The sequence below is a fragment of the Neltuma alba genome, unplaced genomic scaffold (assembly GCF_004799145.2).
Source record: "Neltuma alba isolate B1F8T4 unplaced genomic scaffold, ASM479914v2 tig00011684_pilon, whole genome shotgun sequence".
Classification (NCBI taxonomy): Eukaryota; Viridiplantae; Streptophyta; class Magnoliopsida; order Fabales; family Fabaceae; genus Neltuma; species Neltuma alba.
This window is the reverse complement of record NW_021636323.1, coordinates 1-56,940: the sequence shown is the minus strand read 5'-3', so window position 1 is coordinate 56,940 and position 56,940 is coordinate 1. Positions and strand designations below refer to the sequence as shown.

The 56,940-nt window shown below is 37.5% G+C and overlaps 8 protein-coding genes and 1 pseudogene across 10 annotated transcripts; 2 read left to right on the top strand and 7 right to left on the bottom strand.

Moving 5' to 3' along the window:
* Positions 1 to 2,147: 2,147 nt before the first annotated feature.
* On the bottom strand, positions 2,148 to 4,697 carry LOC114716639 (phosphatidylinositol 4-phosphate 5-kinase 5). Its single transcript, XM_028901667.1, is given in 4 exon segments — positions 2,148 to 2,530; positions 2,628 to 2,856; positions 3,495 to 3,852; positions 3,855 to 4,697. Coding segments are annotated over 4 exon segments (1,284 nt in total). The 5' UTR covers positions 4,387 to 4,697; the 3' UTR covers positions 2,148 to 2,365.
* A 6,191-nt stretch (positions 4,698 to 10,888) lies between these two features.
* LOC114716640 (probable N-succinyldiaminopimelate aminotransferase DapC) lies at positions 10,889 to 13,834 on the bottom strand. The gene is made up of 2 exons (XM_028901668.1): positions 13,467 to 13,834; positions 10,889 to 12,364 (listed from the first exon to the last, which is right to left on the bottom strand). The coding sequence occupies exons 1-2, from the start codon at positions 13,533 to 13,535 to the stop codon at positions 11,213 to 11,215; spliced, it is 1,221 nt and encodes a 406-aa protein (XP_028757501.1). The 5' UTR covers positions 13,536 to 13,834; the 3' UTR covers positions 10,889 to 11,212.
* Positions 13,835 to 17,978: 4,144 nt separating this feature from the next.
* LOC114716647 (nodulation-signaling pathway 2 protein-like) lies at positions 17,979 to 19,451 on the bottom strand. The gene has a single exon (XM_028901677.1). It carries the CDS (start codon positions 19,449 to 19,451, stop codon positions 17,979 to 17,981), a length of 1,473 nt encoding a protein of 490 aa, XP_028757510.1.
* Positions 19,452 to 27,455: 8,004 nt separating this feature from the next.
* Positions 27,456 to 30,368, bottom strand: LOC114716643 (uncharacterized). Of its 2 annotated transcripts, XM_028901674.1 has the most exons (5): positions 30,276 to 30,368; positions 29,858 to 30,061; positions 29,527 to 29,595; positions 29,007 to 29,225; positions 27,456 to 28,218 (listed from the first exon to the last, which is right to left on the bottom strand). In XM_028901674.1, the coding sequence occupies exons 2-4, from the start codon at positions 30,014 to 30,016 to the stop codon at positions 29,031 to 29,033; spliced, it is 423 nt and encodes a 140-aa protein (XP_028757507.1). In that variant the 5' UTR covers positions 30,017 to 30,061; positions 30,276 to 30,368; the 3' UTR covers positions 27,456 to 28,218; positions 29,007 to 29,030. The 2 variants fall into 2 exon arrangements, with proteins under 2 accessions (XP_028757507.1, XP_028757506.1); XM_028901673.1 differs by lacking the exon at positions 27,456 to 28,218 and having other exon boundaries at positions 28,841 to 29,225; positions 30,276 to 30,367.
* Positions 30,369 to 30,934: 566 nt separating this feature from the next.
* LOC114716641 (DIS3-like exonuclease 2) lies at positions 30,935 to 37,958 on the bottom strand. Of its 2 annotated transcripts, none has more exons than XM_028901671.1 (7): positions 37,277 to 37,958; positions 36,053 to 36,418; positions 35,869 to 35,921; positions 35,711 to 35,779; positions 32,991 to 35,264; positions 32,342 to 32,413; positions 30,935 to 31,848 (listed from the first exon to the last, which is right to left on the bottom strand). In XM_028901671.1, the coding sequence occupies exons 1-7, from the start codon at positions 37,386 to 37,388 to the stop codon at positions 31,468 to 31,470; spliced, it is 3,327 nt and encodes a 1,108-aa protein (XP_028757504.1). In that variant the 5' UTR covers positions 37,389 to 37,958; the 3' UTR covers positions 30,935 to 31,467. The 2 variants fall into 2 exon arrangements, with proteins under 2 accessions (XP_028757504.1, XP_028757503.1); XM_028901670.1 differs by having other exon boundaries at positions 36,053 to 36,460; positions 37,277 to 37,957.
* A 4,014-nt stretch (positions 37,959 to 41,972) lies between these two features.
* On the top strand, positions 41,973 to 44,914 carry LOC114716642 (G-type lectin S-receptor-like serine/threonine-protein kinase At5g35370). The gene has a single exon (XM_028901672.1). The coding sequence runs from the start codon at positions 42,040 to 42,042 to the stop codon at positions 44,599 to 44,601; it is 2,562 nt and encodes an 853-aa protein (XP_028757505.1). The 5' UTR covers positions 41,973 to 42,039; the 3' UTR covers positions 44,602 to 44,914.
* Positions 44,915 to 46,069: 1,155 nt separating this feature from the next.
* Positions 46,070 to 48,351, top strand: LOC114716644 (selenoprotein K-like). The gene is given in 5 exon segments (XM_028901675.1): positions 46,070 to 46,189; positions 47,590 to 47,693; positions 47,792 to 47,945; positions 47,948 to 47,956; positions 48,080 to 48,351. Coding segments are annotated over 5 exon segments (321 nt in total). The 5' UTR covers positions 46,070 to 46,170; the 3' UTR covers positions 48,115 to 48,351.
* Positions 48,352 to 49,650: 1,299 nt separating this feature from the next.
* LOC114716646 (fluoride export protein 2-like) lies at positions 49,651 to 51,661 on the bottom strand. The gene is made up of 6 exons (XM_028901676.1): positions 51,383 to 51,661; positions 51,223 to 51,300; positions 50,882 to 50,980; positions 50,507 to 50,699; positions 49,965 to 50,389; positions 49,651 to 49,869 (listed from the first exon to the last, which is right to left on the bottom strand). The coding sequence occupies exons 1-6, from the start codon at positions 51,659 to 51,661 to the stop codon at positions 49,651 to 49,653; spliced, it is 1,293 nt and encodes a 430-aa protein (XP_028757509.1).
* A 2,293-nt stretch (positions 51,662 to 53,954) lies between these two features.
* Positions 53,955 to 54,674, bottom strand: LOC114716645 (ubiquitin-conjugating enzyme E2-17 kDa-like; annotated as a pseudogene).
* Positions 54,675 to 56,940: the final 2,266 nt, after the last annotated feature.

Below are 56,940 nucleotides of genomic sequence, written 5' to 3'. Positions count from 1 at the left end.
TTTTAAATAATTAAAAATAATTACTTTCTCTATTTCTAAGGACCTCGTTAAGATATTTGTTTAAAATTGCAAAGCATAGATTTTTTTTTTTTAAACGAAACTGCTGATCTAAGTTTAAATAGACGCTCCTTTTCCATAAAGTGGGTTGAGAGATTTTCACTTTAGGTCACGTTTGGGAGAATCTTCCTTTGGGGAGTCACGTGATGCGTTTTAGTGACGGCAATTATGTTTAATCTCGTTAATTAACTGGCTAGCGTGCCAGAGTGGGGAGTGGTTGGAAGATAATTATGCTGGTAAGTAGTACTAGTAGTATAAAGCAAGTCATAATAGGATCTTTTAACTATATTATTCAAACAGTGCACCTTATAAAGTCTTGTAAAGCTTACGAGTTCTGTGCCTCCGTAAGGCAAAGCGTGATACTTTGGAGATTTTATTCTAAATCGCTTTTGGGATTTTTGTTTATGCACTTTTTTAACTAATTAATTGGATTTTACCGAACACTTGCGAAACAAGAAAGTGATCAAGTTCAACAGTAACCAAACACAACATTAAAAGTTGAATGACATTACAAATAGAAATTGATTTTGAATGAAATTACCCTAATCTCTCCATACGTCTGCAAAATTTGATGGAAATACTGGCTACTGGCTCAACATATTTTCAGCTGCGTCTCATGCTTAGAGTAAGAGCTAATTAAATGTATGTCTAGTCAAGGCCAAGTGGTTCACCATCATCAACAAAACTGGTAATCTGAATATTTTATATTTGGATGCCTCGTTTTGTGCATTATAACGGCAACGCAGAGTTGTCACCACAACAGAATAAAACACACACACACACACACACATTATGATATGGGGATTCTTCAACAAACTTTGACCGATATAAAAGCTATAGAGACACAAGAGAAGGTTTAATTTATTGGCGCCATCAGGGCGGTGCTCTCCACTTGAACCCTCACTGGGCGACCAATCCCATAGAACCACCAATTGAAACCGCAACTTGCTCCCATTAATAATACCCCTTCATCCCATTCCGCTCCTCCCATCAATTCTCTTCTTTTCTGCTGCGTCCCCTCCTAGTGGCTCGCCATTATTCAGAATCAAAACCCCAGCCAGTTTTCTATTTCCTCATATTATTTGAGTCTCTGATCAAAAGTTAAAAAGTCCACTCCTCATGCTGCCTCTTACGTCTCTGTGTCTTGCATGACACTTCAATTTTTTCCGGTTGGACGTTTGCGAGATGCACGTGGAGTGGTTGGACAGCCAAGTTTAAACAAAGCGATTCAAATCTGGGACAGGGAGCAGATAAATTCCAAACATAAACACAGTAACAGGAAAGAGAATCTCGCGCATCTACCTGAAAAAATAGCCCTGAAAAACCACCAAATTATGTGACTTTTTGAGAGCGGGTGAGATGCAGATCCTAGATCCGGCATGCATGTTAGTAAAGTCAGACTCATTTCTCCTCCTTATTCTTTGAGTAAAAAGGAACAAACATCTTGCCCCCTCCTCCACAATATCATGTGCCCACTGTTTGGATTAAAACATTATTTTTTTTCCTGATAAAAAATGTGCACGAGACGATGGCTGTCCCTATCAAGCGCGTCACATGGATTCGAAGCACCACTATGGTATTATGAGATAGGAAGGCGGATATTTATGTTATCTTCATTCCATTCTAAACTTGGTTGAATCTAAGCAATGGCGGTTTGTGTCGTGACTGCCAAAGGCTTATACGGAAACAAGCAGACACAATTGGCGGGGACGGGTGGGTTATTGGAAGTTGTTGGGCGGATTGCACAGTCTCACTCTCGTGTTACCGTGCCAAGCCTTACTTGCAACCTTCCTCTCTAGCCGTCCACAGTTTGAGTCACATCCAAGCATTGGCATTTTACCCATTTCATGTCTCTCCCCTTTAATAAAAAGGATAAAGATAAACCAAAGCTCACATCGATTTTCTCACCAAGGCTCACAATTTCCTTTTCGGTTCGTGGATGAGTTTCTTTCACACCGTCCTTTAGACTCTGGCTGCTTTCCCGTGGGAAACTTCGCGGAACCCCCCTTAATTCGATACTTTCTCCGAAATTAGACGGCCGATTGAATAACAAAGTCAGTGGATAGCACAACAATTTCCATGTAAAGCCATTTTTTCAGAATAAAGGGATCTTGGAAATTCAAATTCTCATTGATTGATGATGTACATGGGCTTATGTACAGGTTACTGTGTGGTGAAAGAAAGAAACTCGAAAAGCATACTCTCTCATCAACCGCCGATAAGCTTGTGCTCACCGGGGTGACATCTTCTTTTAGCAAGCACTTAAAATTAGTAAAATTTACAGTTCCAAACACCTGATCCTGATGTCTTAGACATCAAGATCGCAAAATTTTCCATCCATTCTGTTTTGAACGGCCTTCACAGCAGCAACTCTGGCAGCAGTGGCTGCTCTGTTTGCAGCGATTACTGCGCTGTTCACCTGCTCGTCCACCCGCCTCAGGTTTATGGCTTTCTCTGCTGTTCTCCTAGCTGCCTGAAAAGTTCAATTCCCATGACGCCAAAGGGCTTGTTACCGGAAGGCCAAACATACAAAGGCAGGCAACAAGCTTTTAATTGCAGAAAACAAGTACCTGAACTGCTCGAAGCACCGCATCGGTCAACGGTGGCAGCGGATGCTTGAGGTTGCCAGCATCCCATTCACCGCATCTCCTGTCGCTATTTCTGAAAGTGTACATGCCACAACCTTGCCTGCGGCCTTCATGCCATGCTCCTTCATAACAGTGGCCGTTCGCAAAGTGATAGACCCCAAATCCATGTATTTTGTCTCCAAAATACTCTCCCGCGTATCTATCCCCATTTCTGCAGCACAAATTTAAAAAAGAAAAGGGTTGGTTCATCCAAAATCAACAAGACATAACTACACCCAGAGAAACTTTGCAACACTGCCACTAATATCAGGACAACCAACTTCAGGCAACTTCAATGCGTTATTAATTTAAACAATACACAAGGTGAAGGAATGACGAGAAGGACTAAGTCATAATATTATATGTTGCCAGACGAGAAAGCAAAGATGCAAAAGCTCGTACATGAGAAAAATCAAGACATCCAGGGCAAACGAAGATCACCTAACGAAAGCCTCAGGTATTGTTCAACCTAAATATTAAAGTGAAAAACAACAGCACCTAAAAACAAGATGGAACTCGAAAGGAATCAACAATCACCATGGCAACCCCCATCAGGATTCAATCGAAGCACATATGGTATACAACTAAAAGATGGAATTCACTGCTTTACAATTGAGTCAGTAAAGAGTTGCAATTCCAAAAGAACAGCACGCGAATAGTATAAAAACATCGACAACTTAACACAGCAACTCAAAACTAAAGTCAGAATTTTCATCTGAATCCACAATGCTTAAAGCCTCAATTAAGAATCAGAAACTTCAAAGCCCCACCTTGCCCAATCCCCATTAAGAACACAGAGCAGAAACTCACCTAAAGTGGTAGCATCCGAGTCCGTGCTTAACGCCGTACTTGAACTCGCCGATATAACAGCTACCATCGGAGCAAGCCTGGACTCCCACACCATGGCTCTGCCCATTAAACCATTCCCCAGCGTAAGAATCCCCTGTATAGAACCTATAAACCCCATAGCCATGCCTCAAACCCTGCCTATACTGCCCCTTGTAGCGACTACCCCTTGCCCAACTCTCGATGCCGTATCCATCATACCTTCCATCCACCCACTCACCCTCGTATCTACCGTTTACGAAGTAATTGTAAACCCCATTGCCGTTACATCTTCCCTGATGAAACTCGCCCTCGTAGAAGTCACCGTTGCTGTAAAATTCCACCCTTCCCTTACAATTTTCTTCTCTTTTCGGCCTCTGGTCGCAGGGGAGTCCCCGATGAACCATTGAACAGGCTTGGAATTAGACTTCGAAAACCCAAACCTTTTCACATTCTCATCCCAAGAATGCTTCAGAATTGAAAGGCTCTGGTGGATCAGAATCTTGTTCTTGGACGCAAAGTAGAGAACGACGGCGATAAAAATCAGCGCTAACAACAAATTCTCCGAAGTGGGTATTTCTTCACTCCCGAGATAGAAAAAATAGAACAGGTAAAAGAACAAAGAACACAGGCAAAAGAAACCCAGAGACGCGACGGCAAGAACCGGGGTAGTGATTCGGGTGGACACGGCTCGCGGCGTCGAACCGGACTTACGAGGCTTCTTGACCTTAATCTCCTCTTCATCTTGCGCAGTGAGGATAACGTCCTCCTCGTTGACGGACGAGAGGCTTTGAATGGATGATCGGATTGTGGGTGACGAGCGAAGAAGCGAAGAGTTGGTTCTGGTGAGTTTGGTCTGGCTCTTCTGACCTTCCATCGTGAAAACTTGGGCCCCGCAAGAGGGCTCCGGATCTTTCCCTATTGACCTTCCCGGTAGCGCGATATTCTTATCAAGAGAGTGGTTCCCGGTGCCGCCGGGGGCAACAACATCTCCGGCAGGGCTCTGCAAGTAGTGACTTTCCCAAGTTGGACTGCAACTGAACTTCCTATCTCAAAAGAGGGACAGCAAGAGGGAAGAACCAGAAACGTATAACAGCTTTTCTTTTCTTTTCTTTTTTCTAAAATTCGGTAATCGGTAATTGGGTCTTGAGGTTCAGGGGAAAGAAATAGTCCTATCAGGACTCGAAACCGAAGGAAAATGAGAAATCTTGGACCTTGGCACTGGGTTTTGTGTTATTTATCGAGCAATGTGGGGAGAGGGCGCTAAAATCAATCTGGTCCGTTGAATAGTAAGATAACGGAGGGATCTCGAGGTGACATTTTGGCCGTTAGATTCGAGACAAGAGGTCCCGGTCTTGACGGGAAGATATGGTCATCGGATCTGGATTCCGCGCCTTCTCGCATTGCCGTTACCGTAGCAGGCCGGCACGTGCCACCCCAGTTTTAAAATTAGTTCGGAGAGAATGAGAGATTAGGTTTCCGAGTGACTACTCCACACGGGCCTAGTCTACTCGCATGGCTTAATCACCGTCTATCATGAGACACGATCTATTCAGATTTCAGACTCCAGTACTTTTAATATCGTCACTGTATACGTAGGATGCGAGAGATTGAAAGTAGAGCTGGTAATACAGGCTGGGCCCGCGGGCCCAGCCCGCCAGCCCGCCAAAAATGGCGGGCTCGGGTTGGCAAAATGCCAGCCCGCCAAGGTGCGGGCTACTCCAGCCCGCACCGCTTTCAACCCGCTCCGCCGCGGGCTAGCCCGCCAATTGGCGGGCTAGCCCGCTTTTTTTTTTTTTTTTAATTTTAATTTTTATATAATTTCTAATATGTTATACAATATAATTGAAGGATTTTAACTCCCAAATTTCATATTTACATCTTCTCATCCATGTAATTACATATGTAATACATACATAAAAGATCTACTTAATTAATTTGGATAAGAAAAATAGTCAAATTAATTATTTAGAAAAAAATATGTGTTGGTTTTTCTAAAATATCTTCTCAAATTATAAATTAATCCTCACATTATTTCATTATAACTCATTACTCAAGTTTAAAACTCCAAGTCCAATTTTAACATTACAAACTAAGCCTAAACTTATACAAATAATATTTTTAAAATAAAAAAAAAAAAGTTAGGCGGGCCGGCGGGCTAGCCCGCCAGCCCGCCTTGGCGGGCTCGGGCTGGCAAAATGCCAGCCCGCCAAAGTGCGGGCTACTTCAGCCCGCACCGCTTTTGGCCCGCACCGCTGCGGGCTGGCCCGTATCCGCACCGCCAGCCCGCATTCCCAGCTCTAATTGAAAGCAATAGGCTCCGCTTTTAAACCTCGTTTTTTAAATTTTAACACTCGGCATAAAAGGCAATTACCATGGTTTTCCTCCCACAATTTTCCATCTAATACAGCAGTCAACGGCCATTCAAGGCACAGATGTCAGATGGGGAATAATTAAACCTGCCACAAACATTCGACATTTCAAAATATGATAGCTGCTATTCCTAATTTTCTCCTCATATCCATAAACAAATAAATGCTTATTAATTTGATTCTATTTGTGACGGTTTGAAAATTGGTCGACGTTACTTCACAGGACCCTCTAATTTTATTGCTTTCTATAGTACAGTATACAGTAAACTCAGTATTGCAGAGGTAGCTAATTAATTTGAATATATTAAAAAAAAGGATAATTAATCCACAACTCCTTATAGTTTCAACTAATTTTGAATCAGGTTCTTATAGTTTTTTTTTCTTTTTATTAGGTCCTTATACTTTCACTTGTTTTTAATTAGGTCATTGTATTTATTTTTCTTTTTATCAAATCCTTATAAGTTCATCTTATTTTTAATTAAGTCTCTGAATTTTTTATTCTTTATTTTATAAATTCTAATAGTACTATTATATAAACATAAAATAGTATATATTATTTAATATTAGTTTATAAACAATAATATTCTAAAGATATTGAATTATTATAATGATTTTAATTTTTTCAGCAAAAAAATTAATTGTTCTAAAAAAAATTCCTAAATTAATTAATTTATTACTTTTTTATTACATAATTATTAATTTAATTTAATTATTAATTTTATATTTCAATATTAATCTATTTAATTAAGCTTATATTTAATTAATAAATAAAAATTAAAACTAAATGGACCTGATTAAAAATTTAGTGAAATTATAAGGACTTAATTAAAAATAAATAAATACAAGAACCTGATTAAAAAAAAGGTAAAAGTATAAGGACCTGATAAAAAGAAAAAAAATTATAGGGACCTGATTCAAAATTTTGTTGAAACTATAAGGATTTACGGATTAATTAACCCTTAAAAAAATTAAGCAGAGTATTCTCCTAGGTTTAATTGATTAGGGAAAAAATTTAATTTAAAATATAAGAGGTTGACATGACTTTGAACCCTCTGTTACGAGAAAAATAAAGAGTTTAAATGCAGGAAAAATGAGAGAAATTTTTTTAATCTCGTTCTTTAATAAATGTAAAATAAGTAAGTTTTATCAATTTGAAATAAAATTAATAAATTAACTCATATTTTTTGGTTTGTAAGAAAACTTAACAAACTTCTTGTATAATAAAATAAAATGGGGGGAGTAGATATTTTTATGTAATACTCCTCCGGTCCTTAATATAAGATCCAATTCTTGGATTGGTTTTGGTCTTAAATATAAGACTCATTTCTTATATTTATCAATTTTATCTAAATTACTCCTATAAATATTCTATCAACTATAATCAAGTAGAAGAAGGAAAGTGAGTATTACGAAAAATAATTATGGTGTTTTAGGAAAAATGTGTTACTTTTCTTATAATTAACTATAACTTCTTTGATTTAATCAAATTAGTTAAATAGATTTTATATTAAGGATTGAAAGAGTATTAAATTATATACCAATTTGTAATTTAAATAAAGTGGCTTACTCGAAAATAATAGTTATAATAGGAAAAATGAATTAATATTTTATATTTAGAATTAAATCTAGTCACAACTGATTAAGAATAAGGGGGAGGGAATAATATAACATTGTCTGAGTCATTAATGATAATTTTGTGAGATTAAGTGTTTATTGGTTTAACGTCTTTGTTAATTTTGTGATGAAGCGTTATTTTATACTCCCATATTCAGTGAACGCTACATTTTAAACAAATCGAAGTATATAATATTCTAGGTTCGTAGCCTGCAGAGAACAGTAGATGGATTGATATCTACGCCTGCTTTGTTAATGAAATCAGCGTGGGTAGTCATCTCACTGATTGTTTGTACTGTCACTGATTTTTAATATAAGATTTTATTTAATTTTTATTTTGATTCTAAATATAAGATTCTAATTATTTTGTCTCTCATATTTATGTATTTTTTTCAATGTAACCCTTCTAACAATTATAATTTTAACCAATACATTTGATTAGCAAGGATATTTTAGGAAAGATAACATATATTTATTACAAATAACTAACTTAACTTCTTTTCTTAATCTCCTCAAATTAGTCAATTAGCTCTTATAATTAAAACCGAAAACAATATAACACTTCAATGGGAAAAACATATGCTCAATCGTGAGTACTATTGTAAAAATAATAGTAGGCTTGAGCATATATACAAGAGTTAGTTCAACTTTGTATCTGAGTATAAATATAAGTTATCTATTTATTTTATCTCTCATATTTATAATTTATTATGTAAAATTTTCCTGTTATTTTTTTATTCAATGGTAATTATGAGTAAAAAAAGTTTTAAGAAAACCTGTTAATATTTATTACAAATAACTAGATAATTAATGCAGGCCAATTCACTCGTATCCAGACACAAGGAATAGAGTATTATGTTTGTCACCATCTCACATGTTTTGCCTCTTTCGTTTGCTTGTTGAAAACATAAAGAAGCTCTATTTCCAATGTTCTTGATAATTTAAGTTTCATCTGCTCAAAAAAAAAAATTCAAAATTTGCAGCAACAGAGAGAATGAGCAGATTTTCTTCCTTGGCCGGACTTCGCCCTTTTTTGGCATCTGTGATATCACCCCCCCCCCCCTCTTACTTCTTGTTCCCAGTACACCAGAGAAAATGAGAAAGTGATCATAGGTTGACTACAAACCCAGAGAAGGAAAAAGATGAGAGGAAGTTAATAGAAAAGGTGAAGGATACACTGAACATGAAAGCATGATTAGGTTTGATGTGTGTTGATGCCTTTACCGCCGTTTGTTCACATTTGTAGGCTCCCACATCACTTCTTTTTTTTTTTGTGTGTTTATTTTATGTTATCACTTAATCTGCCATTTTAATCAGCCCACGTCACGCTTATCACCTGCGCTTCTCACTCCCCTCAAAATAAATGGTAATTTATTACTACTGTCGTCTCAACTTAATTTCTTTCTTCCAAGGCCTGCCTTAATGTACATCCATGAGTTGTTTTCAAAGCAGAAAATATTAAAATCTTCAGCATGCTTTCATTTACATTGTCAAGGTTTGAATTTTGTTGGATATGTACGTAGTAGTATTTTCCACCACGTCACCGGATTAAAAAAACCGGGGGGCGGGAGCCATGAGCTTCAACTGTGACGACTCACTTGACTTTGTTTCTATGCTAATCACCTTTTTCTCGTTAGGCCGACTTCAACTAAAATAGCTGATCCTGTTTATCCTCTCTTTTTCATTGCATTTACAATTACACAGAGAGAGAGGCCATAAAATTTACAAGTCATAAATAACGTGGCTTATTTTTTAACCATTGGCGTGCACAAATTCTCACTGCTAGTTTTATGGTTCAAGCTGTACTAATTGGTAACACTTCATTGATGCTTTACTATTACTGCTCCAAAAGCGATGCTCTGCTTTTGCTTTGCTGCTTGATTACTAGCCACAACAAGAAAAGCTTCATGCACTTTCAATCCATCAAATTATTAAAGAGAAAATTTCCTTTATTATCCGCTGCTTATTTGAATTTTGACGTTATATATAAAATAATTGAGTATAAATATGCATAAACTGCAAGTGGGCTTCACATCCGCATTAGGAAATTTGTTTAGTTTTTAATTTCAAGTGAAATGATTTTCATGCAATTCTCTCTCCGTCTCCCTTATCCACTCGGGGATTTTCTCCCTTATAAGTGATCTGTAAATTCCAACAATAATCACTTCCTGCACCAAAAGATTATCAGTATTTTCACAACTTACAAAGATACCACATCCTCAAGGAGTCTAAAGAAAATATGATTAATTGGATGAAATATTGCCTAATACCGATCAGTTTTTGAAAACTACAGATCAAATTGAGTCAAATCGTATGCTTAGACATCCCTAATTATTAAAAATACATTACTATTTATTGCCATCTCTGTTAAAGTATTCCCTCACCTCTCTGTCAACCGTACAAAGCCAATACAAATAATTCATTAAAGTAAAACCATATCATCACTTTTTTTTTTTTAACGAGAGAAAACCGTATCATCACTTACCTCATAGATACTCCGGTTCAAAAATATAAACTGAGGGACTTGATTTCTTTATAAGATAACATTTATTTTTGTGTAAATATTTAATAATTTTTTTTAATTTTATTCTTATATATTCTCTTTCTTTTTTAATTTATTTATTGTGTCTTTTATTTATTCTCTTCATTAACAAATGCATATTTGGAGGGAAAAATACATACCTTATATATTTATTGTTTGAAACTGATTTTAGGTAATTTCTTGATAAATATAAATTGATAAAGTTTATTTTATATTTTGAAATGGAAGGAGCATCATAATTCATAGCAGTTAAATACCAAATAATATTTATTAACAGTTCAGGGGAATGGATGATTTTGATTTGGAAGAAAAAAGGGGAAGCGTTAAGGACAAGGAAGATGTGGGCGAGGCAGGGATAGGCCGGAAATGGGCATGCCTCATGATGAGATATGGATATGTGGGCCTGAGATGGCCTTTTTCATTTAATAGCATCATGGAAAATCCATGATATCATTCTTTCACCAATGGTCAACGCACCAAGAAACATCGCAGTTGATTGGGTTTGAATCTTGATGATCTTTAGCCCTGTGCGGCTAATGGCTCACAATCACAGGGATGGCTATTTGGGGACTCCATTGGCATTCGCGTCTAAGCTCAGCCGCTGCTGAACGTTTTAAAAACCTCGGCAATTACATAAAACGGCAAAATTTATTTCATGGCAACATCTTATTGCTGCAATTATAACTCAGATAAGACATACCCCCTACTGCGCATTTCTTTACATCATCCTCGCCACGAACCCAAAACAGAACAAGAAATTAATGTGACGGAGAGGCAGATCATGCCATGTCAACTCATCTTTCCATTTGCTTCTGGCCAGTTTTTTCTTTTCCTTTTCAGTTTTTTCTTAACTGAAAAGAGTCGGTGATTTCTCCGCAGGAGTTCATGATCCCGGTTATTATTGATTATTGTACATGTCCTTCCTACCCTTCATTTGTCACAAGCAAGTAGCCACAATAACATTGGAATTTTACAAAAAGCCCTTGATAACAAATAATGACTAGACTAATGAGCATCTGCTGGTTCTCACTTCAAGCACACAGAAGTTACTACTATCCTACAATGAAAGCTCCCAGTGGAGAAAAATGCCTCTCATACGTTATTTCCGTGCTGTAACATATATAGTGCATCCCGTGGCTTATTAGGGTTCAACCATCTCAAACCTTTTATCCGGATCATTTTCTTTTCAGTCTTCCTTTCATCCTTTCAACTGCAGCCCTTAGAGTTTCCTCATCCTTGCAGAAAGTAAATATGACTAGATTCTTTCCCTCTTCCGGATTCAAGTAAAATACACTGGTAGGAATTGCCACCACTCCCACCTCCTTAATTAGATATTCACAGAATTCAACATCATTTTCCAGTCCAAAAGGTGTGTGATCCACCACAACAAAGTAAGTTCCACTGGACGGGAACACTTTAAAACCAACAGCCTTCAATCCATCCACCAAAATCTCCCTCTTTGCCATATAATCCCTCTTGAGATCCGCAAAGTAAGAATCTGGCGCTCTGAGAGCTGCTGCAGTTGCCCACTGCATGGGAGCGCAGGTGGCAAAAGTGAGGAAAGAGTGTGCCTGTCGCAGACCCCATGTCAAGTGAGGGGGTGCTATTGCCCATCCAACCTTCCACCCCGTTAACGAGAACGTCTTTCCCAGAGAATTCATTGTTACTGTCCTGTCAAACATTCCAGGAAGAGAAGCTATAGAAACGTGATCCATATCAAAAGACAACTTATCATAAACTTCATCAGCAAAAGCCAGAACATCATTTTCAATGCATAGAGATGCTATAGCATCAAGCTCCTCTCGCGTGAACATCTTTCCAGTTGGGTTGTGAGGTGTATTTATGAGAATGGCACGGGTACCATTTGAGATGGTAGACTTCAGTTCTTCAAAGGGGACAGCAAAGTCTGGAGGGCGCAAAGTGATGCATTTTATTTTAGCACCAGCCATGGAAAGAGTGGCCTCATAAGAATCATAAAAAGGAGCAAATAGGACAACCTCATCACCAGGATTTATTAATCCCAACACGGTCGCAGCAATTGCTTCTGTGCATCCAGTGGTAACGGTAACTTCTCTTTCAGGGTTCACCGTAAGCCCAGCATCTTTCTTAAATCTATCTGCAATGGCCGAGTTCAGGTCAGGAACTCCAGGACCCCGGGCGTACTGATTTTTCCCATCCCTTATGGCCTGAATTGCAGCTTCCTTTACAAACTCCGGACCATCAAAGTTGGGAAATCCCTGACCAAGGTTTATGGCCCCATGTTTGTTGGCAAGCATACTCATTTGGGAGAAGATTGTCGTTTTGAACTTCTCTAAGCGCTTTGCAACCTACATAAGTGATAACGTAAGCAATGACAAACATAAACAAGTTCAGGCAATTAAGGGAGGAAAAAAACTACACATGGCAAGTGTGAAGTTTGTTTTGTTTCTTATTTGCCCATTAACATAAGATACACAGTAAAACCTAGCACTCAAAACCCTCCACTTCCTACCAGGCAATAATTGGTCCCAGGCCTAGTATCAGTTGCAAATACGCCATCAACTAAACCAGCTGGCATCTTCAATCACTTTTTTGATATTGGAAATACTATGCCATTCACCAAGCAACTAACTGATACAGAAGCAAAGAAATTGCACCAAAACGGCAACTAAAACAGGGGAAACATATAGGAATTGAATGTTTAACGTGTGAAAAGACACTGCGTCATGATACAATTATGAAGAGATAACTAATTAGGATGATCCCATGGGCTCAATAAAACATAAATAAGTTCAGACATCTCATCTGGCAATAAACATCGAAATCTTAGGCCAATTGCATTGAACAAAATAATGAATCCAAAAATTCCAAGGTAGACTCATCAGCATTTAGAAATGCATGAACAAATAGCTCAGAAGCATGAATGGAACAAGCGAAAAAAATCCAGGGCATGTTGACTGTGGCACCAATATGAGAAATACATGGAAGCAACGAGTTGCTGATATCTTCGTGGGTATATAAAAGCAAGCGATGAAGCGAAAAGAGATGACAAATCATAACGCAATAAGGACTTTAGATTGCCCAACAATTATTGGAGCCCTCTTCGCAGATGTATTTTCTCAGAACAAAGCAAACAGAAGATTGACCGTGAGACATGAGCTGATGGATGGATCGATGCTTTCACACACATGGGTGTATGTGTGGTTAAATTAAGTCCAAATGTTCAAAGATGACTTTTCAGCTTGAAACATCACTACTGTGCGGAAAGCGACAATAAAGAACTGGAGGCTAAGAGCTTGAACCAGCAAAATACTGGTAACGCCAAAAATGAAATTGAAAACTTTTCAGGGACAAGAAAAACAAAATTAAAACTGATATAAGTCCCGACTTGATCATAAATTGAAGATTGAAAATAGTCAGTAAATTAATGAAAGAACAATCGGGCCTCACCTGCAAAGGCTGCTGGGTCTTCTGAAAGGTGTCATTGTGATTGGGAACGAGCTCTTTGCCGGTGGACATGGCCGAAAGAAAAGACGGGAAATTCCACGTCGTGGCGGAGGCGGAGGAAGCGATTCCCCTCTGAAAATGGTCAGTGCATATTCTGGCAAAGTGGAAGTCTTAAATACTGGGCACAAAGAAGGGGCGGTGGGGAAAGGAGGCCTTTTTACTCGTCGAGAAAAATGTCCAGATACGCTGGAACTGCATATATCACATTTATTGTGTATTTCGCGGAATGACCCGAAGAAGGTGAATCATGAACGACGGAAAGATTCCAAGGTAGTAATAGGCGGATGAAAATTGTTTTACGCATGCAGCTGCGAGATTCATGCCACATTCAATTAATCATTTTTTGGGGAAAGAATGCACTTGTCGGGTCCGTTAGTGGAAGAACATATTCCCCAATAACTTCGAAAACCCAACCATTACGGGGCACGTATTTACGAACAATGTTCTGAAAGGGGTTGGTTCTGGCCCAACTCACAACAATGGGCCCATTTGCTTTGTCTCATAAGTCTTCCCCTCTTCCAATCTGTCTTGTATCCCGTCGACCGTCGTCCGGCTTTGGTTTTTTTTTTCTTGGAAAAAAAAATTGAGTTCAACGTTGAAGTTCATATTCAATATTTGAATTAATTATTATATAATAACAAATTATCTCAACCTCTTTAAGATGATAATGAATCAACAGAACAATTACAAATAATAAGTAACCTGATTATTAAATGAATTGGCGACTTAGTTTTGGTCTATGTAATATATCACGCCCCAACATGTGACATATATACTGGTTAATGGTTCCCGTCTTTGGGTGTATTTATCTAAAATTTTGTAAGGAGTAACTTTTTTCTTGTTTTGCTTTTCTAACTTGGAAACTTCATATTTTATTTTTCCCGAAGACTTCATATTCACATACTCTCGAATTTTATTCTGTGTTATATTTATTAATGTTAATAAATATTATAAACTTCAAGTTAATTGGAGAAATGTTACGTGGATTAACTTGAACTTTCAGCTGTTTTTTTGGCCGTCGCCAAATGAAGAGAGACTTTGGAGTACCCAAAATGAAAGAGGAGAAATTAAAATCACGCGCGCGCACGTAGATGGGGACGTGGCTTGCGGTGCGGAGTTATCAATTAAAAGCACAACAACACTTAAAACAACAAAACGTAACATTCAGTTTACAAATACTGCATCATACATACATATACTATATAACATCGATCAATTATTGAATATATAACCTATCACTTTCTCGTTGGAGGTATCAATTTTGATGGCTGAAAATCCATTTAACAGAGATTAAAGAAGGAAGCAGCCGAGCTGTGAAGCGTAGGGAGTCTGATAGGCTGAACCATAACTTGCGTAAAACTGTGCGATGCTTGGGAACAAGAAAAGGCCAGCAAAATTTGTATAAACATGTGTACAATAATAATTATTACTCCTCCGGTCTTTAATATAGGACCCAATTCTTGTGTTGGTTTTGGTCCTAAATATAAGATCCCTTTCTCATATTTATCAAATTTCTCAAAATTACCCCTATGGATACTCCCTCAACCATAATCAAGTAGAAGAAGAAGAGGTGGTATTAAGAAAGATGATTATGGTGTTTTAGGAAAAATGTGTCACTTTTCTTATAATTAACTAATTTATCTAACTTCCTTAATCTAATCAAATTAGTTAAATGGGTTTTATATTAAGGATCAGAGGAATATTAATTATTAATGGATTGGAGGAAGGGTCGCGTTCACACACACACACACTCTCTCTCTCAATGTACGAGGTGGATCGCTGCCTAGCTGCTAGCTGCCTACGTTGGCGCGCCGAAACCTATTATGATCTCTGCCATATATATCCCCATCATTTTCCTTCGCTGCACTAATTGAACTTCCCCCTATATATATATAATATATATATATATATATATATATTTATATGCGCCTAAAAACTACACATCCTTATCAAAACTCGTTGGTCGTCCCCATATTGTATTTTACTACATTCTATACTGATAATTGCAGAGCGTCTAATAAAATGATTTAACAGCGAGACATAATAATAAATAAGTACAATAATATGACAAAAAGATGCCCACAATAATTTAACACGGGAAAATCTAACATGAAGCAGAGTGAAAAATTCTATTGTGAAAAAATAGGGTTTATTATAATAATCGACTCATCTTTATGAGTAGAAAAACACTGCATATATGTACCTATACACAAACAAAACTTTTTAAAAACTAAAATACTAAGCTGGCTAATAAAAAACATATCCTAAAATCTTTCCTGATCATAAATACACTGGAGATGTAAGATGTTTTAAGATAATAAATAAAAATAATCTCAATGGATTATAGAAATTTAAGTCACAATCTCAACAATTGTCCGCATCAATTGCTTCAATTATGCGCCCTCCGTCGTCATTTTCCCATTTATGATCCACCATTTATCAAACGTAACATTATCAACTTATACGGCGTTTAATTACTACCTTCAAATCACGATATATTATGGCTCTGATCTCTTTGGCATGGTATTAGAAATGACTTGTAAACATATTTCACGTACTTATCTTGTGTTTGGTAAATCATGATTGAAAATTTAGTTATAAGTTATTTCCAAACAGACATTATGTACATATACCCTGTCATCAACTAAATTAAATATAATACTTAAAAGATAGAACATATGGCTTCAGCTGATTAATCTATTCCACTATAGATGTAGATATATATGTACTACGAAAGGAATTGATGTCCTGATTAATGATGTTACCGCCGGAGATATACGGAGCTTAAAATATGCGTACTCTCGGAGTTAGCTCTCCCGTGACGAGTTTGGTTTCAGTGCAGAAAATATCATACGTAGCAGCGCACAGATCAGAGATGAGAAACCGATTCATCGTTTTTGCAATTAAGATAAAAGAATGTGATCGAGTGACACAAGTGCGTGCGCATGTTGCCATACTTCTGAGCTTCTTGTCGGAGATGATAATTATTGTGCTTGGCATTTGAGTAACCTACAACAGAGAAAACAAGCAAGCGTTGGTTTGTGACCCCAGAACATTAAATAAATATATATTTATTAGAATGCGATGGAATAGGTGTTTTTTCTTGAGATTATGTATCTGAACTTATTATAGTAGTTATAAAATCACTTTAACTTGCCATATACATCCAAAACTGTGAGACGTAAGGGTACATATATTCCCAGGAATCTTCCTTCTCGGGCCAACTTATGGGAGAGGGGGATGTGACACCCACCACCAGCCACTGTATCTATTTTAAGCTTCCAATTCAGTTTCAATTTATATACTCCAATCAATTAGGTTGCGCGTTTGGTGTTTTGGATAGAGTTTAAAGTAAATTATATATTGTTCATAGCTTTAAAAAAAATTTTGATTATATATCATAATTTTAATCCCATGTTAACGTTTTGTAATTAGTAAAACCTTATCATTATTCCCATGAATACATTAACGAAGCATGCTATTTAACATATCAAAGAATTAAATCAGGAGTAACATAATTATTTCTGTCTCATGTTTCATTCAATTCAAATTGAACTAGTCAAATCTGTTTATACCTTGAAAAACAAACACGACTTTCGGTCTTTAATATAAAAGTTAGTTAACTAATTTAAATAAATTAAAAAAATTAGTTAAATTAATTATTTGTAATAAATATGTATTATCTTTCCCAAAATATCCTTACTAATCAAGTGTATTGATTAGAATTATCATTATTACAACGACTACCTTAAAAAAAAAATAAATATGAGAAACAAGGAAGATTGTGTCTTATATTTAAGATTAAAATAAAAATTAAATTAGCTCTTATATAAAAAACTAGATATAGTATAATACAATATACACGCACAGTATTGTTAGAGGTGAAAGATAAGGGAAAAGAGTTATGGAAATTAAAGAAGAGTTCAGGAGCTTTTTTCATCGACAACGTTTTGAGTTTGACGGGTTCAAATTCCAAAAAAAAAAGAACCTAATTTCTTGAACGATCTAAATTTCCGAAAGGACATGAATGAGAGAACATAAACCACCTTGTACTTGACACTCGAACAGCTCAAATAGTTGTCAATAAAATATATGATCGTGTTATTTTCCTTCGTCTGCAATAGAGCGCACCTCAGTTTATAGAAATAAATGTAATGGAGGCTCAAGTTATCCAGAGCCGCGATTAGTGAAATGGAATGATGATTTCCATATGTTCCATCTGTAATTCCGCATCATCGTCTAAAACAAGAAGATATATAAATGAGCTAACAAAATTCGATTAAGCGCCATTAATTTTTCACAGATCCAGAACTAATGGATGGAAGAGTGATTGATGTGCACGTACATGATGACTCGTATTTGGAGGTTCCAAAAAGATGTTGGGAAGTTAATAGGTAAGGAAGGGAAGCCATGGAGCGAGTTGAGCATAGTAATTACTAATTAAGGTTGTGTGGGTTAATTTACAAATGGAGTCCAAACAGAAGCGGAAAGCAAGCGCCTTGATTTCCAACTCAGAACCAACTTATTTTTACTGCCCATCTCCTCCACCCCATACCCGTCGTTGAATAACCCCAGCAGCAGCTTCGCCTGACAGTGATTCGCGAAGCTTATGTCCACTCCCCTCAAGCCTTCCTCACCCATCCACTCTCCCCACGACCCCCTCTCTCCTCCCTCCGATTCCCCCATTCTGTATATTCGGGCCAACGACGCGGCTATTCGGGGCCCCAAGAACACCCGCTCTACCAACGCCCTCGCCCGACCCTGCATCGGAAACCCCGCCTCCAGCGAATCGTACACCGCCGAATAGTGGTGCAGCCTGTCCATGAACCTCCCCACGAACCCCACATCTTTCCCCGTTGGCCCTCCCTCCTCTTCCACCAAAGTCACCACTCTCGCCTTCAATGCCGCCGCTCCCCTCAGAAACGACTCCACCGATTCTGGTGCCCGGTAGCTCTGGTGGGGCAGGTGGAGCATGCAGTTGAAGACCACCGCCTCCCCTCGAACCAGTTTCACGGCTGAGGGACGAAAGGTTTCGTCGGAGTCGAGCCTGCATTGGTGAAACGAGAACGGTTGGCCAATGGAAGCGGCGAAGGCAGTCAAACGACGGCCAGTCTCCTGGATGGTGGCGATTGATCTCCGCGCACTTCCCGTCCTGGAGATAGCCGTGATCCTGATGTGTGGCGAGTCCTTGCGGGAGGCCAGTGCCTGCATCAAGGAGGCCCATTGCGTCCCTTCCATGATGTCATAGTCGACGATGTGGACCCGCCTGTACTGGGCCACCGCCTCGAGGATGGCCTGATTGGCGGTGAAGTGGGCGAACTTGACGTGCGGTGACATGTCCTGAAGGAGCTGGAAGGCCGCCAGCATGTCGGTCTGGTGACGATTCTCTTCGCCACTGTTGGCGATCCAATTCCAATGCTTAGTACTGTGCGCTCCTTCTACTAAGCCCCTCAAGGCATCCGTAAAATACGCTGCCAGCCGCTCCATGTTGGTTCCGTCGGTCGGCGACACCAACTCCTTGAGCCGAACCAATATCACCATGACCAGATCACGGCTCTTGTTGACTCCAGTGAGAGCCTCGGCCGCCGCCATCAGGAGGTGCACCAGTCTCAGGCCCTTGAAATCCTCCAGACCGCCGTTCACTTCGTCGTCGGCCATGGTTACATCCGTCGTGGAAGTAGAGTTGCTGCACCCTTCCTCTTCCACACTGGGATCCGTTGCGGGGCTCATTGCCCCGGCTGCGTCGTCCATCATGGTTTCCATGAGGTCATGGAAGCCTTCATGGCCAGGCCCACATGTTAAGGCGTCCCAGTTGACGACGGGTGACCAGTGGCTCCAGTAATTACAGTCCTCGTCGGAAGAAGTAGCGGCGGTGTAGTCGGAAAAGTCGAACTCAGGGATGGCATACATGTCAACCGGCATGGCCATGGCTGAGCTGACACAGAAGGGGGGGCGGGGGAGTTTAATTTGTTATCGAAGATGGAGTCAAGTACGAAGAACTCGTTGATGAGAGATGTTAAGTGACGGGTAAGGGTTTGAGATTTATAGCTAGGCAGTGAGGGAGAGGGATGCTTTGTGATTAAACCTTCAATTAATATTTAATCAATGGTTGTGATGTGTCTTTATTTTTTAAAAAGAAAAATTGAGAATTAGGAAGAATATATTAAGGGTGGGAATGACGGAGATGGTTTAGATTCCCCTTATTATAATGGCCTCAATCATCCTCTAAACTTTGAACTAATTATGCCCGCGCCATGTTTAATCAGTCAGATGCCCTTGTGTTTATCTATCCAATTTTTGAAAGAGGTATTATACATCTCAATCAACTCCTTAATTATAAATGATTAAGTTATTTTCTGTTATTGGTCTATTTTACGTCATCGTTGAAATTGTTACACATTTTATCTCCATTCATCTGTCAGTTTAACTCCACAGAATCGGGAGCTGTTGTTGCATCTGATCTATATGTATGCAAAACGAGGGTATATTTATATACGCGTATATATGTATAAATACTTAGGGCTTGCATATAGAGCTGGCAAATCAATCATCAATTAAAGTGGGATGAGAATAAATCAAATAATAATACATCATACGAGCATATGTTATATGATTAATTGCATGCTTGATTTCATAGATGGCGTCCAGATGGGGAGGCCAGAAGCAAGTGTGAGAAAACAGAGAAGCAAAGAAATTAAAAATATGAAAACAAGGGGATGAGATGGGCATTGAAGAGGGTTATATTTAAAGAGTACAATTTGGCCACCTTCCGTATAGAAATCATCAACATGAAAGCTCAGTAGATGGAAAACGAAAAGCGTTGCGGACAAGACTTATCTTTTACATTTTTGCCTTTATATAAATATATATATATATATTCACAACAATATATTAATGTCCATGTCACTGTTTATTGCCTGTATGTTTCTCTTGCTTTTAATTAACAACTGATCTTATGTTTTGAGATCTTTTTATGATGACCTCTGCTGGACACAAATGTAATTTTTCTTTTTGCCACACCAAATCAGTCATAGAAAATGTTGGTAATGTGTTTGAACTACTTATTGATAATGACTTTTTAATATATGTAATTACTATAAAAATTTAATTTAAGCATAAAATAAATAAATATTAGAGAAAAATAAATTATTATTATATTTAGAATCAAATTGCACGCTAGTTTTTATATTAACAGCACGGTGGTAACATGATTATTGGTCCTTAGAGAATGTTGGGAACTTGGAAATTCCATCAGCATGCGTATATGCAATTCACCGCGCAGTGATTTTTATATATACCGTCTGATTTGATTGGGACAGGTCATCGAGACCGCCCCTACAGTTCTTAACTGATTCAACTGTTCGATTGCTACGCATTATTCTTGTACGCGCATTTTATTGGACATTAATGAACGACATATTTTTTTGTTGTTTTTGTAGGTTTTTAAACTGAAAATATGATAATAATTGAACTCGATACTTTTAGAACTATAATTTAGCGACGGATTTTGATATTTGTACTTCACTAGAATAACCCTTGCGATATACTCCTCTGGTCCTTAATATATGACCCATTTAACTAATTTGATTAGATTAAGGAAGTTAGGTAAGTTAGTTAATTATAAGAAAAATGACACATTTTTTCTAAAACACCATAATCATCTTTCTTAATACCACATCTCTCTTTTCTACTTGATTATGATTGAGGGAGTATCCATAAGGGTAATTTAGATAAAGTTGATAAATATGAAAAATGGGTCTTATATTTAGGACCAAAACTAACTCAAGAATTGGGTCCTATATTAAGGACCGGAGGAGTAATTGCATGGAGCATGTAAAATTATGAAAGTATTGCGCATCATCATTCAAAATAAACATTACAATTATATCCACAATTGCGTATTTAATTTTTTATTTTGTAGAGTATATATATATATTGACTTATTGATTACGATTTGGTCCATCGCTGGAGTATTGACCAGCTAATAAACCTTTCTTTTCAGAAGCAAAAGAAAACAAGACAACAAAAGCGAAGGTGATGATCCATATGCTCCCAAAGAAGTCACAACAATTTTCACTTTACACATGAATTTTATTTTTTTTTATGCATTGGCCAACAGGAGCAAGTTTGTAATATGTGTTAGTTTGAGCCTTTTAATTCTAAATTATGAACTTTTTTCCTAACCCCTTTAGAATTATCAATCATACGGTTATGTATTGTTTTTTTTTTTTTAATTTGTATTGGATGTTTCCGTATGAAAGGGCGCGCGCGCCAGCAACCGACTTCTCCAAATGATCTTCTTTATTATTGGTTAATCAGGGAATTTAATCTGGCTTAGTTGTGGTTTACTGCCTTGACACCACTAATAATATCCTTTGCAGTCTGAGCTCGCTTGGTGCCACGTCATCAAAGTCAAACTGTAAATGTCCCCTTTGACGATACGTGAGTGGACCACGTGGGCATATCTCAACAACCTGGAAAATACTCTCTGATTCGACGCTCGTTCCATTGGCTGATCAAAGCTTAATTTAGTAACTGACCTTATGGAATCCATCGGCGTGCTCAGGAATACAGTAATAGTAGGAACCTAGTAATTATCTTTGTATTTTTGTAATTCATATTCAATGTTTTTGTTCAGAACACCACATACAATTATTAACATATTCTTGTGCTATTGGGAGATATAGAAAAGAGACCGTTACATATAATTATATAGTGGAGATATAAACAATGGACCATGAAGGATTTAAAATTAATGGAAGGGGTTGTCCCGAGAGATATGATGGGAACACTTCAATATAACGTGTTTACATATTAAGTAAATTGACCTTTCGCTAACATTCAATGATCATCACAGACTCCATTTTCTTCTCTCTTTTTTGTGTGTGTGTGTTTTGGGGAGAATAGACAATTGTGTCTGCTTGCAAGGACGCATGACCTTGGGCACCATTAAATTAAGGATATGTAGAATCATCTATGTTACTACGCTTCTAATTAAAATGATATGTTTTAAATTCACGAAAAGACATTTGGATTTTGTAAATAATTCTTCCAATGTAAGCAAGGAATGAATGCGCTCTTATATTATTCATTACGTGGAAGAATTTAACTGGACAAATTAAAACAGCCTCTAAAGAGGATGAAGAGGCTTAAGAATTAACCCAAAAAAAACCCGGAAAATATGCTTATAATCGTATTGTCGACACTATAAATTGATCAACTTTTATTTCCAATCAATACTGACAACAAGCTAAGCTTCTGCGACTCCGTTTCTTCACAGCTCTCGATCCAAATAAATCTATATTTGGATTCAGTGATGTCCGTCGATTCCAAAAGACCTGTTTCGATTTTGCCCATAGCTAAGATGTATTTTAATCTCCCTGTCTGTGTGTCCCGTGTGTGAGTGAGATGAGTGACAGTGTGCGCGCGCGTTTTTCTGCCCTTTACTTATTATACGAATTTTCAGAGAATGATCGATGGCTCAGTAAAGATGTCATCACTTTCGTCTTCACTGATACATTTCTACCGGGCCTTTCAATTTTTCTCCTTAAACTGTTTTTTAACTTTCATGCATGTTCATATCATCAAAAGACACGTTAAGCGGAATCACTATAGCTGGAGTTAATTTTAATGTAATCATTGAGGCTTATGCGCAGCTAGTGTACACCCTGACTATATATGACTTTGAGAAATCAGATGTAAAATAAGAACATGCGTATGGCAAAGTTTTTATTTCTACTTTTTTTTCCGCCCAAAAAGCAAACATACGAAGACATAAGATTCATGGTTTGAATCATGAGCATTAGATAGAAAGTCCAGTAGATGCCTAACTTATGCCATATATCAAGCATTGACCATTTGTGCTGGCCAAGGAATCGATGGTCGACAAGCTATAAGAATCATTATAAAAATTTCAAATAAATAATAAAAAATTAAGGGGGGAAAAAAACCAATCGGATCGCAAGAGTATTCATACATCATCAGTAGCCTAATCTCCGCGGTATACGTACGAATACGATGATACCTTGAGAATATATACGTGGTTGAATATATGCGAAGATTCTAACTCCTATTATATGCCAGCAAAGCAATAATGGCATTATTAAAAATAAGGTCATGCGTCGTAGATGACGTAAGTAAATAATGAATAATTTAGAGCTATCAATGAGGACAAAATATAATGACACTCTAGACGTTTAAAATAACTAAGAACATGAAATCTGATTCACTTCATTATAAGAGCAGGCAGGAGGGGAAAATAAAAAAAGGTGTGAAGCCTTAGTCGCATGTGGGTTTTCAAAGGTTACCAAAACAAGAGGATTCCAGAAAACGTACGACGACCGAAAATGTGGAACATTATTTGATCATAACAAACGCAGATGGAATCAGAATAAACCATTTTAATTTGAAGTCACCATTTTGAATTATTGCATGAGTTGATGTATATATCAGGACTATAATATTCTGGTCCTTATAATCATATATACATCACCACAATCTGTAAATTTACTATGCAAATAAAACTAAAATATATTATGGTCAAATTAGTCTATTAGCTGGATGGAGCAAGGAACCAACTAGCATGAATTTGAATCAAAATAATTAATAATTAATGTCAACGAAATCTTGCTATGAAGATTCCACGAACATTGACATATGATTATATTGAAAGGTTAGACGAAGTAGCGCCAAGCTGAGTGTATATATGTGTTGATTAATAATTAGTGGTTAATTAAATTAATGAAGAGAAGAGATTATGCTTGCTTCCCACTGAGTTTCAGGTCGGCAGAATGGGAACTGGGAAGCAAAGAAGGAGCCTGACCTGTGAAAGTCATTAATGAAAGTGACATTAGTGCTCTAATTTCCTTCATTGATTGAATTATATATACGATGAGCATGCATGCGCCTGCTCTAATATTTGTCAGATTAATTCAGACTTTGCATATATTGTGGGATTAATTAAATATATATTAATATGGAACCCAAAATTGGTAAGAGTCCAACGTTTTAAAGAAAACAATGAAAGGCCGGCAAGCATACATGTTCCTTAAACACAGGCAAGGATCAGTCTCGTCAATTCTTTGTGAGGCAGCCTCTCTCTTTTCATCCTCTTGGGAGGCCACAGACATATATAACTATACATTATCACACTCTTTTTATTAATTCTACACTTGCTTTAATTAATTCTGATTATTCATTCGTTAAATATAATCGTACGATCGACACAAATGAATGCGTAAGATATTAGATATTGAACAGAAATATGATTAATATATATAATAACTGTGGCATGTATATAATCATTGATCTCTTGTGTTAAAGGAAGAATCGATGATCTACTTGCAGTTTGTGTAAATAACTACAAGATGCTATATGCAATAATTAAATGTAATTCTCGTGATTTTTATGCAGACAGAAAATTTTTAGAAAGCAGTAATAATAATAGCGAAGTCTGAAAGTAATGAAGACATATAATAACTAAACTTTGATACATGTGCGCGTATCAAAGTTCAAAGATGCCTGCCAACGCTTTTAAAACGAGAGAGTGGGGAGAGAGAATGTGTGTGTGTAAAATCTGAGAAAACTTTAAGTAGTGCACGCGCACATGCGACTGAAACAAAATCTTAAACAAGGTGAATAAAAACGAAGAGCTAAGAATAGAGTTATATGATGTTGCCGATCCATGGCGTGGATGTTGAAATGAATGGATTAATTTTAACGTAGAATAGGGATATGGATTGACAATGCTTGATTTGCTCTGTTATTTTATCTTGGCTTTATTGGAGCCAAACTGGATTCTTTTAATCCTTCAAGTGCATATCAACCAATTTAAATCGCCAAATTAATGCTGTACATTTGTAAACATCGCTGTCCTCTGGACAAATTGCACAAATTAAATATACTAGCATGTTTTATGTGCCCAGGGTCAAACACACATGGTGCGTATATATATAAACAAATTAAATTATCACAGGTTGATTACTAAAACTACTACCAACTAGCTAGTCCCAAAGCATTATGATTAATGTTGAGCTTGTCAACTCTTTTGATGACACAAGCCTCCTCATTTGTATATTCCCATGTAATCAAGTCATGGAGATATTCCCTGTCTCTTGCGAATAGCCAAGATTCCCTATTATGTTTCTTTTTTCAATGACACAATTGTGACTTGCACTACGTGGTTGATATTCACCTCGCAATATTAATGCAACGCCGTTGCGTTTAACTAGCTACGGCTACTATAGCTAGCTTGGAGGGAGCAATTACTATATATATAATCCCAAATATTGAGCCACCCACCACATACATACATTACTATATTAATATAACCTCTGTAATTGATGATTGAAGTCCAAATTTGACAGCCAAATATAGTAATACCACATGTTTCGTGTTTCATCGTTTTCTGCCGTTAATAAGGGAGCAGTAAATTGTTAAATCATTTATGCGCTATTTGTGATGCCTTGATCTACCATATGTATGTATGTATGTATTCTGAAACCGTTTGTTATGATCATTTTGGATATCAATATGAAGCTGTAAATGTATATATGATTGAAGATGAATGAATCAGTGCATAAAGTGGCTTGTCTCGTGGTTGTGGCCTTACACTTCTCATTTATATTCTGTGGGCACTTTACTGTACTCGATTTCAATATGTTATCGTTTCAGAAGCAAATTAAAGTTGAACCAAATCGTCAAACTTAACACGATCTTCAATTTTTTCTGTGGCTAGTTTGGTTTGGTTCTGTAACGGAGGGAGGAGCTTTGAACCTATTAAGATATGAACGCTGAAAATTCATATCTTGTGACTCCGAAATTATGGAGATGAGGATCCTATCAACTCAACAACGAAGAGGATTAACAAGTCAAAGTGACAGTCTGACAGATTAAGCTACATATAAATTTTGAGACACAAACCATTCCTTAACAGCATAGCCTATAGTTCTAATTCTAATCGTCTAATCGTATTAATAAGAAATAGGAAATGGTACCCATACTCGGCAAATGTAAGAAGTAGGAAAACAACTTAGCAACCAAAGAACCAGGCGCCGTTTATATGTGTTCCAATTATATAGACTCTTCATTCAATAATTAATACTTTCAGATGTTTTAAAAAATAATACACTTTGTTTATATAATAATGAAAAATAGTCAATTTTCTTAATTTCTATGAATCAGGTAAGTTTTTATATTTAGTAATAGAGAGAGGATTATAGATGTTGAAGGCTCTCCCCCCCGGGGGGGAGGGTGGTTTGGTCTGAAGGGTCGGGGTTAATGCTAAAGAACACTGTTCGTTTATCGTTATCAAGTTGGCCGAGGTGAGTTAATGATCGAATAGTTAAAGAAGAAGTCTAATGATGTCGCTGATTCGCCTGCACCTGCATCATCTTTGGATTAATTAGTTAAAGGGCTTAAGCAGAGTTACTTACTTGTCTTGTTTGGTGAGAGAGAATCTCCACACATAATTTAATTTGCACCCAAAAAAAAGAATTGTCCCTTTTTCGCCTTTCATTCGTAGCTTTGAAAGCATCATTGAGGTTTTGTTTGTTTAATTTTATCTGTTAGACAGAAAATATATGGAAATTATGCAAATGGCAACATCAGTTCATAGGTCAGGAGAGCAAATGGAGGCTTGTAATTACCTGTTGTCTTCTTGCCGTTACGTGGGGCGGAGGATTGTCTAAACTGACAGCAGTTATAGTTATATATTTGGGCTTCTGGTCAGCACTCACTTTGAGTAGGCCCCTTATCAAACCCAGATTACCATATACGACAATTATAACGTTCCATGCACCAAGTTGCTATAAGGTGTGATCTATTCTTACTTTTTCTGAATTTTATTATAGTTGATCATACATCTTGACTCTTTTCGAAATTAGATGGAAAGTATTACATCATCGATCTCCACTCTACTTGAAGCAAATAGTATTCCAAATCTATCACTTGTTTTATTTTTTTGGGTATACATGGATGTTCTACACTGACAGTAGAAACTAATTCTCCTTAGAGTACCAATTAAAGATAAAGATTGGACTCCTTTTAATTGGATTTACATCATACTCACAAAAGTTGAAAATCGAACACCTCTAACCGTCATGTGCAGTCAATGGGAAGAAAATGAGATTGTCAATCGACCAACACACCGTTCAATGGTGTATAATTTAAAAAAGAGGACGAATCTATCAACACTCAGTCGTAACCATTCAAAATCCACGCGGGACTGTATAGTTCTCAGTCCAGTTAGTTAAACTGACCAATGTTAAAATCTGAATTGGAGAGTTTTGCCCGTTTTTATTTACCCCCCCCCCCCCCAAAAAGGGGGGGGGGGTGTCGTGGGGAAGGTTACCGCTTGATCCCCGACCTCAGCAGCATCTGAAGTGCGAGAAAGATCTGCCATCGGAGTTTGAATGTCCCATATTACTTGACTGAGTTTCCACTACTCAGCAGAATTATTAACTCCACTGTTTCTGAGCGCAACTCAACATCTCTCAGGAGCCAATCCATCATATTTAAGCAAGCACAAGGCCGCATCTCTCTATCTTTAGGAGCGTGCGGGCATTTTTGCTCGAACCCCCTGAACAGTTGGGTACCATCTCTAACTAATACAAATTGTTCAGTACGCTGATCTCGGCCGAAATGCGGGCATCAACTCTCAAGCTATCCAGCTTTTTTGTCAGTTCAAGGCCAGTTTCTGAAATGATAGATAAAACAATGAATCGACAAAGAATTCTCCGCTACGAGGTGCCAAGTAGCTGACATAACAATTTATCATGCTAGACGAAGTTAACCGTATCCCGGTTGCCCACAGATAGTGGCATGAAATCAGCATCGGATTGGCTGAGCAAAGAATCAAAATATTTCTTGCTGATAATATACTTTTTCAGGGTATGTATATTTTCAGTCCTCACGCTCCTAACAAGAAGCAAGAACAACACACCACATGCTTACCTTCAGGGACGTCAACAATCGAAGTAACCCAGTTTTGTATTCAGAACAATTAGGCCTTCATTGGACTTCACGTGGCCACTGAAGTGACTTTACGTAGTTAATATGCCCTGTGTTTAATACGTAACAGAATAACGCCATATTCAAGCGATTTCTCCCTAATAACTTGGTGTTCAAATGCCCAAATCAGAGTCAACTCATACAGGTTACTGCCTAGTGGTGGATGTAATCATTAAAGTTTAGGAAGAGAAATGGTATAAGAACCGACATGCTTCACAACTTCTGTTCCAATTGACAAATGATCCCAGTTTTGGGTTTATGTCACCAGCATGTTGCATGCGAAGAAGAAAAGAAAAGCAGCCAAACAATAGCGAAGTTTTTTTTTTTATTTTTAAAGGACCCTTTGACATGATAAAAGTAATAATGATCTACTCAGGCATTTTCCATACTTCTCCACTCGGATGTTTTGTTCATAAATAACAAAGATACATTTGTATTGTTGAGCGGTAAAATACCATGTGAAATTTTACTAACCTAATCTCGCAGCAAGACTTGAATTTACTTGAATTTTGCGTTGTCAATATCGGCCCCTTTATCTTCATCCAGATTAACATGGAGAGCCTTTGCAGCTGTTATGGCAGAATCCGCTCTCTTCACAACTCTCTGAAGCTGTCCAACCTTCTCTGCCAACAATCCAACATTTGAGTTGGTAGACTGAAGCAAGTCGTTCGCAGTTTCCAGGGCAGTGCATAGCTGGAGTTCAAAAAATTGAAGAGAAGTTATAAATAAAGTGACGGTACAGGACATATGAATATTGAAGTGAGAAAGATAAATGGTCCATTAAAGAAAGATATATATATATAATTAAAAACAAAAAGGCCCGATGACAAATACGGACGACAGAAAACAGATCCGAAAGGGTGCAATAACCAGGAGGTAAATCCTCCAGACGCAACATGGAACAAACAAACCTCAGCTTTTCGTGATTGATGTTGGCTTGGTCTGTAATGCGATGACTGCTACATATACAAGGACAACGATAAACTGTAATTACCTTCAGAGTCAAAGCCGTCCAAGAGTGGTCTGTGCCAGCAAGTGCCTTATTCAAGTGCTTGTAGTTTTCCTGAAATGAGTAGGGGAATTTCGATGATTGATAAAGAAGGGTGCTTGTGACTAAACGGGAAGAAAAAGATATCTTCGAATTAATTCTAAAACCCTATAATTTCTGAAGGGGAAAAAAGATTAGAAGTGTTCAAAATTATCTGCACTGTTAATTTTATGGTTTCGGTAAATAGAGTTGGTTGAATTTCATTTCCGCATCGAAATTTGAGATCTAGATCGAGAACAAAGCGATTCGAAGTAAACCACAAAATAAAGCCGGTAACCTGGAAGAGTTTGGTGAGATCAGGAGCGAGGTTTGAATCCGAAACAGAAGACGAAGAGAAAGACGGTGATGAAGAATGAGCTGACACTACATCTTCTTCCTCACCCACATCGCTCAGGAGATCTCCGATGCATAAGAGTGGTCCTCCGGTTCCTCTCATATCTGAATTTCCTCTATGCAAGTTCCCACTTTTGCATACCGTTTAATACCATCGATCTCCCTTCTCTCGTGAATTTTACAGATCTACGATCATGTCACTCTGACAGGGGTGTTTGGATACCCATTAATTATTTTTCAGAAATATTTTTTTATAAATTGAGACAAATTTTTTTATATGCTATAAAAATATTTTTAAAATTATAGTTTTCATCCTACTCAAACACCTTTTTAAATTATAAGGGGAAAAAATTCATAAAAATGACAATTTTTATTGTCCAGTTCTTTACTTCTTTATATGCTCCAACGAAGGAGAGAAACAGTTGGCGGAAAAAAAAGGGAGAGACTACCAAATAAAAAACCAACACTACCAGTCACTGTCCACAGAAGTAACAATCGCCCCGGGAAAGGACATTCTCCAGCTTCACGTTCTTCAAGAATATTAAGTTGCTTATTTGTTTCCTTCTTAGATATCCTGGACCTGGTTGCATGTACTCAGGCCTGAGTAAAAGGAAATAATGATTTGATTGATTTTAAGAAACTATTAATTAATTAATAAATACAAATCTCCATTCCTAAGTCAATATGTGTTTTTTTAAATGAGTTAGTATAATTTTTTATCCTTCAAACTTGTTCTTGTTTTAGTTTTGATTTAGTAATTTCTAAATCATAAATTTTTGATTTCCTCAAAATACAAAGTAGCCCACGTTTTTAATTTACAAGTCATTCCACAAATGGGTGAAACTCATTTTTCAAGATTGTCCCAAAAAGACAGAAATAAGAAAGACGGTTAGAATTTACGTTTGATAATATTCCAAGAATATTAATTAATTTTAACTCAGTCATTTCTTCAATTATTTTTTTAATTTGTATGAATTAGTTAAAAGTGACTAATAATTAAAAATGGAGCATGGCGATGAAGTAACCCAAGGCGAGATGAAAGGAGTATAAAATATGAATAAAAAATACAAAGACGTCCAAAAGATGAAATTACAAATACAAGAGATAGCCACCCAAAATCAAAAAAAGCATTGGGCCGCAGTCAAACGAAAATGGAATTCTGGCTCCCAGTCTCTGCATCAGAGAACCGAAAGCGGGCAAACATGAATTATCCTAATGCTACTAGTAGTAGTAGTAGATGATGGAAAGGGCCAACAAAAACAAGGGCCTATTCCAACAAGCAGCTTCTGCTAACGGAAGACAACTATGGCCGAAGCTGCCAACAAAATCCCTTATCTTTCTTTATTTACGCATCCCAAATTATCCATTAAGCACGTTCTTAAGCATCGGCAAACCCCACCCATCCCATCCCCCTTCTAGTGTCAAACTATACACAACTTATCTACAGTGCAACTAGTCCTTCCCATCCCATCCATCCATCCATCCATCCATATTTAAGATCACTCAGCCTCCTCATCTCTGCATCCATTCAGGGCATCCCTCAGGACTACCAACTCACCTTAAGTAGGAGCTCATGAACAGCCTCACCCCAATGTCAAGAGGTCCATCGTCCCCACCAACAGCATGCAGTGCTACTGGAACCGTCGCAAGAAGGCGCAGGGTAAGGGGGAAAACTGCAGGGTCAATTTCAGTCCCTGAACTGTCTGATCTGGAACTAAGATCCGTGTCTCCCATTTTCACTGCATCACACTCGTTAATACCATCTCTAGAAGGACAAGAAAGGAACACAACTTCTTCAAATGCCCTCCATTTACCAGGGCTGCCTCTCCTAAACGCACGTTTATCAGTACACATGCTGAGGACCAAAGTGGAGGTCACATCCAGCCATTCTGCGTTCAAGCCTGGAATTTCATCATAATATATGCGCCGCTCAATCTGAAAATGAAAAGGAACAGAATCAGAAACAAGGAAATTGTTAAAGAGAACACGTCACAAAAATATGTGCTAGATTGCATCAATTCATATAGATTATGAAAGCTTTTGGGGGGCGGGGGAATTGTAAGTATTCATCGCCAAGAGTTAAAAATGAGTGTTCTACGTTCTGCGTCTAATGCATGATTCTTGTGATTTAAATTCTACAAGAAATTCATTATTTCATGTAGTATTATTTAGTTTTTGTCCTTAGAGCACTTGGATACTGCGGTTCCCTTCACAAAAGGTGCAAGTTTATTCCATATCTAACGACCCACCCTTCAATGTTGAAAAATTAAATGCTATAAGATGCCATGCTCCACAACCCTTTGTCACCTACTTGGGAGGATCCAGAAGTTTTTCCGCTTCAAAATAAAATTTGTCTAGACACCCCGAACCCCCAACTCCTAATCGTAAACCCAGAAATGCAAGTGGTTAGAAAAGCAAAGTCACTTACAGCTAGTCTTTGAACATAAATTGACATAAACCTTGGGCCTAACCCCAATATTCTTGCTTCCGATAATAACACCTGCAGAACAGAAGATGGAAAAATTTGAAGTGTCAGACGAAGATATTCAAGAATGTGTTGTAGGCATAAAACATAGAACAACAAAGAACTGCTCAATCAGTTAGTACTAGCAAGTCAAGCGATACAAACTAAGGGAGGTGTTGATTAGACAGTTGTAGGCATCACATTCGAAAGCCATGCTATTTTAAAAGATATCCCAATGTCATATGTTACGGAAAGTTCCAGAATAAAATCTACCTAGTTAGAACCAAATCCCTCAAACAGGACGCCAATTTCCACAATACTTGAACTTCAAGAACAAATTTAACGATAAGTGAAAACCACAGGGCTATTCATTCTTTCAGAGCATAAAATAGAATAAGGTGAACTTCAACAGAATTTTGAGTGCCGTAAAATGACACTATCTAAAAGGAGCAAAACAAGAGGCAGAAAGCTTTACTCAAGAAGTGAGTTCTTGCCACGCCCATGTCAAACATGCATTAGAATTTTTCCAAATCAAAATAGCAACCAAAAAAAAAAGATCAAATAATTCAAAACTGCAAGAAAGAAGATAGTGAAAAATGAATTGAAGATATACCTCCTTCTTTTTGAGGAGAACCCACATGTAAAGTTTATCACAAGCATCCTTGACATTTCTACTAGCTAGCTTTCTCGCATTGCAATAAGCAGCAACATCTACAAGTAATTCAGTAGAAGGAACTCCATGCTTCAAAGCAGAAGCTGATAGCACCTTCTTCCCTTCCACAGATTCAGCAGCTTCCTTACCAAAGTTCATACCAGTGAAACATCTTTCTTGCACTTCCTCTCCCTTGTTAACCTGCAATGTCTTTTTATGCTCCAGATACATCTCCTCAGCCTCTACAACAGCAAGTAGCATCCGATGAACAATAATATCAGGATACCGGCGCAGAGGCGACGTAAAATGAGTGTAAGCAGAAACAGCCAAAGCATAATGAGCCCAATCATTTTGTTTGTCCTTCAAATCCCCACTAGAGAAATATTGTGCCAACTGCATTGGCCTTGTAGCATATGAAATAAGAATATCACAAAGTGTGGGATCACCCTTGAGCTTTTCCCTGATCTTCTCTAAAGACCAATGGAGGCGACCAGATGAAGATGTGTCTAGTTCTAACCCATGTTTGTTACAAAATGCCTCAAGCTCTCTCAGCTTCCGCAAATTAGGTTCAGGGTGCCTCCGCAATAATGCAGCATCAGGATATGCTCTACAAATGACTTCAGCAGCTGTTCTATTAGCTAAAAGCATAAATTCTTCAACAAGGAAATTTGATTCTTTTCGTTCTGAGAGCATACTATCATAAGGAATTCCATCCTCATCAAACAGGATAACAAGTTTGGGGCTTTCAAGTCGTAAAGCTCCATCATTAAACCTCTTATTTTTCAAAACTCTTGAAATTTCGTATAGATTCTTCACAGATGTGATAACATCAGGCCATCCAAAATGGCCATGTACCTTTGGATAGTGATCTCCTATTGTGTTTAAACATTCAACATCAAAAACCCCATCAATAATGTCCTGTGCATGTTCATAAGAAAGCTTACAAGAAGATTTTATAACAGTACGGCCAATCCAACGATCTAATACATCCCCATCAAGGTTTATGTCCAGAAGCATGGAAACTGCAAGTCGATCCACTCCAGGATTGAGGGAACCTATATTCTCTGAAAATGATGGTGGCAACATCGATAACTTTCTTTGCACCACATAAACACTTGTTGACCTTGACTGGGCCTCATTATCTATGGTTGTGTTTGGCAAGACAAAGTAGGAGACGTCAGCAATGTGTATGCCTACCCTAAAATTTCCATTAGATAACTTCTCAATGGACAGTGCATCGTCCAGATCAGAGGCAGTTGAAGGATCAATTGTAAGCGCGCACAAATTTCTAAGGTCCATTCTATTTTGAAATTCTTTCTGCGGCACCTCCCAAGAAACATATGGAAGGCAGGACAAAGCTTCAGGTGAAAATTCCGACACACAGACTGCATTCTCAAACAAAATTGCATCTAATTGTGGCTGAATTTCACCACCTCGTCCAAAAATATGCAATATGTGAGCTTGAGGGCATGGACTTTCTTGAGACCAGTTACCAATTCGTGCAGCTACCAGATCCATTTCAAGAGTAGCATCCCCACTTTGCAACCTCTTCTTAATGGAATTAGGCAAATCTCTAACAAGGAGTGTCATTTTTGGAAACTTTGGATCAGTTGGCATCAACTGAATATACTCACAGCCAGAACCCATTTTTTTGTTCTTCTTTGCATCTTTTCTGCACATGTCTCTAAAAGAAAATGCTGACTTAACATTGAGATGACCAATAATGCACTCTCGGCGTGGAGATCTCTCAACAATTGCAACAACCCTGCCAGTTGGTCTTTTAGATGGGAAGGAATTAACCAGCAAACACATGTTTTCCACAGCATTAATAACTTCACCTTGAGCACTATAAGAACTGATATTTAAGTTATCAGAAGCAGCATCATGACCATCATGAGTAACTGGTTCAAGCAGATCTAAAGGGCTGGTTGAAACAGGAGAAGCATAATTATTATTTAGCCCTTTCTTTTCAGGATAAGGATTACTTCCATAACTAGTAGTGTCATGATTAACATCCTCTTTGGCTCGACCAAGGCAGTTGCTGTAATTAGCAAACTCAGAATCAGCATCGACCTTACCTATTTGCACAGATATATTCCCCTCCACTTCATTATCTTCTGTAAGCAGGTTACTATCTTCTACAGGTGCAGTAACATTACCAGCACCATTTGATCCTTTCATTTTAGTCCACAAAGCCAAAGGATCTATCTTAACTGCAACAGTGTCACCATCAACCTGCACAAACAATCATCAAATACTTTATCTGGCTAGAAGTATAAAGCACACTTGATATGATAACAATTGGCCCACCTAAAAGCACTGCAATAATAGAAATATAAGATCATTGTAGAAGATGAAAATAAACAGCAGCAGCAGATCCCAAGGAAAAAAATTATAATCACCAGGAAGCTCAAAGGGTGTCATTTCAATCCACTAACCACCCCCAAAATAAAGAACATGACAGAGAGGTAAGCACTACAAGGCACATTGCAAATAGCATCCTAAAATCCATTACATCAAAGTAACAAATGCTAAAAACATGAAAGTGGCTCGGTGTAGCTGGCTAGTTGCCTCTATTGCAGGCTAAACATGGATCTAAAGGGGGGGAAAAGAAAGAAATAAATAAAGGAAAGAGGGGAGGGGAAAATCAAGTAGATTCTATAATAAAATTCCATACTTACAGCTCTATTCTGGGCAGGAATTCCACTAATGAGAACATCAGTTGGCACTCCATCAATTTTACAATATGCCTACAAGCAGGAAAAAGATCTTCAATCATCAAAGGGATCATGAGAAGCAATAGAACACTCTAGATGGACATTTATAGAATGTTAAAAACCTCAAGTCTATTGTGGGCATTGACACGAAAAAGGGATTTAAAAACATCCCCCTCTGCAAAACAAACAAAAAATTCATCAAAGATTATTCAGTAGAACTGTTGCAACTTAAAACTTCCGGTGTTGGAATTTCCAAAAAAACAAAAACAAAAAAAAGCACGCGCACACACACACACACAACTACACTAACCTCTAAAGCCTTCTCAACAGCTTCCATCGACCAGTGTGGACTATAATAATTTCTCTGAACACAAGTCCCAGTCTGACCAGAAGGGACCAGGTCTTTGTTTTTATAAGTTGCTGATAAGCCAACTGGCTCTGAACATGATTTTGAACACACACCTCCACCATTAGGTTGAATGTTTTGCAAATCCAGAGGATCCATTTGACGCTCATTGAAATGCACTGGTGGCATGGAGGTGAAAGAAACATTTGATGCCCTGGAAAGCCCATGCTCATCAGGGGAACAAATCTTGATCTCCTGCTGCTTCAATGAATGATCGTTTGACAAAGCAGCGGCATGAGTAGGTGTCCTGCTGTTTCCTGAGCATTCTGATGACATCCCGTGTATCTCATTTCCAGAATTACAAGATGCTATCATAAAGGAAAAATTGTAATTGGTAGAGAAGAAAACATGGATTACATATTGAGTTCATGACTTCGTTATGCCCGTAAAAGAGGTGAAGCAGACAACATGAGAAAGAAATATTCTTAGCATTGCTTCAGAAATGCATAACTTATTTTTTCAATTAAAAGGCCAAAGCTGAGGTAGCATATATTCTGACCCACTATAGAGGGTTTTTGCATGGCCTGAATTTCCCAATAAAGGGGTCCAATAAAATTTAGAGACACCGGAATCGAACGGAAACTGGATCAATATGAAGCCGAAACAGTTTAGTCCAAACGATAGATGCGAAAAGAATTCCCCGCATTTTAATCGAAAATCAGAGCTTCCTTAGTCTATGCTGATTTACATCCGTCATGGAAAGTGACGGCCTATGAATAGAATACAGTTATAGTTGTGTTGCCAAATAGGAGAAGCAAGAAGATTTCGAATGAAAAGAGAAAACCTTGCCCGGCAAGGCAAAGGAGCAGCAATGTCGCTCGTTGACAAAACGAGCCAAGATAGGCAACATCAAGTAGACAGTGACAAGAAGAAAAGTAATAACTGAAAACCCTTTGTTCCGGTTCTGCAGAATCGCATCCTCTAATAAATAAACGGAAATAAAAAAACCATGCCCCGCCAGCCAGCCTCAACCCGCTCATGTACCAAAAATGGAGCTTAAACCTAGGGAAGATAAAACTCTCATAGCCAGATGCAAAATTATCCGAGACCCTCCAATTCCAATCAGGTGATAGATAAATAGATAAATAAAGCAACTGAAATACGAAGATGAAGCAGGAGGGTACCTGAGGACGCAGAAGTTTGTTTGGATCGACGATTGGATCGGCGTTTCTTCTTCTTTTCCTTTTCCCCATCATCTAATCTCTCAACCACAGGGGATTCAGAGGCAGCCCTCATAATTGTAGCAAAAAGGAAAAGAAGATATATAAAGAAAGGGGGATACTCAAAATGTATAAATCAAAAGACGTGATTGTGCAGTAGTGAAAAATAAAAATCCGGGCGGTCTTCCGATACCCAAGAAAAACAGACGGAAGAACGGGGAAGAAAAGGAAAATGAAAGGGGAATGAAAATGAGAAGAAGGGGGTTTATGAAAGGGTCAGTGAAAAAGAGAGGAGTTGAGGTGAGAGTTTAGAAGTGGGTGGTGATTGGTCGGCGGGAACATGGGGCGCCGACTCTCTCGATGCCTTTGTCTCTCACACCCCCTCTTCTCCTCTCTGCCTAACTACTGCTCCTCACCTTTTCCTTTTTTTTTTTTTTTTGTGCGTACCCTTTACTTTTCATATTGCTCCTTTCTGCTTCTAAAATCATTAGTGCTAATATTCGTAAGAAGCAAGGATCTTTCGACACGTGTCTCTCAGCGTCGGACCCTATGCAGACGCTTCGCGGCTATCGGTGATAGGTATTGGGTAACATTCACAGCACGTTCCCCGGATGGATTAGCTTCTCTTTTTTTTATTTTTTTTTGGTTTTGGGGTCGTTGCTCCGGCTCCTTGGATTAATACCTCTCATGTCTTTTGTATTGGACAGCAATCGGACACGTTCGGCGAAGGAAATTTCTTTTAATTTTTCTAAATGCTGCTCCAGATGAATTAAGTGGATTCTAAATTGGGAAAAATGGAAAAGAAGCACAAGAAATTAAGGGAATAGGGGTTCGTTTCCTGCTTTTTCTCAAAGGAGAGAGATACGGGAGGGAATAACTTGGGATTTAAAAAAAGAATGGAGGATGGAGGTGGGCAGAGGCGACGGGAAGGAGATAGGCAAAGTACGGGCAGGAAACGCATATCGCGTGCGCGCGCGCGCGCGTTTGTTCTGGGGGAATTTTATAAAAGCGCATATTATGGTTTTTTAAATTGAAGTATCTTATCTTGTTTGCAAACGAAGGGGGCTTTGCCCCAATTAGAGGCCAATAAAGCTTTTTCTTTTGCTTTTCTGGTAATCTCCCCGCCTCTTGGTGTCGTGGAGTGCGTTGCAAGTCTACTTTTACCTCTTTTTCCTCATATACTCTTAGGGTGTGTTTAGTTTGGTTTGATTAAAAAAGAGGGGAGGGGAGGGATAGTAATAATCAATTTATCATTTTACCCTTACATATTAGTTTATGTTTTTTTATTGATGTATTATATAAATTAATTTACATCTTAATTTAAATTATATAATTTAATAAAAACTCAGTCTTATCATGTTAATATGTGTATTAAAAAATTGGTATAGTAATTTTTCATTCTAATTAATATAATAATATATTTAAAATAATCAAATTAACAAATTTTATATGCTCTAAGAAAAATAAAATTTTATTTTCTTAGGCTATCTTTTTTCCAGCTTTAAAATATATTTAATAAATAATATATTTATAAAAAACAATTAATTTTATAATATTATAATTTTTTATTTAAATAATTTTTATTTTTAAATAATTTTTATAATATATTTTTAATTATAATAATGTATTTATTTTTTATTTTTTTTACTTAGGATAATATATTTTTATTTGAAATAAATATTATAATAATATATTTTATGAATAGAAGTGGAATATTAAAAAAATCATAAGGGCATAATGGTCCAAAATTTTGACTCCCCTCCAAAAACCCCCAATTTGGAAGGGAGCCAAAATGGGGGGAGGGAGGGGAGGGGAGGGGACATTTTAGCTCTCCTCCCCTCCAAAATTTTTAACCAAATGGGGAGGGGCTCCCCTCCCCTCCCCTCCAACCAAACACACACTTACTGTTTTGTTTTGGAAAATATTCAGAATCCTGTGTTTTTGCCAGTTGCTCTCCCCTCAAAGTCACGCGATCCTATTATTTCCTCTGTTTCTATTTATTTCTCCTAATTTAAAATTTTATCTTATCTTCAAAATGTATGTTAAATATATGTTCTGAATTCAAAATATAATTATTACTATTTGTTTTCATTACTTGTTAGATGGACTGCATTAAATGGACGTGATTAGGATTTAAAATGATGTGATATTTGTGTGGGGAACTTTGAAAAAGAATCTTACATAATATGTCATGAGAATATATACGTATATATATATATATTCAAATTTTCTGAATTTTTTTTTTTTTTGCCGATGAAGCAGAATATAGTAGAAAAACAAGAAGGCGGTGGGTGTTGCCTTATTTTTATGCAAGTGGTTCTCACACAGGTCAGGTATATTACTTTGTCATTATTTCTCTCTGCTTCACTTGTAATATAATACTGATGTTGATACTGGGCAATATAATAGCATGTATTGGGTTTTACCTTTGACGTGAGCTATGAGTGTTATATGCTTTAAAAAAATAGTGATAAAAAGTTCTCTCACTAAATTGTTTTGTTTTCTCATGTCATCCTTCTGCTCCAAATGTCTCGTGCGAGATAAACAAGAGTTTCTGATTTATGGTTTCATTTAGAAAATAATTATAGGTGCAAATTTGAACGTATCATACATTTTTAAAAGAATAAAAACACTGTTTCAAAAATTCGACTTCCAACATAATGCTCCGGTGTACACGGTTTTTGCGGCGTCCCAACTACCAAACTCGCTGGTATGAAACTTTTAGAGTCATCATTTTTTTAGATCGAGTTAACGACCCAGTGTGAAAATGAGATGGCAATAGTTCATACCTTTGTACTCCTTCAATTCTTAATATACGACCTATTTAATTAATTTGATTAGATTAAAAAATATCATAATCATCTTTCTTAATATTCTCCTTTCATGTTCTGCTTGATTATGGTTCAGAGAGTATATCAATGGAGATAATTTAAAAAAAAATTAATAAATATGATAAATAGATATTATATTTAAGACAAAGATCAATTCAATAATCAGGTTATATATTAAAGACTAGAGAAGTATAATTTATAATTTATAATAATATATCATCAAGAACATAAAATTCGTGGACCCGTAACGTCTTAATTAGTGCCATACGCAAAATTGTCAAATTGACGACCACCGCATGCCTCGCCACATCCGGTGGACCTTCTATCTACCGCCAAAATAATGGCCCACTCTTTGCATGCTTACATTATTGATTTTTTTTTTTACTAAAATATAGGCATCCTTCTATTAGAGACAATCATATTCGAGTTACTGTCAGATATTAAGTGTGGACATCTCTCAAAGATTCGAATCTTGATTTTTCATGTTGTGAGGAACTAGTCATTTCTGTTAGACCCAACTCTTGTTTAGTTACATTATTAAATTAATAACCCCAAAACACTCATGTTCCATGCTGCGTTAGTTTTTTGGGCCAACAGTTGTATTTTTTATTTTTTATTTTTGCCAGCCATGCTCCGTTGTTGACCATATGCTGCTTTATAAGTAATCAATTGGATTCGATGCAGATTTTTCCAGCCGTCCAATATTTATTGCATGTGTACGTGGAACCATATTCACCACTTCCTTTTTCTTAAACATGTGTAATTTTCTGTGATATTATTGCACTCAGCGCATCCGAATTCACAACATTATTAAAAAAAAAAAAAATCATACCAAGTCGTGCATTTCAAATGGGTTCACTATTTTTTTTTTCAGGGCCGAAGTGTACTATGTTGCTATTTAAAAATACAAGAATATTCCCATTGCGTCAGATACATCCCAGCCTTCATGTATAAAACCACAACGTGATCGTGTCAAGCTCATTTATGAACATTTCTAAAACATTTTGTGGGCTTTGTGGCTAAGATAATGCCTGTTTTATAAGTTTTCTACACCTCTCCATGTGAAATATTTAAAACTGAATAACAGATCAATGTCGGCCAAAACACAACATGTCAGTGATTCGATGCACGCCAAGCCAATAGGAATAGCAAGAGGGCAAAGATGTCCGACGCCTTCTCCATTATCAAGCGTTTCGCTTGTATAAAATATTACATCTGTTAATCTCTCTTACTGTTTTTCTCCATAGGAAGAGAGGAACCAGTTTCAGTGCTGCTTTTTGCTTGTTTTCAAAGGTTGAAAGTGAATATTTTGAAAATGAGCCCTTGAATGGTGCAGAATGCAATATGTAGGCAAGGACTTAATTCTCACATAAATGATCGTCAGCAAAAGATCTTCTTTCTGGCTCTGTGTTTTTTTTTTTTGGGTCAAAAACGATATAATTCGAGGATGACGATTCTGGCTTTCAAAGATATTACTATGGAATGATTATGAATACCATAATACAGATATGGCGTTGAGCTGTCGGGTCATAGATGACTGCACTAATTACTCAAGAGAGAACATATAATACTCACCGAGAGGTTTGACTCGTCAGCTCAGAAATTTTTATTCTCAAGTTCCTATCTCACTTAATCACCCCACAAGTAGTAATCTATTTATTAATCTTCATCCTTGATCATCAATTGGAATTTGGAATCAATCTGGTTGAGAGAGGAGGTGTAGACAGGCCAGGAGCTTCACTGGTCAACGGAGAATTGGGTGGCCAGCCGAAACAAATTAAAAAAAGGGGGGGAAAGAAATGGAGAACACGCAATCAGATCAACTCCATTCTCTTTCGTTGTCTTCTCAACGAACCCATTCCTTCCCAGTCGTTGTTCTGCATTTCCTCAAACCACATGATGGAGTCTATCTTTTATTTCCCTCTCTTTTTTCTCTTCTTTTCTGCCATATCCGCTTACACTTTCTCGGAATCCATCCGCCCAAATTTCACTGCTTCATATCTTCAATTCATTGACGGCTCTGGCACCTTCTTGTCATCCCGTAATGGAACATTCGAGGCTGCTATATTCAATCCTGGAGATCAACAATCCAGATTCTACCTGTCCGTCATACATGTGCCATCCCACACAATCATTTGGTCGGCCAATTGTGATGCTCCCATCTCAAATTCTGGTACGATGTATCTGACTGTCAAAGGAATCACCGTTTTTGATCGTGATGGAAACCTCAAATGGTCAACCCCACCATTGGAATCACCAGTATCCGCATTAAAACTTACTGAAACGGGCAATCTCCTCTTACTTGATCGTTCCAATGGCTCTCTTTGGGAGAGTTTCCAGCACCCGACAGACACAATTGTCATTGGACAGCGCTTACCTGTTGGGACATGGCTGTCGAGTGCGACATCAGGGTCTGACTTGTCAACTGGGGATTACAACTTGAGTATCACTCCATCTGATGCAATACTTCAGTGGCATGGACAGACATACTGGAGGTTGTCGATGGCCACAAAAGCCTTTAAGAATTCAAATGATAGGGTGGAATATATGGCTATAAACAGAACAGCTCTTGATCTCCTTGGAAGTAACGGAACAGTGACTGTGTTTCGGGTGCTCTTGCCCACGGCTGATTTCAGAATTGCCAAATTGGCTGTTAATGGCCAGTTTACTGTCCAAAGCTTTTCCGGTACTGATTGGGTCCAGGAATTTGTGGGGCCAGACGATGGTTGTAAGACTCCATTTTTTTGTGGCAGATTAGGATTATGTACTTATGGCTCTGCGTCCTCTTCACCTACATGTTCTTGTCCCCCAAACTTCCATGCAGGCTCAAGGAATGCTCCGGGTTGTGTACCAAGCGATGGTTCTTATTCTTTGCCATCTGCGTGTAATTCATCTGTCTATGATGGTGCATCAAATTCTTCAGCTGTTTCGTATTTGAAACTCGGGGATGGTATGGAGTACTTTGGCAATACCTACTCTAACACCGTAATAGATGTAGTGAACTTAACTATTTGCCAAGACCTCTGTTCATGGAATTGTTCGTGCTTGGGATTTTTCTACGAAGATTCGTCTGGCTCCTGCTATATGCTTCAAAATGAGTTGGGTTCTATTATGTCGAGCAGTGGAGGTGCAAGTAACTCGCTGGGCTACATAAAAGTTATTGCTGCATCTGCTATTGATGAGCCTGCTTCTGAAGAAGAGGGGCTTCCTGTGGCTGCTCTGGTGCTAATACCTCTTGCTGGATTCATTATTGCTCTGGCTCTCGGTTTCCTCTGGCTTAGAAGATTTAGAATCTCCAAGGGAAAAGAGGTAATATTAGGCAAGTTCAAATCACATTCTTCAGAGGACTTGGAGGCCTTCTATATTCCAGGTTTACCTAAAAGGTATGATTATGGAGAACTTGTGGAGGCTACCGATAATTTTAAGACTTTAATCGGTTCAGGTGGATTTGGTGCGGTGTTCAAGGGACAACTGCCTGATAAGACCGTTGTGGCGGTAAAGAAAATAGTAAATATGGGAAATCAAGGGAAAAAGGATTTCTGCACTGAGATTGCAATTATTGGAAATATTCACCATGTTAATTTGGTCAAACTGAAAGGCTTTTGTGCTGAAGGAAGACAGCGTTTGTTGATTTATGAGTACATGAATCGTGGCTCCCTGGATCGCACCCTCTTTGGTGGTGGACCAGTCTTAGAATGGCAAGAGAGGTTCGACATAGCACTTGGAACAGCGCGTGGACTTGCCTACCTGCACGGCGGGTGTGAGCAGAAGATCATTCACTGTGATATCAAACCTGAGAATATTCTCCTGCACGACCACTTTCAGGCCAAGATATCTGATTTTGGACTCTCGAAACTCCTCAGCCCCGAGCAGTCTGGTTTATTCACAACAATGAGAGGCACGCGTGGTTATCTAGCTCCAGAGTGGCTTACTAACTCTGCAATCACAGAGAAGACTGATGTTTATAGTTTTGGAATGGTACTGCTTGAACTAGTGAGCGGAAGAAAAAATTGTTCTCCGGGGTCAGAAATCCCTAGCAAGGACGATAGTATGAGTGGCCATTCAGGGACGTCATCTAGGACAGGACTGGTTTATTTTCCACTACATGCCTTAGAGATGCATGAACAAGGTAGGCACCTTGAATTGGCCGACCCAAGACTAGAAGGGCGTGTTTCGAATGAGGAGGTGGAGAAACTAGTGCGTATAGCCTTGTGCTGTGTTCATGAAGAACCGTCGCTGAGGCCAAATATGGCTGCCATTGTTGGCATGTTGGAAGGTGGGACTCCACTGGCCCAGCCGAGGATTGAATCTTTGAATTTCTTGCGCTTTTATGGGCGTAGGTTTACGGAGGCTTCCGTGATAGCTGATAAACAAGCACAGAAACCTTCAACTACAACTAGTGGTTCTCAAACTGCTTTTTCTTACATTTCTTCACAAGATATCTCAGGACCTAGATAAGATCTCCAACTCTGCATATTTTCAGAACCCTTGCTGCTTATATTAGTTCTTGTGGACGCCATTGTAATTGTACAGAATCCTCTACTGTGGTTCTTACATCTTGCTATAAGGAGGTTGCTGCTTCTGTAAGAGCACTTCTTATTCTCTTCTGTAAGATAGTCATGTAGTGAAGAACGAGTTTATCACAAGTCAATCGGGTGTCCAACTGTCCACTGAAATACTTGAATTTCTCATTCTTGCGTATTTAATCTATGTTGATAATTTACCCTGGTTCTGATTACTTGAACTTTATGTTTCCACGAGAGGTCATGTTTCTCCCTATTTAATTAACTCAATGAACAAGGTTATTAGGCATTGGCTGCCCCACCCTCTTTTCTTGGATCAGAGCCGCTGAATTCTGTATTACTGTCTTAATGTTTTTGGTTCCGTGTTCTTTTCCTATATTTGATATGAAGACCTTAAGCTTTGATCTGCGGAGTTTTAATTCCGTTTAGGATTCGGAGGTCTTCATGATTCTGATTTTTCCATGTTCATTCGAAATTATTTCGTCCAAGATGATATGAAATTGAGAAGGCAGGACCCCCTTTCATGATATGATTCAGGTTATAAAATTCAGAGGCCCTTTTATTTTTCACCCAATCCCGTTCCTTTTTTTTATTACTATTAATTTGTTTTCAAATTTATATTCTTGTTATTAAAATTTCAATATTTACAGTTGCAAATTTTATACCTTAATTTTGTATCTCAGTCATTAGAAATTTTTATTGTAAGAAAAAAAACGAGACTTAATTGCGTGGTATGAAGTATTAGTTTTAATTTGTTTTTCCTTTGAGCAGTTACAAATTGGTTGATATTTTTAAAACACTGCGCATTGTTAAATTTGTCCGAAATTCTGATTGATCTGTGATTACCGATTGGCGATTACGGCATATAAAAAACGGTGAAATAAGCATATATATATATATATATGTATGTATGTGTACTCCTCCGGTCCTAATTATAACACCCAATTGACTTATTTGAGGAGATTAAGGAAGTGAGTTAAGTTGGTTATTTATAATAAATAAATGTTGTCATTCCTAAAATATCCTTGCTAATTAAGTATATTGGCTAAAACTATCATTATTAGAAGGATTATCTTGAAAAAAAATGCATAAATATAAGAGACAAAATGGATTGGGGTCTTATGATTAGGACCAAATAAAAAGTCAAATGGGGTCTTATAATAAGGACCGGAGGAGTATATATTAAAAAAAAAAACAAACTGATTAGCGCTTACTCTACGGAGATCGAGCATTGTTGGGCCATTGGCCCAAAAGCAAATAGGACACGCTCTCATCTTGACTTGACCGCAAGGGACTCATTCATCTTCCAATTAAAGAGGGACACCTGTACCTCCAGTTGAATTTACGTGGCGATAGCCAATTAGAATCTGGAACCCTCTTCCATTGACGTCGAATTTCTCGTACGATCTCCCCACCCCCCTGCTCCATCTGAAAATAATAAGAGATCAATAGCGAAAATTATTTCCAATTTCAATAGCAGAAGTCCTGCGTTGGAGAATCTACCATGGCTTACGTCGAGCGAGGTATTTTCCTCTTTTGCTCCTCCCAATTTTGTTTCTTTTCATGGCGGTATGTGGGTATTGGTTTATTTGTGTAATAAGTTTTATTTGCTTTATTGCAATCCTTGGAGCCTTGATCTCAATCTCCGGTGTAATTTACCCCGTTGTCTCTATCAATTGCAATTTAGTTGATGTTTTATGATTGGGGAATACGATTAGAAAGAACTTCTGTTTTTCCTTTTGGGGCAATCAACCGAGTTGAAGAAGGCAGCTTTGATTCCTCTTCGTCGGTTTTTTCATTGTCTCCTGAAATCTAGCTGAAACTTAGAGTACAATTCTGATGCCACTAATTGGCGTATGATAAAGGTTTTACTGTTTTACACTGATATTATCTATTTCTGATCGTTGAGCGGCTAATAACTAGATTCTCATAGAGGTAGATGTTCAATATGTTCTTGGGGAACGATATCCTTCATACGTTTTGGTTTCCTCTCCTTCATTCTCCACCCCAAAAGAAGCTTTCAAATGTTAGGATTAGATATCATAATGAGCATTATGAAACGCTGCTGTGCTAGGATTCTATTCTATGCGGTGTCCATTGCTTATCCCCGATTTGATGTATTTAACTGCAATCTGTGACGGGATACATGCTATGTGAATTCTGATAGATATTCCCGCACTTCTAGCTGTCTTAAATTTGCAATCCAATGACTCTTAGTTGTTGCTTTTAGTTCTGCTCAAGTTTTGTCTTTCTTCATTGATGACTTGATGTGATTTCTGAATCGGCAAATAAGTTACCTCTGCAAATACATCCATGCATACAAGCTAACAAGGAAGTGGTGCAGATTCATAACCACTAGACATAAACCTTTATTGTTACAGCCCTACAATTGGTCAGGCGTATTTTGGAATGTTTTATTTTGAGGATCATATTGGCGAAATTTTAAATCTATTGCGTACAGAAAAGTGGGCCATCAAGCAGTCCATATTTATCCTGGCTCTGGGCCTAGGTATTATCTTGCTTGATGTTCTTTTGGTTGGGATTAGCAGTTGATCAGATAGTGCTGCACATCGCTTGCATGCAACAGAGACTCACTTTGATCTTCAAAATCAAAATCTTCAAGTTGTAATGTTTTATGTGTGAAAATTTTGATATATTGTCAGCTGAGTTTTGCATCAGCGAACCACTTAATTCTTGATGCCGCTTTTTTCCTGTAAGCCTCTGTTTTCTGGTGATGTTGCTGATCCAGTTGTTAGTGATAACTTTACATGACTCCTTTTTTACGTATCTGCATCTATTCCTTGCCCCCTTTTGGGATGCATTGTCTGGTTACTTCGGAAGAACATTTTGAAATTGCATTCTACATTATCATCTCACTCGTTATGAAAGGACCTTACAAAGAACTTGATACAATTTTTTGCAGGTGTTGTTAAATCGAAGAGATCAATATGGCGTCTGAAAACAATCACTGATTTTTTCTGGGCTATTGTTAACTTCATAGGAGTTTTTTTTGCAACAATGTTTTCGGTAATGTTAAAATTTATGTTTATTTTTTCTTTTTTAGAATTTATAAGAATTCTATATTGCCTTTAATTAATGCTAGCTCATAATGCCATCATCTCTAGATGGAAAAGTCAGATGCCTACAGAAAAGGTTCTGGTTCCGGTAAGAAATGGGATGGTGGTGGCCCTGGAGGTCCTGGGGGACCGTATGGTGGCGGTCCACGGGGTCCTCCTCGCCGTGGTCTTGACAATGTTCGTGGACTAGACAGCGTTAGGGGGCTGATCATAGTAAGTACATGTTTTCGTTATTCCTCTCTTTCTTGGACATATGGATGCATCTGCTGCAGCTCAACTTCTATTCCGAGTCTGTGCTAACCAATTTATTTGGGCTTCCCCGAATTGGACTTACAGGTTCTCTGCCTGCCTGTGGCTCCTGCTGTGGCTGAGTATTGTAGGTGGTTCAAATGGATTCAACAGTTATCTTGCCCAAATTGTCTCTATAAGTATCAGGAGTTGAACTCTTTGAACATGCCTATGAAGTGCCATTGTGGAGTTTATCTATGCATTTCTACCAAAACAAAAAAAAAGTTTGTGTATATCAAGAAATTTAACCAACAATGCGTATACTTTATAACTTTGTCCGACCCAGTAAGAGTATAAAAATCACACCTTCTTGTTAACGTTTCGGTTGTGTTCTGATGGGTTGTGTTTCTCATGGATTTAGTTACTTCTTAATTGGGAGCTGGACTGTTTCGAGGTCCAACACTTGACCCTTGCTCTCTAATTGATTGGCTTTTCAAATTCAACTCCTTAACCAAGTTCACTAGAAATGTTGACGTCTTTTCAGAAATTTATGTCAGGTATATTGGCAAGTTGATTATTAGTAATAAATGATCCAACCGATGAACCGAGTAATATGTTGGCCAATATTTTCTTGAGAGGGGATTGATGACGTTTTTTATTCCGGAGCCAGCGTTGGCAGTGTGCGATCTCGACTCTTTCGAGAGCAGGTTCTCTTATGTTTACTGAGGAAGAACAAGAAAATAATGTAAAGATTTTTTTACTTTTTTCGGTCCAAGAAAATAATGGAAAGATTAATCAATCAGTGCCTTCATGTTACGGTAACTTCAATTAAGCCATTTACTGGTACTCAAAATTTTTGGTGCAACTACTTGCATAATTAGCACAACGAGTTTCTAGAGTTATCATTTTAGAAAATTATTCTTAGGGTGCATGAGAAGGATTCATGGTGGTGGATTAACGATGATGTGGTGTAAAAACGAGAGGGAGAATTGTTATGAAGTTTCAAAAAAAGAACATTACTACTAAAAAATCCCAATAACAATAAAACAATTTCCAGTGATAAATTTCATGATAGAAAATGACAACTACTCAATATTGGTAATTATTTTTTTTGAAACCTCGTTATAATTATCCCAAAACGGAACGTCCTTAAGTAACAGGGAAGGAAAGGGTTTGTGGTCGGACGCACTGTATTAGGATCCCAAATGAGAAGGATGATCCCACTGTCATTGCGGGCGGCAGGGATCCTTATTTTCCCTCCTTGCGTTGAATTATCAACCCAAAGCCTCCCGCTATAGGACGTTAATTTCATCCAAACCAAGAGAAAACTTTAACAATATTGGCTTCGCTGAAATTAAGTCTCTTGCATGAAATTTCGCTGTTTAATTAATGAGATATACTTATATTCCTTGTTTACTAATTATCAGTTTCGATATTCACCATACAATCGCGCATCTTAATTTCAAAAGCGAGATTCTAGTGGTATATTTTCACTACTACTCAAAGACAGTACAACATTTTTCTGTCAGGCTTCGAATACTAAACCCATGATGAAGATGATCGTCACCTGTCATCGCTTTGACGCTTTCTAAATGGATCATTACCCTATACGCTGTGAGAGCGCATGGTTGCTATCATGATAGGTATCGTGCAAATGAGGATATTTTACCCTCAGAAGTTTACGCCAACGACATTTGCCACACAGGCATGCAGAATATTAAGATCCCAAAACAGAAGGAGACGCATATGGTAATCATAGCATAGGCATATGCTCTCCAAGGCTGCATGCTTTCTCTCATGGCGTTGAACTCAGAAGCAAAGGTTGAGACAGTGCTCAGACAACCCAACAGCCCAAACTGAATGCCTGTCACAATAGTGTCACATTTCCAGGTGTTCGCCTGCATCAGCATATGAGCTCCAAGAGTCAAGGTGGTATTCAACCATTCTCATTGACAGCAAATTGTGTGGTAAGACAAAAGAAGAAGGAACTCACTGATTTCTTTACAGTAGCGAGTGCAGACATTACACAAGCGGCAGAAACATTGGCAATCAGAGTCCCAAATGGAATCCATATCAGCAGCCTTGCCCTCCCCACGCCACGCCCATTGAGTCGAGCTAAGAACCACCTAATCCACACACCTAAAGGACCGACCAGGCATGCCAGCCATGGTTCAGCCCCACTGTGTCCATGCTTGAACTCGGACCTCACCAACGTACTACTTAGACCCCACAAGAAGCCTAACATCACCAAGCACACTGCCATAACTGCCAACTGTCGCTTGTAACTGTGCACTTTTCTGCTTATCTCAGCATTACAAGAGCCAGTTCTTGATCTCATCTTTAGCCTGCTGATGAGCCACTTGAACCCCTTGGCTGTCTCAATTCCGAATATGATGGAAAAACCAACAAGGAACAAGCCTGCAAAATCCATTTTTTTATATATAAATTTGTCCATCAACTTAGACATGCTTAGGTGAAAATGAGATGATTAGTACCACTAAATACACTGATCAAATGCATCTCATTAGTCATTACCTATTATAAAACCAAGAACGGAGAATAGCCAGTGTCCAGCAACACTAAGTTCAACCATTTTCTGGTTCCAACCACTAAAGGTTGTAAGGCTCCCTAAATAACCAGTTGTTATTGCAATTGTGAGATGCTCTGACACACGGGATATGTGCCCCTTGAATACTACGCCAAACCATCCCATCAAAAAAGAACCGACCTAAATGGAATATTAAGTTTGTGTCAGGCTATCAGCGCATAATCTAGGAAACGAAATGCTGAGCAAGGTACTGGCTTTTTGTCTTGTTCTCTTTTATAAACATAGAACTTCAGCAGCATCCGAGGCTTATAAATATCAAAGCATGATGGAAGGATAGAGGAAAGGGTGTCTCAGGGAGAGACCATATTGGAAGGCAGATCCAGGTAAAGAATAGTGTGGTCACTTGTCACACCAGCTCCATCGGGGCCAAACAACTTTTGCAGCAAGTATCTTGTGAGGACCTGTATTTTTTTTTGTGGGGAAATGGCATATCAATATCTGCCTAATAATTGCATATGCCAAAATGAAATTGATGATAAAGAAAATCAGGATGAAAAATTATGGCCCATGAAGCGAAAATTCCATAATTCTCAGAACAAGTGAAAATTGCCATAAGCTCTCTAAAGCAGAAGCAATAATTAATTACAGCAGAAGCTCACAAGAGCCAACACCAATTCTATCAAGTTAGAGGTTAGCAAATTACCCCAAGAATTCCAAAAGCAGCTAAATGAATCATGCATGAAACATAATCCAGTATATTTGGTAACCCCTTATCGTGTTCCTGCACGTAGAGACGAGACTATGAATAATCTATTAAAATAGCAACAAGAAAACTGACTTAAAAATTGGTGAATTGGGCTCACCTTTATGTGTTCAGGACCCCCTTTTCCATTACTGTAACGAGAGGTCACTAATTGTGCTGATGGCTTTCCAATGGAGATAGAACTTAATGCCACAGGACTTGGCTGCAACTTTTGATCGCCTGGAATAGAAACAACTCCATTTTCAGGTGTGAAATCTGAAGAGGTATGAAGGGCTCGATCCCCAATATCTCCTGCCTCCGAAACAGTCTCACTCTCAACATCACCATCCGTCTGATGGTTTATGCAAGTTGATGGTGCCAATGAATTCATTCTCTCCATGAATCCCCTGAAAGCCTGAGGATTAGTTTCCTCTTGAATCAACTACAAAGTCATTAAAGACTGTCAATGAAAATCGCCCCTTTCTCCCTTTTACATGGAAGGATGAATCCATGTTAATGTAAACACAAGACCGTGGACTACTGCAGCCTTAGAAGACCAGCAATGTGCGTGAAAAATAGCTGCCGCAACTAAACAATAGAAGAAGCCAACCGTGAAATTTGAACAGACAAAGAAGGAATTTGCATCTCCTAAATAATTGTAATGCAATGCAATATGACAGACAAAAAAGCCACTCTCAGCCCCAAAAAGAAAGAATACAACAGCCTATATATATATATATATATATATATATAAATGGATCAGTAAACTGAGGTTTAAAAGTTAACTTAAACACGAACTGTATTTGCATGCTACTGATTTTTTAGTTTTTACCTATGCATTATTTATGTGGAAACAGCAAGAGATTATGAATGGGATATACTGTGCTGAATCAGAGATTCTGATACTGAATTAATAATGCTCTCCAGACATATTTAAAAGGACCACCATAGATCAAACAAGGGAAATGCCAAAATAAGCTGTTGTTTTCAATCTTAAAGGAATACGAAGCTGTTTGACAAGACATCTATTTTATCAAATATTAGGGGCAGCTGTTAAAGAAATGTGAAGCTGTTTATCCGGCCAGCTTTGAAATGAAAACAAATTAAAGATTCACATGTCATCATGAACCGTCTCTTTTTCTTTTTCATTTTTATATATGACTTCTACTTTGATCCGCAGAAAGCCAATATTGATAGGCTTTGGGATCATTGCAACACATGCACAGTATATGGGGTTTCCAACGTAATATGGTTTGGTGAAAAAAAGAACCCATAAACTGAAGTGTTAGCGAATAAACAGAACTCTAAAAAAATAGCCAAGAAGACATTAACCAAATAGCAACCAACAGTATAGGAACCAAGAAAAACACCACCGTCGCATCAAAGATCTCAAACCAAGACGCCAGATCATCAACACAGATCGAAGCTGGTAATTTATCGGTGTTTAATTGACTCACATTTATTAATTCAGAATCGAATTTTAATTTAGTCGACCATTAGATAATTTTTTCTTTGTTCACAGGTATTCTTAAATTACGTCAATCTGGTTGATTTACCGAGTGATTGTGGCTAATCAGAATACTTGATTTCACCGCAGTTTAAAAATAATTCGAGATTGAGGAAGGACCAAGCACTTAAAAAAAAAAAAAAGCATAAAAGGACAATGATGGTTGTATGATGTAAAAAAAGACTCACATCAATGCTTATCAATACTACGCCAGGCTTTTGTTAATAATTAATTTAGTAAATAAACTAATTATTAAGGTAAGTATCCATGCGAATCAATTTATAATTTTTATACTACTTTCATTAATATTGATAATAATTTAGTATTTTTGCTTTCATCTTATTATATACTATTATATACTTTATTTTTTATGTCATTATTATATATCCGACACCAACGCTGATTCAATCGAGTTGAATAATAATTTTTTCGGATTGATAGTAGGTCTGGTACTTAAAATATTTGTTGGAACTTGGAACATGAGAAGCGAAAACATGAGGTTATATTGGATGGAGACAGCAGTACAGCGCTAACGTTAAAGCCAAGAAATTAAACCAAACGGCACGAGGAGTTCGCTTATCAACTGATGCTGTTTACCATATGAATAAACCTTCGTTAGCAAATCTCACATCCTTTTTATTATATTTTGCATTACCAAAAGACGTTGTTTGGGCCATCAAATCTGATTAGGTTGCTTCTCGAAACCTCACTGCACAACCACAAGAAGCAAGAAAAAGGCTAATAAAAGCACTTGTGTAGTGTATGTATCTGTCTTGTATAAAAAAAAAGTGTATGTATCTGTCACCCAAAACAGATGGGAAATAAAGAAAAGGCGCATGATCCTTACTCGTCTAAAATCAACCTTTCTAATCGGATTTTATTGGATGTCCAATCATCCCTAGCAATTGCAAAATTTGCGTAAAACCACCTGTGCATGTTCCCGCCACTAGGAGCTTAATAGAAGTGATGAGAATAGGACGGAGTTTTCCATACGGGAAAAAATAATGACAATCATTAGGGCAGACATCATCACTCAAAGCAGAAGTGATATGAAACTACGAATGAAAATAGAGTACCTAACATCAAATTTCATAAAAATCCACCAACCCAAAAAAAAAAAAAAACCAAATGCGTTAATAGACAGATTTATTTATATGTATCCTCAATGACTAAATATTCTTCCATTCTACAGCTTTGATTGAAAACACCGCTCTTCTGCGTCTTTTCGAATGGAACTCATGGCATATGTCTGAGTCCAAAAACGGACAGTAGCCTCGTACTTGGCTTTGTCGTTCTGGTAGATGCGAGCAATCTCAGGCACCAAAGGGTGATGTGGGATTGGATCAACAAGCAGTGCGCCTATTGACAGCAGCACCTGCATGCATCACAACTCAGCGCTTCCTATTGGTTACATATATATAATCAAGCTTTGTTAGCTAAGGAGACATAAGAAGGCGTCGTACGTTAGCCACTGCTGTTTAAGAAGGTCAAAACAGATAGTTCCATTGCTGTCGATGTTTGGGTGACATACCTTTGTTACGAAGGAAACCTGTACAGAGCAACAAGTTCCTATTCACAAGGAGTCAGTAGAACTCTAATCAAAATTAATAGTTGTGAATTAATTACATCGAGTGCCTTGAATGGATAAATTGGGGGGAAGTCGATGTTCAGCAGGAATACACCCCCAGCATAAGGACTGTCTGCTGGGCCCATAATTGTAGCTTGCCAATGTAACAGATCTTCACCGACAAGACCTGCATGTACGTACAGCACAAAATCGTTGATTTTAAGCTATTAAAACAATACGAAACAAAAATTAAGAGAAGATAAACATACCTGCGTTACAAGAAACAGGAGGATCCTCCTGTAGCTTCCTCAATTCTTGAATAATGCGTTTTGAAGTCATGGGATGTAATGTTGAATCCATCCCTACAGGAAGAGGAGGATCCTCCTGTAAGTCTCTCAGTTGGCTGTTGATGCGTCTTGAAATTGAAAGTAATGTATTAAAAATATTAGTTAAAGTTTTAACTAATGTGTTAAAATATATATACTTGACTAAATATGTTTATAAATTTTTGTAACAAAAATGTGTTAAAAATATTAGTTAAAATTTTAACGAAGTCTTTTATATTTGTTTTAACTGAATAAAATTTGTAAATGAGGGCTAAAATAATAAATAAAATTTATTTAATAATACACACATTTTTTCAGAATAATAATACAAAGAATGAAGGTGTAGCTAGTTATAATCAATATTTAATTCTTTCGTCACATTTTTTTCCTAATTTATTTACTAGTCTCAGTGATAATCTTCACAAGAACGTTCGACTCCAAACTTGTTGTAATATTATTCCCAGTGTTGCTTATCCAAACTTTTCTGAGACAGTTTTTTTTTTTTTGTTACAAAGCAAGAGAATGGTCAATGATGTATTATGAGTCGTGGCTTTGATTGCAATAATAGTCGCAAAGCATGAACACTAAGAAGAAATAACCGAAAAACTCTATAGTTGAAATGAGAAGAACGTTAGAGAGGACCAAGCTTTTATTTATGAGATCAGGCTAACTTATATTTAAGAATGCGTAGTCTTCGCAAGATTATTTTCTGACTGCTCTTCAATTAACAATCAAGAAATTAATGCCTGATTGATTTTCCTTCAATTCTCAATTTATGACCTTGATACTTGACTAATTTTCTAATAAGTTACTCTTCCGGTCCTTAATATAAGACCTATTTAACTAATTTGATTAGATTAAGGAAGTTAGGTAAGTTTAATTATAAGAAATATAACATTTTTCCCAAAACACTATAATCATCTTCCTTAATATCCTCTCTGTATCTTCTACTTGATTATGATTGAGAAAATCTATAGGATAATTTAGAAAAAAAATTGATAAATATGATAAATAAGTCTTATATTTAGAATCAAAATCAACTGAATAATTAGTCATATACTAAGTACATGAGGAGTACTTTCTTATTTCTTAATTCCCTCAAAAAATTAATGGTGATTTGATTCTCTCATTGACGGAGATTAATTTGACCAAGGAGATCCTCTACTTCCAAATCAAATAATTCGGTCCATTAAAGACGAACTTAAACCCAAACCCCAGCCTTCAAGATATTTTTAATAAAAGGTGAGGATAGAAAAGAGAATATGGAAAGAATAATTTCTTTAACGTTAAGAATGATCACTTCATGTATCCATTAGTTGCAGTCTAGTGCTCATTAATACTGATTTAGTCCATATTATTAATATTACAACGAAGGTTTTTTTCCCCATTTATATACGCACCTTCATCAGTAGTTTAAAATAATATATTGCAGGGTTGGAGAATGGGAAAGATATTGGAGAAACAGTTGGGAGGGGGATGAGATATCTTACGCCACCTGCATTTTTATTGCTGACTTAAGATGTTTAAAATAATTGAAAGTAATTTTTTATTATGATTTAGAGAATATAAGATAAGTATATAAAAATATTATCTCTATTTATATAAAACATATTTATAAGTATTTTTAACAGTATGTCAAATAGCTTTTAACATGGGAAAAAGACAGAAAAATGCACCTTTAATTTCAGAAGCCCAGAAACGTCCGTGAATTCAAGAATCCCATTTTGGTACCATGAGACCAAATTGGGATTATATGGAAAGGAAAAGACCAAATTGCCCTTCATTTTAAATATTATTTTTTAAAATATCACAGCTCCTACTGCCAGCCGGTCAACGGACCTCCAACGACGGCGGTCATCGGAGCGCCGGCAACCACCGACAATTGGTCACCGGAGCTCCGTCGGTCGGAATTTTTTTTTAAAAATTTTTTTACAACTTTAATATAAATGTTAACAACTTTTGTAATGCCTATTAACAATTTCAGTATAGCAATTAACAACAGCTTTTCTGGGAAATTCAACAAACTCATCCGGCGACCGGAACAATTTTTTCGAAATTTTTACAACTCAATATAACCGTTTAACAACCTTTGTAACCCATTAACAACTTCAATATAGCAATTAACAACAGTTTTCTGGAAATTCAACAAATTCCGGTGACCGGAAACAATTTTTTTGAAAATTTTTACAATTTCAATATACGGTTAAAACTTTTGTAATGCTATTAACAACTTCAGTATAGCAATAACAACAGCTTTTCTGGGAAATTCAACAAACTCT

Coding starts and splice junctions, on each gene's coding strand:
- LOC114716640 (XM_028901668.1), bottom strand. CDS start 13,535: ATGTCCACCGGCAAAGAGCTCGTTCCCAATCACAATGACACCTTTCAG. Junction 12,365..13,466: donor AGACCCAGCAGCCTTTGCAG/GTGAGGCCCGAT, acceptor TCACTTATGTAG/GTTGCAAAGCGCTTAGAGAA.
- LOC114716647 (XM_028901677.1), bottom strand. CDS start 19,451: ATGGCCATGCCGGTTGACATGTATGCCATCCCTGAGTTCGACTTTTCC.
- LOC114716643 (XM_028901674.1), bottom strand. CDS start 30,016: ATGAGAGGAACCGGAGGACCACTCTTATGCATCGGAGATCTCCTGAGC. Junction 29,596..29,857: donor ATCTCACCAAACTCTTCCAG/GTTACCGGCTTT, acceptor TACTCATTTCAG/GAAAACTACAAGCACTTGAA. Junction 29,226..29,526: donor GGACGGCTTTGACTCTGAAG/GTAATTACAGTT, acceptor TTTGAACTCCAG/CTATGCACTGCCCTGGAAAC.
- LOC114716641 (XM_028901670.1), bottom strand. CDS start 37,388: ATGAGGGCTGCCTCTGAATCCCCTGTGGTTGAGAGATTAGATGATGGG. Junction 35,780..35,868: donor ATGCCCACAATAGACTTGAG/GTTTTTAACATT, acceptor TCCTGCTTGTAG/GCATATTGTAAAATTGATGG. Junction 35,265..35,710: donor TTCCTGCCCAGAATAGAGCT/GTAAGTATGGAA, acceptor TTGTTTGTGCAG/GTTGATGGTGACACTGTTGC.
- LOC114716642 (XM_028901672.1), top strand. CDS start 42,040: ATGATGGAGTCTATCTTTTATTTCCCTCTCTTTTTTCTCTTCTTTTCT.
- LOC114716646 (XM_028901676.1), bottom strand. CDS start 51,661: ATGGAGAGAATGAATTCATTGGCACCATCAACTTGCATAAACCATCAG. Junction 50,981..51,222: donor CTGCTTTTGGAATTCTTGGG/GTAATTTGCTAA, acceptor AAAAAAATACAG/GTCCTCACAAGATACTTGCT. Junction 50,700..50,881: donor TGGATCTGCCTTCCAATATG/GTCTCTCCCTGA, acceptor TATTCCATTTAG/GTCGGTTCTTTTTTGATGGG.